The following is a 72,089-nucleotide window of genomic DNA, read 5'->3' as shown; positions in this document are numbered from 1 at the left end:
ATGAGGACTGTATTTTTTTTTGATTGTGTTGTATTGTGGTAAATTGGTGATGAATATTGCTTGAGTCTGCGCCTCCTGCCTCCGGAGCTGTATAAAGGTCAAAAGGGCGTCCCATAATTAGTCCACAAGCATACACGTCAGCCAATAATAGAATACCCCTGTTCGATAGTTATATCTTATTCTGTGTTTTAGGGTAAGGCTGTGTCTCCCATTAATTGAAATACTCCATTGCACCAGTGAAAGAGATAGATTCCCTTCATTCCCACTCCCAAAACTTCATTCCCACTCCCAAAATTTCCATTCCCATTGCAAATTACCTCCCTTCCAATTGCCAACTGCATTTTGGGCGGTTTTCTCTTCAACCGCCATTGACCACGAGGCAGGGTCGGAGAAGAAAGGCGTGTCTCCACCTCGTCATAGAGGGGAGGAGTGAGCCAGCCCCACTCGACCAACCATGAGCCAGGGGTTTGGCTAGAGAGGGCGGAGGAAGAGCGATCGGGGAGGTTCGCAAAGGTTGAGGGGCGGGGCCTATATAACCCACGGCAGGGCGTTTCCCGAAGAGATGAGCTTTTACAGAGTCGAGGAGGGAGGAGATCAGAAGACAGGAAGGCCTTGAGTTGGACTAAGCAAGAGAGGAAGTTGTTGGACTGGGTGGGACTAAGAAAGAGAGAGAAAGAGTCCTGAAGCTTGTGAGGGAAGGAGAGAGAACCCGTCACACCAACCCCCCACCAGCCACGTTGGCTCCACCAAGCGTTCACCTCCACCAAGGCTCCACCAAGCTCCGCGTTGGCTCCACCAAGCGTTCACCTCCACCAAGGCTCCACCAAGCTCTGCATTGGCTCCACCAAGCGTTCACCTCCACCAAGCTCCGCGTTGGCTCCACCAAGCGTTCAGCTCCACCAAAGCTCCACCAAGCTCTGCGTTGGCTCCACCAAGCGTTCACCTCCAGCGATCCACCTCCTGCGATTCCTGTCAGCATTCCCCGCGTGAGTCTGTCTTTTGTTTGTTCTGTCCCTGGGTTAATTAAGACTGTAGGTAAGCTAGCGTTGCACTGTGTATCTAATCTCGTCTGTAAATAAACGTGACTGCTTTCTTCTTGATTATATGTGTAAATAATAAATCCAATTACTCTTCTGTACGTCTTCTCGTCTTATTCCTTTTTCCTCTTTGTATTCGGTCGCTTTAGAGTTTTCCCGATTGTATAGCGGTGGCGCGATCCAGCCAAAGTTTGGGGTAAATCGGGTGTTAGAGTCGGGGAATAACTGTTCGGTCGCGGTAATACTCCACCGCTCGGTCAAAATAACATCTTAACCGCGTCCGCAACAATATATATATATTTATATTTATATATATATATATATATATATATATATATATATATATATATATATATATATATATATATTGTAACGGATTTGAGAAGTGTAACAATTTTGAGAAAGTGTAACGAATGTGTAAAGTATGGTTTTGTTGTGTGTAACTGACCCTCGTAATGTAAAGAATGGTCGCAGCTCGTCCTCTTAGTTAATTCCATAAACCTACACACAGGACACGCTATATCCTTTTAAATAGTTAGTCCCTTATTCTCTGTGTAGGCTAAGGATGTGTTTCCCACTAGTTTGACTCTTCATTGCACCGAATTAAATAAGAGTAGGCCCTCTGACGCCCCATGGCAGCTTCCAAGTGCCAGGTTCGCCACTTTGCTGCAATTGCCTCTTTAGGCACTTTGCTGCATTTCCATCTGCCATCCACTTTGCTGCATTTCCATCTGCCGTCCACTTTGCTGCATTTGACTCCATTACGCACGAGGTAACGCCGAAGAAGAAAGGCGGGTCTCCACCTCGTCATAGAGGGGAGGAGTAAGTCGGCCCCGCTCATCCAACCCAGAACGAGGGGTTTGGCTTGAGAGGGCGGAGAGAGAACGTTTGGGGAAGGTTCGAAAAGGGTGAAGGGCGGGGCCTATATAACCCGTCGCGGGACGCTCCCAAAAGGAGATGAGCTTTTACGGAGATGGGTCCAGGAGATGCGCTGGAGACGAGCAGGTGTGACCGAGCCGCCGTGAAACGTGCCGCGCTGCAGGAAAAGCGGACCGGGGCAACGCAAGGAGCGCACGAGGCAGCAGTACAGAGAGAGGAACTTCGCCCGCGCAGTTTGGGACCAAAGCTCGGCTTCTTGATGGCGGTGCCTTCTGGCCCGACCGTGCCCAGTACCCGCTGAACCTTCCTTGCCTCGAAAAGCCACCCATCTCCAAGCCATTCCTTCCTGCCTGCATTTCCCCGTGTAAGTGTGATCGTCCGTCTGTCTTTCACGTTGTCCTGGGGTTTATTAATTAAGCTTGAATAGGTAAGCTAAAGATTTCACTGTGTGCCTGCTCCTTCCATTTTCTGTATACTAGGGCATGCCCGTACTATATATATATCTAAAATTATATCCCCCCCCTCTATTTACATGAAATGGTTTGGTCCAAAGCGAACGGCTTGCGAGTGGTGACAATCCCCCCCCTCTATTTACATGAAATGGTTCGGTCCAAAGCGAACGGCTTCCGGAGTTTGGTAAAGAAATCGCCATCGCGTGCACAAACGCGCAGGAAAGCGAATGAATCGCAAATTCGTTTTTATTAGTTTTAAAACATAGTTTAACGCCAACATAGTTTGCAAACGTGAAATAAATGAATACGCTCTCAAATGTGCCATCCGAGGCAGAGTGTGTCCGCCACGTTCGGCACACGCGATAGTTCGCTGCTCTCTGATTGGTTGAATCGTTTTTTGGACATAGCTCGGTAAGTAATTGTCCGATTAATATGAAACCTTGAAAAGGCACATCCTCGGGTCCCCAGCAATATACCTGGCAAGTTAAAAGTATATCGGACCCGTGGTTGTCGAGAAACAGCGGTCACAGACAAACGTACAAACGTACAGAGATTACTGGAATTATAGATAGATAACCAACTGCTCTCTTTGCTTTTGCTTGTGAAAATAATTAATAAAACCTGTTATTCCTCCGTACGTCTTCTTCTTCTTCCTCTTTACATTCGGTCGCTTTAGAGGTTTCCATATTGAATAGCTGTGGCGCGATACGGCCAACGTCTGGGTGAATCGGGTGAATTGGGGAAAACTGTTAGGTCGCGGTGCCTCCGCTCGGCAAACAACATCCTTATCCGCGAACCATAACAATTGGTGTCAGGAGTGGGATTCGGACCTGAAGCGTTTAACGCGCTCAAAATTACAAAGTACCGAAATTGCTTTTGTTTTACAAAACCCGAATTTTGAAATCGCGCCATGGCTGGTCAAGGCGAGGGGATGCCGGTGGGAGAGATAGACGGGGTAGAATCGACCCAGGACCTCGGGGAAATGTATATGGAGGAGGTGGTTGAGGAGGTTTCAGGCGCGCAAAATGGCGTCCTCGCGCACGTGGGTGTAGCGGCACCAAATTTGGCGGCGCCCGTGACCGTAGCAGCACCGGTGAATTTGGACCTCTTTATGATACAAATAAGGGCGCTCATGGTCCAGACAAGTGAAGACCTGAGGAATGACTTGGGGAACCGGATGGATGCTCAGGGTGAGCGGATAAGGGACGAAGCAAGGGCTGATAGTGAGCGATTGAGGGACGAGGTGAGGTGTACCAATGCCCAAATTGGGAAGTTAGACAATAATTTTGAGGGATTAGACAAGAAATTTGAGGGGTTAGACAATGGGATAGAAGGGGTGAAACATGGGTTAAGACGGGGTGGAAAATAGAATGGCTGCCCAGGAGAATCAGATAGAGGGGGTGAAAAATGGGTTAATGGGATTAGAAAATAGGATGGAAGCCAAATTGCAGGAAATAGGGGAGCAATCCGCCCGAGAAATTAAACAAATGGGAGAGCAAATAGAGGAGGTGAAAATCGGGGTAGAAACCAAACTGGATGCTCAGAGGGATGAATTGGGACAGATGAGGGTGGCATCTACAAAAGAGAGGGAGGAGATGAAAGAGGAGATACGACGAGGTGTAAGTGAGGAGGTCTCGGGGGTACGCGAGGAGGTAAAGCGAGGTGAAAAGCGTATGGAGAAAGAGGTGAGAAATGGAACGGCTAGGTTACAGGGGGGAATAGAAGACCTGACGGAGGAGGTGGAACAGCTGACGGTGGGACAGACGGAGTTAGTGGAGCAGGTACAAAGGAATACTGCGGTACTAGGAGGGTTAAAGGCAACACAGAGCAACATAAAAAATGACTTGATAGCGACACAGAGGCAATGTCAGATGGTACGTGAGGGACTGACAATGAGGTTGGACGAGGTGACAGAGGTAATGGAGACAAAGGACCGGCAGGTGAGGATGCACATAGAGACGGTCACGGTAGCCTTAGAGGACGAACTTGAGGAGACGCACCGGGAAATAAAAGGGGTGAAGCAAAAATTAGAGGAAGTGGAAGAAGAGGTGAGTGAAATTAAGAAGAGACGGACAGAAACTTAGAGAGAAATAAAGGAGGAGGTGATGGAATATGTACAAGGTTGGTGCTCAAATCGTGATGTTGTGCTCGCTAACCAAATAAAGAGTTTGCAGGTGGCGAAGGAGGTGCACAGACGAGGTGCCAAGGTGAGTGGCGATATATTCGGGAATGCATATGATGTGAGGAAAGCTTCAGTCGGCTTGGGGGTTGATTTGGATCCGGGTGTTCGTGAGAGGCCGTTGGTGAAGTGTGCGACAGGTCTGGTGTGCGAAAGAGGAGGTGTGCGAGAATGTCCGACTCTGGGGTGTGTGAGGAAAAAGTGCGCGCCGAGGAGTGAGTGTGCTGTCGAGAGTGAGTCGGTCATAGCGCGTGTGCGAGGGAGCACATGGAAGCGTGTAGTGAGGAGTGTTACAGAGGATGTAACGAAAGAGGGCACGCCTGTGGTGAGGGTTACGGAGGAAGTAACGGGAGAGGGTGCGCGGGAAAGGTGTGTAACGGACGGGTGCATGGGGAAGGAGTGCGCTGTCGAAAGTAAGGAAGAATGCACACCTGTGGTGAGTGTTACAGAGGATGTAACGGGAGAGTGTGCGAAAGAGGGTGCGTGAGAAAGGGGTGTAACGGACAGGTGCATGAGGAAAGAGTGCGCTGTCGAGAGTAAGGGTGAGTGCGCTGTCAAGAGTGGTGGTGAAAGTAGTGAGAGTGACACGGAGCGTGAGTTGGTTGTGACAGGTGAGAGAGGATGTACACCTGGAATGGAAGGATGCACACCTGGAATGGTAGAGCGTGTATGGGAATGCACGCTGGAATTAGTAGTGAGGCACGTGGTTGGGTGTGCGAGTGAGAGCACACCTGTGATTGTCACAGAGGAGGTGACCGAGAAGGGGGCGCGAAGAGGTGTGTTGGTAAGGTGTGCGAACGACGAGTGTGTGCCAAGGTGTTCGGTGGTCAGGTGTGTGACCAAGTCTGTGAGCGGAATGAGTGTACCTGGGTGTGTAAGAGAAGGTGCAATGACGAGGAGCATGGGAACAGCTGGATGTATGAGCAAGGAACGGGCTGCGGGGTGTAAGCATGCAGGTGAGGCATCGACGGTAACCGGGTTTGCGGTTAGAGCGACTTATAGCCGAATCGGGCCCTCGGTGCGTGCCGGGTTTCGCGTGCCGCGAGTACCAGCGGGGATCCGAACCACGGTGGGTTCGAAAGGACCACCGTACGTGATCCACGCTGGGCGCTTGGAACGCTTGGACTGCGCTTGGAACGGCCGCGTCCGTGCTCCGCAAGGCGGAACGGGCAGCCCAATAGGAAGGGTCGTCATGGCGACCCCCTTTTGTTGAGGCGTTCCGGCAGGTCGAGATCGGGCCATGGGATGGCTCCGTGCCGAGGTGGTGCGTGGGATCTCGGCCCGGGTAAGGGTCCTTCCCTGCACCGAGTGCCGGACGCATCCAGCCGCCGGCACCAAACAACCCGCATTCATTGCTCGGCTTTATGAAGCCGGGCTGTGGAAGTGAATTGGCGCACCGAGAGGCACTAGTGAGTGGACTGTAATGATGAGGATAGTGGTCTGGACCCGAAATTAGAAAAACAAAATTTGATGATTGGCAAAGGATTGGCAGAGTGATGATTGGCAGAGGAGTGGTAGAGTGATTGGCAAATTTTTGATTGGTTGGAATTTGGTGTGCAAAATTGGTTGTGGGACGTCCCCGATGTGGTGGGATGGCAACTCTGTCATCCCTCACAACGGGGGCAAAGGAGCACTAGTTTATGGGGTTTATGGCAGTGTAAGCTCGCTGAGGGAGGGTTTGGATAATGTGTAGGGACCTAGAAGATGACCTTAGGTGACGTTAAGATTAGGTAGTGACAATGACACCTGTAGTGGGGACGCAGAGAGGGTAGTGTGGATGATAATGACGTGGTATGTGCTTAGTTTAAAGGGAAGAGGGGGAGCACTAAGTTAGCAGGGCAACAGGTAGATTAGATGATGCCGTGTGAGTGTTGGAGGTGTATAGAAGCGTATTGTGAAAAGTGTGTAAGGAACAGGTGTGATTGCACAGGTGTGCAACTGAACAGGTGTATGGAGCAGTGTTCGAGTGAGTGATGGTGATGTGAGTTGTGCTGACCAAATGGTCCAGGAAGGAAGGAGGGTGCAGGTGGCACCAGGTATGATTGCACAGGTGTGCAACTACAGGTGAATGGAGAATGGTTGTGTGGAATAAATGGTATGGAGTATATGGAGTATTGGAATGGATGGTCATGGAGTGAGTATGGTGGAAACTATGGAGTGGAGTGGATGGTGCGAAGGTGTGATTGGGGGAAGGATGGACCCCCATCACGAGTACCCGGGGCGGGTAGTGTAAGTGTTAGGTAGAGGGTATAGGTAAATTGTGGTTGAATATTGGCATCTGTGGTGCGGGGGAAAGAATGGTATTTGGATGGGTGCATTAGTGTTGTGGAAATGGCTGGGCGTGTAGCCTCTTAGTGTGTGTAGTTGGTTTGGGCACTCCACCACTGTGAGGATGTCGGCCAGGTGAGGCCGCAGGTGGGCTCTGGGAGCCGGTAGTTGTGGATGGGGCCCGAGGATCCGGAGGACGGACCCGGGTAGCCCAGTGCCAGAGGGCACCGAGTGGGGTGACAGAGCCAGGAGGGGCCTTCCCCAGTTAGTTAGGTTAGGGTGAGGAGCTAGGTAAGCTCGGGTGGCAACTACAGTGGTGGAGGTGTGCAGGTGGGTAGACCTGCTGGGAGAGCTACACGTCTCAGCCCAGAAATTGTGCAAGGGCACCGGGAGATGAATCGGGGGAGTGAGACCCCAAAATTGAGAAGCACCACAGTTTGGTCAATGGGAATTGGTTTTTAGAACCCATAGTGTAAGTTGGCCAATGGATTGGCAGGGAAAGACCCCGGGTAGTGTAAAGTGTGTTAATGTCATTTAGAAAGTAGTTAGGATGAAAATCTCCTTGCACCATCTGCATCCACTCACCTGAGGTGACAGGTACTCCACACCACGCCAGGTGGTTTTTATTATTTTTATTGATGCAAATGTTGGAATGTGAGACGCATCATGACGTGGGTGTGACATTGTGCTTTATGTTCCATCTCTTCCTCCTTATGAGGATTGATGATGAATTGGGTGATGGCAAATTTTGGCTAGAGGGATTGTGGTGACGAATTTGAAATATGGGGAAGACGTGACATTAGCGACGAATTTGTAAAGGTGTAGGTTGTTGTACATATGGGGTAAGGGCAAGGGTAGTGTAGGTGACAGGGGGGGTGACGTACGGTAGGGACGAGCTTTCTCACTTCGCTCTCCGTACGCAATTCGCCTTGCATTGCCTTATTGATGTGTACCCTTGTGACCTTACCCCTCGCTCATCTGTCTCTCCCCCCTTTTGTCTCCCACCTGAGGACTGTGCGCCACTGGGTGTTGAGGGGAGTGTGCGGAGGTCGTCTTGTGTGCCCGGACCCTCTCAACCAGCATGCATTGCATTGATGTACCACTTTATGGACCGCTGTTCTGCGGCCGAGTACCACTTGATGGACCCCAGGTTCTGGGGCAGGGCACCTCTGTTGGAGACCGGCCATAGTGGCCAGGGAATCTTGCTTGCGGACCTCGGTAAGGTGGCACCTATGCCAAACAGGTGGACCACCCTTAGTTGGCCCCTGTGGCCCTAAATAAAAATGGACACGGTTTGTGCTTTTTATATTTCCAAGTAGGCCGCATGAAGCAAGAAGACATCGGGAAGAACATCGGCCCAGTAGAGAAGAAGAAGACCACCACCAGTTGTTTTTTTTTGTGTATTTATTACATACAGTAATGACTGTGCACTGGTTGGTGCTTTTGGGTGCTTTTGGGTGCTTTGGTGTTATTGGTACTGGTGCATTGATGCAATGCGTGCTGTCTCCCTCCCAACAGGAATTTCCTTCTTTTTGTTTCCCTAAAAAGAAAAAAGAAAACACAGGTCCTGGGTTGCATTGTAAATAAGAAATAACATCACTGTAAATAATGCTCCCCACCGTAAATGTATAGCTTGAAATAAAACAATTCCGTAATTCGGTTATCCTGTGGGCGCAAATCTGTTAGGCAGGGTGCAATGCAGCAGGGGGACATATTTATTTGTGTTTTAAAATTGTCACACTCAGGGTCAGGTTAATTGTAGAGGGAATTACACCTACGTGTCACACTAAGTTAAAGTTTTGTCGGCCCGAGAAAACGGGCCTGAAGAAAGGAGGGTGCAGTGTAACGAAGTTGAGAAGTGTAACGGATTTGAGAAAGTGTAACGAATGTGAAAAGTATGGTTTTGTTGTGTGTAACTGACCCTCGTAATGTAAAGAATGGTCGCAGCTCGTCCTCTTAGTTAATTCCATAAACCTACACACAGGACACGATATATCCTTTTAAATAGTTAGTCCCTTATTCTCTGTGTAGGCTAAGGATGTGTTTCCCACTAGTTTGACTCTTCATTGCACCGAATTAAATAAGAGTAGGCCCTCTGACGCCCCATGGCAGCTTCCAAGTGCCAGGTTCGCCACTTTGCTGCAATTGCCTCTTTAGGCACTTTGCTGCATTTCCATCTGCCGTCCACTTTGCTGCATTTGACTCCATTACGCACGAGGTAACGCCGAAGAAGAAAGGCGGGTCTCCACCTCGTCATAGAGGGGAGGAGTAAGTCGGCCCCGCTCATCCAACCCAGAACGAGGGGTTTGGCTTGAGAGGGCGGAGAGAGAACGTTTGGGGAAGGTTCGAAAAGGGTGAAGGGTGGGGCCTATATAACCCGTCGCGGGACGCTCCCAAAAGGAGATGAGCTTTTACGGAGATGGGTCCAGGAGATGCGCTGGAGACGAGCAGGTGTGACCGAGCCGCCGTGAAACGTGCCGCACTGCAGGAAAAGCGGACCAGGGCAACGCAAGGAGCGCACGAGGCAGCAGTACAGAGAGAGGAACTTCGCCCGCGCAGTTTGGGACCAAAGCTCGGCTTCTTGACGGCGGTGCCTTCTGGCCCGACCGTGCCCAGTACCCGCTGAACCTTCCTTGCCTCGAAAAGCCACCCATCTCCAAGCCATTCCTTCCTGCCTGCATTTCCCCGTGTAAGTGTGATCGTCCGTCTGTCTTTCACGTTGTCCTGGGGTTTATTAATTAAGCTTGAATAGGTAAGCTAAAGATTTCACTGTGTGCCTGCTCCTTCCATTTTCTGTATATAACCAACTGCTCTCTTTGCTTTGGCTTGTGAAAATAATTAATAAAACCTGTTATTCCTCCGTACGTCTTCTTCTTCTTCCTCTTTACATTCGGTCGCTTTAGAGGTTTCCATATTGAATAGCTGTGGCGCGATACGGCCAACGTCTGGGTGAATCGGGTGAATCGGGGAAACTGTTAGGTCGCGGAGCCTCCGCTCGGCAAACATACCATCCTTAACCGCGAACCGTAACTATATATATATATATATATATATATATATATATATATATATATATATATATATATATATATATATATATTGTTATGAATTTGGGTAGTGATATGTAGAGCTGAATAGGTAACATGCTTCGAGATGTCACGGTAAGGAACACTACCTGTAATAAGTCCATGTGTAGGCGTTTTGGTCGGTTAAGGTGTATAATTGTGAATCTACCAGGAGATTCGGGTGATAGGTAGTGCAGGGATTAAGAATAATCCCCTGTGTGTCTTTACCTGGTTAGCCAAACCTCTGTCCATTTTGGCACTGCACACCACTTAAACACTTAGTTAGGATCCCTTAATACAACACTAATAACGCCCTCGCCCCTGACAGGACTTAGGAAGAAAACCGGGCCAGGACACCGCCGATAATGGCCGCCGCCATTTACACCTCCGAGAGGCCTATCCATCTCGCATAGCACATGCTACAACACAAGGAATTGGGGACGAGAGTGACGCAGTGGGCGTGCACCGGGGTGAGCTGGCGAGTCGGTGGAGGCTCTGATTGGTTGACCGCGCCAAAGCTGACGTCATCCGCCAGTGGATATTACCGAGCGCCGAACGCCATTTTGAGGCAGTCGAGTTGAGCAGGAGGACTGAGAGCCGAGAAGAGAGGAGAGATCTGATCCCGAGTTGAGAGACGAGGTGCGCACGAGTTGAGTAACGAGGACTGAGTGCCATTTTTGGCAGTTGAGAGACGAGGTGCGCACGAGTTGCAGTTGAGATTGGCGATCCTACGCGGAGTTGAGTGACGAGCGCCATAACCAGAGTTCAGGCAGTTCAGATTGGAGATCTTGAGACGAGTTCAGAGCCCGAGTGGAGCTTGCTGTCCTGCTTTGGGGCCTCGTGTGTGAACGGAGTGGGTGTTGGCTCGGGCCTTCGCTTTGCTGTGGTGGTCGGAGAGGGCTGCGTGGGACGCCGAACGGGGCGGAGTTGGACGGCGGCCAGAGCCAATGACAGACAGATAAGCCGAGCTCCGCCTATACATTTTACATGACGTGTTCTTTTCTTTAATTCAGATCCCCTTGTCTTTTGTTTGAGATCTGGTGTGCGGGATCCCGATTTAGGAATATTGCATCACCGGGGCGTGCTTTTACTGTCCTCGCTTTTCGCAATAAACCCTTATATTATTTTTGTACATATACCTGAACGCTGTTTTCCTGGTTGATTTTAACAGTTAAGGCTGCAGGGGTCTCGCCGCTCCCCTCCATTCCACGCGCTTGGGGGCTTTTGGTTTTGGAATCCGCCATCGAGTTTTCGCCTCGGGAGTTAAAGCCTTCGTGATCGGAGTAGTAGAAGGGAGAAGGGCTTCCGGTCCGGTCTGGAGAGGACGCTGGCGTTACTTGTTCGCCGCTTCTCCGACTGGGCCATTGTACATAGTTTGCTTTTCTGGTGGTCGTGGCGGATTTTTGACCATTGGGTCTGCCCTCTGCTCGTTCCCGGCTCTGCTCCTGGCTTCGCCTGCCCGGCTCCTCCACTGTTTCCTCAGGCCCGCTCCCGTTGTTTGTGGCCGTTGTTTGCGGCGGTGGCTGTTTGCCGCTGTGGTCTTGATTAGCGGCTGCAGTCGTTTGCCGCTGCGTTTGCCACTTTGCCTCCTCGACCTTGGCCTCGTACTCGTCCCTTCGCCCCTGCCTGGCATGGCTCTGCAGTACTCTGCCGCAAGGCTTCTTCTGCTCAATACCCGCTGCACCCCATCATGCATCTCTGCCATCAAATCAAATGGACTCCTCCGACGACCCAGGTACATTCACCGTGGCTCCGGTCCGGTCGTAAGTTTGTTTATTTGCAATCAGGTCACTCCATCCCCGTCCTCTGGTCGGCTCAGCGCACTCTCACTCTTCGTCCCAGCGCACCTGGTCACAGCAACGCACACGATCGCACGTCCTGCCTACGAACCCTGGCTAAATCACCTGAATTCATCCCTGCTGTTCAAAACAACATCAAGCTCACCCTGTTCAACACCCGGTCCCTCAACAACAAATGCCTCATCCTGAACGAATACATCCTGGATAACAAACTGGACTTTCTCTGTCTCACCGAAACCTGGCAACAACCTCTGGACTACTACACGCTCAACCTCACCACACCCAATGGATATTCCTACGTCAATAAACCACGCTTGGAGGGCCGAGGTGGTGGAATTGCCGTTATCCACCGTCAAGACATCAAGACCAACCTCATCTCCATCTCATCTGCTCCATCATTTGAACACCTGGCTTTTAAACTCTCTGGTCGCACGCAGTCAGTCATGGCTGTCGTCTACCGCCCTCCCAAACCACACCCATCATTCCTGTCTGACTTCTCCTACTTTCTGACCCAGCTATGTTCCCTCTCCCCCTCAATCCACCTCCTTGGTAATTTCAATTTCCACATGGACTCCACTGACTCCACAATAACCACTGACTTCACTGATTTACTCACCTGCTTTAACCTCACTCAACATGTCGACTTTCCTACCCATATCCGTGGTCACATTTTGGACCTTGACTGGATTAAATTTGCACCATCTCTCTGGCTCCGACCTCACCCTCTCTGACCACTTAGCCATCACTCTGACCATCAACATCCCCGCCCCAACACCAAGGCATTATCGCACAATCAACTTCCGTAAGCTAAACGCTCTTTCACCTACCTCATTCTCATCCACCCTCTCTGAAAAAATGTCCACTTCTCCCTTCATTGACCTCCACACCCCTTCCGACCTCACTGACTACTACAACCACACTCTCTCCTCCTGCCTTGACCAGCTTGCGCCTGTAAAAACCAAAACAGTTTCTTTCACCCATTCTGCTCCCTGGTTTACCCCTGAACTCCGCCTGATGAAAACTCGTGCTCGCCAACTTGAAAGACTCCGCAATAAAACGGGTCTCACAGTTCACTCCCAAGCCTACAAGGACCACCTACAACACTACAAAGATGCCCTCTCCCGCGCCCGCTCTGCCTACTACTCTCAAATTATCCACTCTGGCTCCGGAAACCCAAAAGCACTCTTCTCGACAATAAACAAACTCCTCCGCCCCCTGAACACCACCACCCAGTCATTCACAGTAGACAACTGCATCTCCTTCCTCTCTTTCTTCCAACGCAAAATTGACAACATCTACAACAGCTTGACCACCGCTGCACCCGCTCCCCCTCCAACCACCTGCCCCCCCTTGTCCTGCCATCCCCTGTCTCGGTTCTCCCCAATCTCCCCTACTGACCTCTCTGAACTCCTCATAGGAATGAAAACTGCCACCTGCACTCTTGACCCCATCCCCTCCAGCTTTGTCAAAGCCTCCCTCCCTGCTCTCTCTCCACTTATCATTGCAACAATAAACTCCTCCCTGTCTACAGGCATCGTCCCACCTTCCCTCAAAATTGCTGCTGTTACCCCCATTCTAAAAAAACCTGGTCTAAACCCTGACACCCTAAACAACTTCAGACCCATCTCCAACCTACCCTTTCTGTCAAAAGTTTTGGAACGCGCTGTAGCCACTCAACTCAAACATCATCTCTCTGCCAATAACCTGTATGAAACATTCCAATCCGGATTCCGCTCCAACCACAGTACTGAAACTGCTCTCCTCAAAATCACCAACGACCTTCTCCTCTCCTCTGACGCTGGCAACCTCAACATTCTCGTCCTCCTCGACCACAGCGCTGCCTTTGACACCATCGATCACACTATCCTCCTCACCTGACTTGAATCCACCTTTAACGTTACCGGCACTGCCCTCTCTTGGATTAAATCATACCTCTCTGACAGATGCCAGTTCATCTCCATCAATAACTGCAAATCCCCCACTGCTCCCCTCCCCCAAGGTGTCCCCCAAGGTTCAGTTCTTGGCCCCCTCCTCTTCATCCTTTACCTGTCCCCCCCTCGGTCACTTAATCCGCCGTCATGGTCTCCAATTCCACTGCTTCGCCGATGACATCCAGCTTTTCATCTCCACCAAGTCCGTCTCCACCGACACCCACTCTATCCTGACAAACTGCATCACTGAAATAAAATCCTGGCTTCAAATCAACTTCCTCAAGCTTAACTGTGATAAATCTGAAATAATCATCATTGGCCCAAAAACGCTCACAAAATCCACCCATAACTTTGCCCTCAACATCGACGGTATCCCAGTATCCACCTCCCCTCACATCCGGAATCTTGGCGTCATCTTTGACCAAACACTTTCCTTCGACAAATACACTAAACAGATCACAAAGTCAGCCTTATTTCACCTGAAAAACATTGCCCGTCTCCGTCCATCCCTCTCCTCCACGGCTGCAGAAACCCTCATCCACGCCTTCATCACCTCCCGTCTGGACTACTGCAATAGCCTCCTCTATGGTTCACCCTCAAAAATCACCAATAAACTCCAATACATTCAGAACTCCGCTGCCCGTCTACTCACCCATTCCCGGACCCGTGACCACATCACCCCCGTCCTTTACAAGCTTCACTGGCTCCCCATCCCCCAGAGAATCCAGTACAAAATCCTCCTCTTGACATACAAAGCCCTCCATAACCTGGCCCCATCCTACCTGGCTGACCTCCTCTCCAGACACACTCCCACCTGCAACCTCCGCTCTGCTGGTACCAACCTCCTGACGCCCTCCATCCGGACCAAATTCAGATCCTGGGGGGACAGGGCCTTCTCCATCGCTGCTCCCACCCTCTGAAACTCACTACCTCACACCATCAGATACTCCTCCTCACTCACCACATTCAAAACATCACTAAAGACCCACCTGTTCAACACTGCATTCAACATTCAACCCACAGCATTTAACCCCTGACTATCTCTTCTCCTTCTCCCTCCTTTTGCTTTAAATATTTCCCTATTGATTCTTGTCTTTTTGCAATTGTTGTTTTCATGTATTGTTATGCATTATGCTTGCCACTCTGTCAAAGCACCTTTGGGCTTCTGGAAAAGCGCTATACAAAATAAATAAATGAATTATTATATATATATATATATATATATATATATATATATATATATATATATATATATATATATATATATATATATATATATATATATATATATGTGTATGTATGTGTATGTATGTGTATGTATGTGTATGTATGTGTATGTATGTGTATGTATGTATGTATATATATACAGACTTGGCATTTAATATGGAATATTTTCTTTTTCTTGACTTAGGTTTACTTTCTTAACTCAGTATATCAATCTGGTGAGTTTCTTTTACACTTTGGTGATTTATTTGTTAAAAGAACCATGTCACTGATTGTCTGTCGCAGCAAGAAGTCAACAACAGGATTATATCACAGGTGGCGTGGCAAAATGTACGGACAGGTGCATTTGACGATTGGCTTCACAGCCGGGTATACAAGGGTTGTTGCGTTCTGTATTAGTGGAAAACAACTGCTGCACGTCTCCAAAAGTTATTGCCGCTTCCTCTGGAGATGGTCCGTCAACTCGACAATGCTGTTTGTCATGGAGTGGTGTCTTTACGAAATTACGGCATGAAAGACCGTGCTATTGCTTGGCAGTATGGCATCACTCAAGGTCAGGTGTCAAAGATCCTGAAACGAAATGCTCAGAGGGGTGTCCCTACTCCAACACCGAGGCCAGGACATCCCCGCAGAACCACAAGGAGGGATGATCGCCAGCTGCACCGGGTAGTCCGCAATGGCCGTACCAAGTCAGCTAATCGGCTTAGGGCTGAGTGGCAGCAACTGACAAATGTGCCTGTATCCAGAAGGCTAGTCAACCAACGACTGGTTCAAGCAGGCTATTGTGCCAAGCGTCCCCTGAGAAAGCCACGCCTGACCAGACAACACCGCCAGCGCCGATTGCAGTGGGCCAAAGATCACCGTCAATGGCAGCCAGGACACTGGAATCACGTGATCTTCAGTGACGAGTCTAGATTTCTGGTCTATCGTCAAGAAGGCCGTGTCCGAGTGCGCAGACAAGTGCATGAAGCCTACAACAAAGATTGTATAGTGCCAAGAGTCCAAGCTGGAGGTGGTGGGGTGACCGTTTGGGCTGCTTTTCATGCAGGGGGCAAAACTGACCTGGTTGTTCTGAATGGAAACCTGAACCAGTTCAAGTACAGAGCCATTCTGGAAGTAACATTGCTTCCATTTGCTCGTGCAGCCTTTCGAGGAAACTTTGTCTTCCAAGATGACAATGCACAGCCTCATCGTGGTCGCATGATCCAACACTTTCTTGCTGACCGTGTTGTAGAGCATATGGAGTGGCCTGCCATGTCCCCGGATATGAATCCGATAGAGAAATTGTGGGCAGAATTAACGCGTCAAATCAACCACTTGGACCAGCAGCCGAACCTCTGTGCATGAATTGCAGCAGGCTATTGTCACTGCAGGGCAAGCAATTCCTGTCCAAACCTTGGCAAATCTCGTGAACAGCATGCCTCAACGTGTACGTGCTCTCCTGAATGCTCTTGGGGGTTATACGAAGTACTGAACTGTAGTTTTACTGTCCGTAATCCCAGTCGTAATTAAACTTTTGTTTTTGTTAAAAAAAATTTTGGCTAATGTGCAAAATGAAGAGATACTTCTGGAAAACGCACAGAAGTTTAACACAGTACTGTCCATGAATTGAGTTCGATATCAGTTTACATCACTTTCAAGGATCAATATATTTGTTTCGAAATGTCAAATGTGGTTTTTGTTTCTTTTAAAGGTCACATTAACAAAATCTAGAATAATTTCAACATAATTCCAATGAACTTTTGGTTCTAAGACATCTTGAAAAGTAAGTTCACCCCCACAAAAAAAATATTCCATATTAAATGCCAAGTCTGTATGTATATATATACTGTATATATATATATATATGTGTGTGTATGTATGTATATATATATATATATATATATATATATATATATATATATATATATATATATATATAGTTGGGCTATTAATGAATCTATTTATTAATATTTATTAATTAATTGGTGGTGGTGTGGGAATTAGTGGTGTGGAGAGCAAACTCCCATCCACGGGGTCGCAGGTGGCGGATAGCGAAACGGCCTCCAGTTATGGAGGTTAGCTGCGAATACACAATAAGCAGTCCCCGACCAAACACGGGTTGCCCTTTGGCAAGGCATAGTACCCGGTTGCCACCCGAACCAGGGTCACGGTGAAGACATTGGGAGGCAGGATGTTGGATGGTGGATGAAGCAAATTCGAACAGTCTTGGTTAATTCCACTTGGTGGCAAGGCGATACGAACAGTTCCTGCTGATTGTTTCGGTGAGGCGCAAATGGCCTGAAATAGGGTACTGCTCACACTCGTATGGAATGGCGACCGCGAGTGTAAATACTAGCTACCGAAAGCAAAACATGACACAAATTTAATGCCGAGCTAGCTCGATGCAGTAGTAGTAGTAGTATTAATTAATTAAACGATTTATTAATTCATATATATTAATATTGTTGCGGATCTCGGAGTACGGCGCTCCCCTTACCGAGGGGGGGTTAATCCCTTCGTCGATTAAGCTGGCCGTCCGAGTCCTGACGTCACTTCCGGTCAGCGCTGAATAGGGTGGTAGGCCAATTGATCCTATTACCTCATTACCAGCGCCTCCCGGTAAGCGAGGAAATGAGCCGCGGCTGTAATGGACACGCCGAGCGAAGCGAGCCACGACCCAGGCCGTTAACAAAGACTAGACCCGATTATAAGCGGTTCCAATATCGTGCCACCAATATTCAATTGGGGACAGGGCAAAAGCGATCGGACGAGAAGAAATCAGATACAGGAAGAACACAGAATTTATTGTACATAATGAAGAGGAAACGAAAGAGGTAATGTACAAAATAAGGAAATAAAAGGACACAGGGCAACCTTAAACACTCTTAATTAACACGCCCAGGACAATACAGACAGACTTACACGGGAGTTGGTAATGGTAGGAAGGAAGGAAGAGAAGGGTCCAAGCAGATGGTAGGCGTCGAGGTCCGGCCCCAGGTTCACGCTCCGCTCCGGTCCACGTTCCGGGTGTTCACTCGTACAAGCGGCCGGCAGCTTCGCGTGGCGTTTAACGTGAGCGGACAATTATATCGTGGGGGGGAAGACTGGGCTGCGGCGTACATAATTAATTGTCCCTTAGCCTTTTGCCAGTTGCACGAATTTCAACCATGCCTTTTGGCTCCATCCACTGCCTTTGGCCATTGCTGTTAGCACTGATGGGCGTATCAGCACAAGGTGGCACTCCACTGCCTGAAAAGGTAAACTTCGGAGATTATCCGGGAGCTCCATCAGTTCTTTCAGCTGAACTTCCTGCTTGTTCCCATAATCTACAAAGAACACCATTGCCTTCTCGTTTGTTATGTGTCCAATGCGTGCACGGTAATATGAACACACGTTGGAAGTCTCAAACGGTGCCAAGCAGAAATTTCCAAAGAACTGTCCCTTAAGTCTCTTCAAAGTCAATTGTGAAATGGACCGCTTGAGAGCACCAAAGTTGGCAGCATGGTTTCCATCGGCCCGTTGGATCCAAAAATGGCCAACGTCAACCACTTCAGTGACGATCACAGAGAAGTACTTGCTTGCTCGGGGAAAAATTTCGTATTCCAGCAACGGAGGGTTCATCTCGTCGTAACGTAACTGCTCATGCTGTACATCGACCCAGACCCTGGTGGCATCTGGACCAAAGCTTCCAGGCTGTACCGTTAGTTTATCAGCACTACTTATGACTGCAAGGTTGAGCTCAATACAAGATGGTTTTTCGTTCAGTTTCAGTGCAAGAGGCACAGCAAGCCGAGGCCCTCCTTGCTGCTCATCATTGTGTGTCGGTATGAATTCCACGCAGGCCTTTGTGCCCTCAAAAAAGATGGTCTTGCACTGCCCACAGTGTCGCAGCAAGAACTGAAGTTGGCGATAATAAAGATGGGCATTGGGAGGAAGACCTTTAATAATCACTGTTGTCTTTGGATCTTTCCCGGACATTTCCTTAGCTGCCAACACTTCGTCCATGGAATTGCAACTGAAGTAGAATGGGTAGAACGCTCCAGCCATCACCACCTGGAGAATGAAGTTGCTGTGTGTCACATCATTCGCATCAAAAGCATTGCAGTATGGATCAATCCTGATGTTGAAGCTGTACAGACGTCTCTGCAGTTCTTCCTTCAGCTCCGCGACCTCTCGAATGCGCGTTATCTGGAGCATATGGATTTTTCCCCATTGCAGCTCAAGCTTATGATTTCTGAACTCCTCTCTGTCTCTGCATTTCTTCCATTTCTTGAAAGTGTTGAGGATGGCCAAGCAGTCACTCAAGATTCCACCAGCCCATTCCAGCTTGCTCCGGAAGCTGATCATGTTCTTCTGGAATGGCGCAAGGAAGAAGGATCGCAGAGATAATGCAGCTATAATGAGACATTCCTCCAAACAGCCAAATATGTAACCCAACACAATCAGCTCTCCAAAACGCAGGTTCAATGGCAACGTGGCAAGCACTTGGCCGATAACCGTGATCTCGCCGTCATGGGGACATGTCTGCCCGTCATCCATGCACATTGTCAGGGCCCCAATCTCCTTTAGAAGCAGAATGGTGTGCTCGATGTCAATAAGATATGGAGGGGAGAGAGCCGTGGCAAGAATGGCCTTCGGATTCCCCAGGTTGAGTTGCTTTACCTTGAGCACAGTAGACTCAAGCGAGTGCCGCTGCATTTGTGGAATGGAGCAGTCCAACATGGAATTTTCCCAGAAAGCCTTAGTGACTAATCGGTAGCAACAGCCATTAGACGTTCACCCCGCACGCCCTTTGCGCTGGTTGCAGTTTGCTTTGGAAGCTCAGGTAAGTTGAAGGCTTTGGGAATTTGTCTCCGCATCACAAACGACTTGTCGCATCAAGCAGAAATCCACAACATATTTGATGTCAGGGACAGTGATGGAGCTCTCAGCAATGTTCGTCGCCAATATGACCTTGCGGCAAGAAGGTTGTGCTTTTTTGAACACCTGGTTCTGCTCTTCAGGAGTCACTGCAGAGTGCAAGGGAATCACCTGCAAGCAATTTCCTTTTGACATCAGCATCTCATGCACCTTGGTTATTTCTCCAATTCCTGGAAGAAAAACAAGAACACCGCCATACTCCTGACTTTCATGCGCATTCTTGTCCTGCTTCTCCAAATGGTCAAAGTAAGAAAGTAACTTGTTCAAAAGCATATAGCCAGCAGGACTGATTCTCGCTTCATCGCTTTCCAGATCCACTTGCTTTCCCCAACAGTCCTGGATGTCATCTAGAAAATACACTTTGACCTCATCGGCCTGACCCTCAATTGTGATCACGGGTGCTGGTTTCATCACAGCCATCATAGGCATCGCAAAATAGGTGGAAAACTCTTGGCTTGCAATGGTGGCTGACATCAAAATGACTTTTACAGATCTGGAGTTCGTATGGAGCAATTTCTTCACAAGCAACATCAAAAAGTCCGTTTCTTCATCGCGCTCATGAACCTCATCAATGAAGATGTGCGTGAATGTTGAGAGAGACTTTTTGCTGACAATCTTGCGCAAGAGGATTCCCGTCGTTATGTAAGTGGGGTGGGTGTCAACCGAAGTATTTTGGTCCAGTCCAACCTGGTATCTGACAAGAGATCCCAGTGGCCATCCCCTCTCATGGCTGACCCACGCAGCAATGCTTCGAGCAGCAAGACACCGAGGCTGGGTGACGACAATATTGCACACCTCACCTCATCCCGCGTACTGGTCCAACACGTACTGTGGGATTTGCGTGGACTTCCCACTTCCAGTCAGGCCTTGCACTATTATTACAACTGGATTTGATCCGATAACATCGAGAATCTGTTGTCGGTAGCATGTGATGGGGAATTCAGGGTTGTACACATAGCTGAAGTTGTACATCCTGTAAATGGCACAGGCATGCCGAAAGACTCCTTGCGATTCCGAGAAGGTTGAGGTAATTTCTACACTCTCCAGTTCATCCAGAGAGCAGTCCATCTCTTGATCCAATGAGGTAGTGCTGGACGAATCCGCACAGAGTGACAATTCTCGCAGATCTCGAGTTTCCTGTTGTTGAAAGGCTTCTGCATATTCAGTACCTGTTCCCTCCTTCATTTTCCGGCGATAGTGAAAAGTGGTCTTGGACTCATCCAGTCGTACAGGTGCGTAGTCAGGCAAAGCAAAAGGAGGCAGCTCTGGGTGTTTGGCTATTTTTTTACCAATGGTTAAAAAGTCATGAATATCTTGCAGCGTCACTTCCCCAGCCAAGGGACGAGGGGCAACATTACTTTTCTTCATGGTTTGACCCTCAGTATTTCACATGTCTGTGCGGTGACTTCACTGTGTGTGCTGCAGCCTCGATGTCTTTGCATCAACAGGTGAATCGGGGACAAATACAACTGGGGAATAAAAGAAATGGGGGAGAACATTGGGCACATGTTGAGCGAGGAAGTCGCATTGGTACGCGATGAGGTAACGCGGTGCGAGGAACGCGTGGAGAGTGGGGTAGAGCAGGGCTCAGCTACATGGACCGAGGGTATAGAAATCGCGACTCGGGGTGTAGAAAAGCCGACGGCCGCCGAATTGGAAAAGCAAATTTTATGCGTGCCGGCGGTCGTTGAGCTAGAAATAAAAGAAGTAGTTGAAATTGGGGCCGAAGAGGTGGCAGAAATAGGAAGTATATCGCGGGAGGAAAAAATGGAATCCGCGCAAAGTCTGTGTTTGCACCGTGATGTCGGGCTTGTGTGGAAGTATAGATAAATATATGTCATATTTGTTAGGGTCGGTGAGTTGTGCGGGTAGTTGGATTGTGCTGCAATGTAAAACGATTCTCAAGTCATGCAGGCGGGGAGTTCGGAGCAAGCGGTCGACCATCTGTGGAATAACCTTGTGACCGAGAAGAGGTAGAGTGTTGACTTGGCTCGGATTGTGGATAAGAGTTAATTGTTTCAGATGTCCGTATGGCGCCGGGGAGGCTGGCGCTAAGTGACTTCGGAATTCCACTGGAGCGAGATGAAAGCAGCTAAGGTCTACTTAAGGAGAGAAATCTCCGAGGCTGTGAGAGCAGGAGGAAGAAGAGAGATGCAACGACACGTCATGTTTTTATTTATTTATAAAGTATAACTATTTTCGTGTAAATATTCTTTACAAGATTTAAATAAATCTATATTTAAATTGAGTGAGTCTCATTGAGTTTTTGGCTGAGAAGTGTCCAAAGAAATGTCACAACAATTTGGAGGCACCGCTGAGATTGCAACGCTGGAGGAGGTTGGCCCATCGTATTCACTTTGAATACGTCCAAGTGATTTTTCAAGGTATGGAGAGTTTTTCTGTGTATTATCTTGCCAACCTCAGAAAGTGTCTGCAAAATTGAACCACTCCTGGTGTGACTGAATTTGGACGCAATGAACACATATCTAGAGTTATTATCCGACTTTTTTTTACAATTTTCTGTAAATACGTCTTCCAATGTGCGGGCGGAATTGGCCGCGACTCCCATCATTCCCAATGATAGCGCTAGGATCGGCTGATCTGGTTGGTTCGATGGGGCGTTCCCCGTTCCCCGCACGGATCCGCGTCCGGCCTCGCCGATGCCCCGCGCTCGGATCGACGGCCGAGAGGCTCACCGCACGCACCACGCTCACGGCTACTGCGCACGGGTTTAACCACGGAGCTGCGAGTACCCACTTAGGCCAAACCCCAGAGACGGCGCACCGTCGAACGCGCGACACAGGTTTTTTTCAATGCAAACCCTGTCCCTCTGTCCCTCTCTCTCCTCTCTCCCTCCCTCCCACTTTTCTCGCTCCCCATCTCTCTATCTTTCCCTCTTTCCTTGTCCTAGCCTGGTGTGTTGTATGGAGATTGGAAACACTCCTTCCCCCCCCGACCTCCACTCCTCCCCCACCACCGCGCCTCCACCCTAACCATATCCTGATCTCCGCACCTCTCCACCCCCACCCTACCCCAACTTTTATCATCGGACACCCTGACCACAACACCACCGTGCCTCCCCCTACTTTCTTACCTCCCCCACCCCTCATCCACCCTAATTTCATCATTATTTCACCCCATCTTGTATACTTCCTGATGCGGCACCCTCTCTAAATGATATTTTATGGAGGTTGATGGTTCGTGTAAGGTATATCGATAGACTGCGATCGATTGCAGTACACGTTTATTGACTTTCCCGATACAGATAAAAGGGCGGTGTATAAGTAAAGAAAAAAGTAGAGAAAAAACCCGGAAGTGAACATTGCATGCTTGCGCGGTGACGTTATAACGTTCCTCGTCATCGAAGTCGATTTTCGTGGATTTTGCCATAAAAACGCATTGCAACATTTAGCATTGTCACAAGCAGATGACCTTGTGATATAGAATCGAATGTCCTCTTTCAAACGTATATAGATTTGAGCGATAATGAAATATGACCCGCTAAAGTGAGGTGGTCTTATGCAGATAAAAGGCGGTGTTTTTGTACTCTTATTAAAACCCATGGCGGCTTAATCTTTAAGCCAAGTTGCCATTGGTTACCTGACAGGAGTAATTTCCCTGTCAGTGGATTAAGGGGTCTTACTCCTATTGAGAGGAGTGGTCCCAACTGTATGACCATGCATTGTGGCCCTTCGGGGGCATGATGCATGTGTTTGAATGACCATGTGCTTCCCCCTCGGGGTTGAGGCGCATGTGTATTGTTATGGGGACAGCCTTGTTGACGTTGTGCCTTGGCCATGGGGTCAAGGTGCACGTCCGAGGCTGTTCGAATGTTTGACTTTTTACCTTTTTCACAAGCAAAAAAGGCAGGCCTTGACTGGGGCCCTAAAACAGTTGCCGTTGGTTACCTGACAGGAGTAAATTCCCTGTCAGTGGATCAAGGGGTCTTACTCCTATTGAGAGGAGTGGTCCCAATTGTATGACCATGCATTGTGGCCCTTCGGGGGCCATGTTTGAATGACCATGTGCTTCAGCCTTGGGGTTGAGGTGCATGTGTATTGTTATTGGGACAGCCTTGTTGACGTTGTGCCTTGGCCATGGGGTCAAGGTGCACGTCCAAGGCTGTTCAAATGTTTGACTTTTTACCTTTTTTCAGTGTAAAAAAGGCAGGCCTTAGCTGTGGCCTCATAACAGTTGCTTGTGGCCCCTCGGGGTCAAGGTGCACGGACAAGACTGTTCAAATGTTTGATTTTGTACCTTGTTTCATCGTAAAAAAGGCAGGCTTTTGCGCTGGCCTCATAAGCGTTGCTTGTAATTTGCTTGCATTAACCAGCAAGATGCATTCTGAATAAAAATGTTTCCAAGATCCAAATAATTTCTAGAACCTGGGTATGTTTTTTTTGTTCGTCGTGTCGTTTCTTCTTCTTCTTCACTAACAAATGGAAGAAGAAGATGTCTGACAGGCCCTGTATTTTTGGGGTTTTGTTGACCTGACTGAGGCAGGTCTTGCATGGAGTGGAAATATGTCCTACAGGTAAACGTTATTGTTTTCCCTGAACCATCGGGCATAGCTTCATTCATTCATTCATTCATCGGGCATGGCATGAGGTGGCATTGCCCCTTGCCATGAGATGTTATGTAGGTAATATTACCATTCTCGATCTCGCGAATAGGAGATCTCACGAGATCACGGCGAGGTCACGTCTTTTCGAAGCTGTTCCATGCGCTCACGCTTTCGAAACTAAGTGATCTTTCTCAATTGTGTTTTTGTCGAGACTGTATCTATCTTTCGGTGTATGTACCTATAGCGTATCTTTTGGAAAATTTTCGGTTCTAATTTTTCGTACATGTATACACAATCGTCGGTTAATGCGCATCGAGTATTCTGAGGCCTAGTACTCGTAGGCTTGGCTACCAATACCGTCTCCGACCTTGTGGTTTTGTTTTTCTCTCAGCGATTCGTCGAACGCGCTGCAATTATTTTCGTTCTCTGTTTCGTCCCAGTCGTTCACCCCATACCTCCTTGTTTAATATCGCTACTCAAAAAAAAAAAAAAACCCAAAATTTTTTTTCCTTCCCAGGTCTTATTCGTTTATTTGTTCTTTTTTGTTCGTTCGTGATCACGCGGTTAGAAATGTATAATCTCTCCCCTGAACAACTATTTTCTCTCATATATTATAACACCCTTTTCTTCTTTTCCTACAAAAGGATGCTTTCGTCTTGCTCACCAAATCTATTCATTCCAAAAAATATATACAATACCATCTCTTACAGTTCCTCCTTTCTACATTCCCTAAACTATCCAGAACTCCACCCCTCCTTCAGTGTCCTCAAACGTATTTTTGACTCGAAGGTCTCAAACTCATTTTGCAAAAAATGTTCGTTTCCCATGAATCGTACACCTTTCAAAATCCAATCTCACCCCTCCCCTCCAAATCCTCCCAATCACCCATCCCTTTCAAATCTCCCCCCTTGCCCCTTCCCTCCCCTCCCTCCTAAACTCCCCCCACACCCCTCCCCTCCGAGACTCTCCCTCGCTCCTCCCCTCCTAGACTCCCCTCTCACCCCTCCTCCTCACAGCATCCTCCCTGCTTCTTCCCCCTTCCAACTTTCACGGCTACTGCGCACGGGTTTAACCACGGAGCTGCGAGTACCCACTTAGGCCAAACCCCAGAGACGGCGCACTTAGGCCAAACCCCAGAGACGGCCCTTCCAACTTTCACCTTCATCTCCCCCAACCTTCTGCCTCGCTCTTCCCCCTCCTCAAATAACACCTCACTGTGCCTCACCCAATCTCCATCAAACCTTTTGTCCACCCCATTCTTCCCTTTCTCCAAGCTATTCTGAAATCTCTGACACACCTTCAACAGCTCTCCCTACCTCTTCCTCCTCTTCCACATCTTACCCTACCCCTCCCCCCCCCCCCCCCTGTTCTGGACCCGATGCTCCCCCTTCCTCTTCATTAACGGTATGGACCTCAAACATCCGGGGCCTTCGCTCAAACTTGACTGATCTCTCCATACAGGTTGCTTCTGACAAACCAGATGTGATCTGCTTAACAGAAACCTTCCTCCTTCATGATGTCTCTGGTGCCTTGGTATCTCTCCCAGGTTACTCCCTCCTCCGGTATGATAGACCTGAGCCTCGTCCTGGAGGTGGGGTTGCTATCTTTATAAAAAAACTATCTTCCTCACTCGCCCTCCACTGCCCTCTCTCCACCTCACCCCCAGGAATACCTTTGGCTACGGCTTCCCCTTCGCTCCCACCTTTTGTTCATATGTGTGTTGTACCGTCCACCAAACAGCGATGACTCAATCTACATCTCGCTGTCTGATAATATGGACCAACTTCTATCTACCCATCCCAACTCTCTCTTCCTCATATGTGGTGATTTCAATTGTCACCATGCCAGTTGGCTGGGTGTGGGTACCTCTCTCACCAGCCATGGCTCTTCAGCAAAGGACTTCTGCGACTCACTGGGACTGACACAATCTGTCAATTTCCCGACCCGGATCTCAGTCAACGGAGCATCTTCTCTTCTGGATTTGGTTATGACAAGCTTCCCTGAAAATGTCTGCTGCTCTTCTTCTGCTCCAATCGGCTCATCTGATCATGTGCTTGTCAAAGTGGACATCTCTCTGACCATTCTCAGAGAGCCTCCTCAGCGTCGCGAGCCTGGCATTTCACTCAGGCCAACTGGCACGGTCTTCAAGCAGCCATCAATCATCTGGACTGGTCTCCCATTTCTACCGCCTCTGACATCAACTCATCCTGGGAATTCTTTCAAAGTAAATTGCTCTCTCTCATGCACAGATTTATCCCATCTCGTCTTCAGTTGTCATACCCTTCCTCCCGTCCATGGTACACGGAATCTTGTGGTGAGGCTGTTGCCCTGAAACAACTTGCTTTCGTCTCCTGGAAAGCAAATCCAACGGAAGGAAATCTCATTTCCTTTCACAAAGCCCGAAACAAGTGTGTGTCCACCCTCAGGAGAGCCAGGAAACAATATCTCAGTTCTCAAGACCGAACTCTCTTATCTGTCTCCCTCTTCCAAATCCTGGTGGCGTCTGGTCAAATCTGTTTCTGGTGTTTGTTCCCCCTCCATCCCCTCCCTCACCTCAAACGGCTTAACGGCGGACTCCGCACGTGAAAAAGCTGAATGCCTCAACTCTGTGTTTGCCTCTAAATCTTGTGTCCCAAACCCATCCCTCTCTGTACCCACCGTACCCAGTCGTACCCAGCTACTCCTGGACTCTGTGTCCTTTCCTCCTGACAAGGTGGAAAAGTTTCTGTCAACCCTCGACTCTGATTCTGCAACTGGTCCTGACGGCATCAGCCCACGGGTCCTAAAATAATGTGCTTCCGCTCTTTCACTCCCTCTTTCTGTTCTCTTCACCCTCTCTTTTGCTCAAGGTCATCTGCCATCTGCTTGGAAATCAGCCAACATCACCGCTTTGCACAAAAAAGGTGCAAAAACAGATCCCAGCAACTACAGACCAATCAGCCTTCTCCCAATTATCAGCAAAGTCATGGAATCAATCATTGCTTCAGATATGAAATCTTTCCTCTTCTCCAATGGCTTGATCTCTGATCATCAATTTGGTTTCAGACCTGGTCACTCTACTCTGGACATGCTGCTTCTGCTTTCTCAACAATGGATGGAGGTCCTCAACACCAAACAGGAAATTAGAGCCGTCTCCCTTGACATTTCACGTGCCTTCGATACGGTCTGGCACCCTGCTCTGCTCACGAAACTCTCCTCCTTTGGTATCCATGGAAATCTCCACGCATGGCTGGCAGACTTCCTCTCTGGTCGTAGTCAACGTGTGGCCCTGAATGGGTTTCTCTCATCTCCTCTTCCTGTTCAGGCTGGAGTTCCCCAAGGTAGCGTTCTTGGCCCTGTGCTTTTTCTGGTCTTCATCAATGATCTCTCTGACTCTCTTGAAAATCCTCTCTCTCTCTTTGCTGACGACTCTACTCTCTGTCGCTCCATTCCTCATCCCTCAGATCGGCAGTCTGCAGCCTCCTCACTCTCTGCAGACCTGGACAAAATCACAGACTGGGCAAACAAATAGAACATGTCTTTCAATCCTGATAAATCTCACACTCTTACGATGTCTCTCCGAAAAGACCGACTGGAAAACCCTCCCATCCACTTTCTGAATAATCCTCTCCAAGAAGTTCTGTCACTCAAGCTTTTGGGTCTCACTATTTGCCATGATCTTTCCTGGGAAAACCACATTTCAAATCTGGCCTCCAAAGCCAGTCGCCGACTGGGCATCCTCCGTCGTGCGAAGTCCTTCCTTGGCACACCTGAGCTCCTCACCACATACAAGGCTTTCATCCGCAGCTCTATGGAATACTGCTCTCCCCTCTGGTCTGGTGCTCCTGCCTCACACCTAGCCCGTCTTCACGCTGTTGAAACCAAAGCGTTCAGAATCATTGGAATCTCCCGCGATGAAGCTAACTCCAAGGGCCTTTCACTCACTCACCGCAGGCAGGTTGGTGGTCTTTCCGTCTTCTACCGACTCCTCTCTGGCCTTGCCCCCCCCAGCCCTCTCTGGGCTCTGTCCCCCAAATATTCCTACAGGTCGCACAAGATCTGCCTGCAACCATCTTATGGTTAAACTGCCAAAATCAAGACTTTCTGCTCACCTTCACTCCTTCATGCCTCTTTTCTCCTGCCTCTGGAACAAACTCCCTCACTCTCTTCAATCCCACTCCACCCTCCAGGTCTTTAAAACAGCTGTTCACCACCATCTCTTATCCTCCCCTATCCAAAACCTTGATCTTTTCTACCCCCGCTAATTTCGGTCCCCTTGTGTTTTATACCTCTCCCCTTCCCCCCCTCCCCCTTCCCACGCCTCCTGCCCCCAAGCCCTCTCCCTCCCACACTTCTCCCTGCTCTCAAATGTTGTGGTTGTGTGCTTCCCCTTCTCTCCCCGTCTTGTCTTCCGCTCCCTCTTTTTGTACATTTTGTTTGTCTGGTTGATTTGTTTGTGAAATAAATGTTAGCTCTTTCACGAGCCTCGATTCAGTATGCAAAAAAAAAAAAAAATTGACACAGCAATCAGGATTGTGGATTTTTGCCAGGATTTTTTCTCAGTGATTTTAAGATTGTTGTGTTAAAACAATTATGATGCCTACACCATGTCATCAATGACATGATTGTGATTTTACACGCTTGCACAGGTGATGTTGCACCTGTGATGGAAGTTTTCTGTCATTCATATCAACGAATGTAGAGAAAATCAAAATTGTTCTGTGCAGACAGACAAGCATATGGGCTTAAATGTAATGTCCTCTTTTTTGATGGAGGTAATAGGATGAGTGGGAAGCATATTTTCAGTCCTTGGAGGACCCCCAAGAAGTGGCATTGTGTTTCCTGCTTGTGAAATGAGGAATCAGGCTGTATTGAGCTAAATGGTGTTCTATTGAATTTTATTAGGATTTTTTTTTGCCTGATTTTTTTGTTGTTGTGGGTTTGGAACAACATATTATTGTTCTTTTAAGAGAGCTTTTGATTTTCCATTCTCTTCCAGGCTCCTTTGTAAGATTTGATAGGGAAATGGATTAGAGTGGACATCAGAAGTTGAAATGGAAAATAACTATGAATTTCAATAATAATCTGAGTATAATTGAATTAAATTGTCAATTTTTCATCGGTTATACCTTTTGGCCGAACTTTTTGAGTTAGTTTTCAAAATTGAAGTTGGACCAAATTGGAAAAGGGATTATGCATGTTGTCTTTTAATTGGTTTAAAAGTGAATTCTTAAAAAGGGAGCATTGACATACTTAGGTCGAAATCAGAAGATTGTGATAACAAACTTGATTTTTTGGGGGGAAAAAAAACCAAAAACTTTTTTTTGATAGAGGAAGATGATTTTGATTTTGATTTCATTTTTGATTTCATTTTTGCTTTGATTTTGATTTCATTTTTGATTTTGATTTTGATTTCATTTTTGATTTTTTGATTTTGATTTGATTTTCATTTTGATTTCATTTTTGTTTTGATTTTGATTTCATTTTTGATTTTTTGATTTCGATTTGATTTTTCATTTTGATTTCATTTTTGAGTTCATTTTTTATTTGACTTTTGGTTTTTGCGTTATGATTTGAATGGAAGATAATTTGGTTTAAAAAATGTGATTTCATAGGGAAAAACAAGATCAAAGGTACCAGTGCTTTACCTGTACCTTAGAAATATTTATTAGCTCAATTATTGTTAATATTTATTAGAAATGTGGTCGGTGGGCGAATCCACAAGGCACACCTGGTGGGCAGCTCCACTCAAGGTGTGCAGAAAGCCCTGGGCAATACAGATGTATACACATTTCAGAAAGGGTGCCATGAAATATTTTTTTGCCACAAAGAACCACTAATAGACTTTTTTGTCTTTAGAAAGGGTGCTGTGCTCTCGTTTTTCATGAAGAACCACTGATATAGTGTACTACTGTATAATTATGTAAATTATGGTCGACCTTACTTGTATATTTGTATATGTTTCACGATTGTACGTTGTTGGAGGTGACATTTTTGATGTCCTGTTTATAACTTTTCGCTCTTGGAACAGATGAAATTGAGGTTCCCATAATAAATAATGGTAGAAATATTTTATCTTGCACCAATAGTAGCGAAGGAATGAACAGAACGAAGAATGCTACATCCATTAACGATTATTAGCGACTATGCGATTTTTTGCGATAACAAGCGATTATTTCGAGTATACGTGACGATTTTTACGAGAATTTTGCGAACATTGAATTAAAGGATCCAGGATTAGAGTTGATTCTGGAAGTCTCATACTTGCCAATTAAAAAATGTGGTATTGGGGAGCATTTTGGCAAAACAATTTTTCAATTTACAAAGTTTGGAACAATTGCGTTGCAAAATTAATTTTTTTGGGGGAACCAAGTGACAAGAGTCACATGATGATCAGGTGGGAATTTCGGACTATTGTTTTGCATGATTGATAGGTCAGTGGTCGACTGACATGTAAATGGGTGTGTTGTCAAATTTGGATAAGTTAATTTGGGAAACAAAAGGGTGATTTCACTGTGGACATTATAGGGGCTTTCTAAGAATAAAAAACAATAAAAAAAATTGTGTCCGTGTATCTGCGTTTCTAAAATTGAGGGACACATTTTATGAAATTGGCACCCATCTTGATCTGCACATAATGGTTCCAATGCAAACAAATATACATCATGCATGAGTTTAATTTTTTTTGTGTGACGATGTTTGTGTTTTTGTTTTTTTTGTGTGTCAATCTCAAAAGATTGTTGAAACCGACAGTGTGCCTGTCTTGACATAGATCGTTTCATGTGGATGGGATCAAATATCCAGAAAATCCGTACAATAAAATAACAACATAATTTGATTATGAAGATTATCTCTTTTGTCATGGCAGATGGAATATAATGATTTGATGTGCTGAGTTATAAGCAGCCATTAATTAATAGTAAAGGAATTGTGAGTAATCTTGGGATGCCATTTTTGATAGAATTTATATGAGAATAAAAGCTACTTATGGATATGACCTTTATAAAAATATTTTTTTTAATGTGGGAGTACAAAATTAGCTAAATTTGTAAGAGATCTTACATGGATTTATCAGAATACTCTGCTCATGGCTTTTTGATATATATATATATATATATATATATATATATATATAAATTTGAATTTTATCCGCATATAAATTGTGCTGTATGTATGGATGTGTATTAGGCGTAGATGATATGGAAAAATAGTAAAGAAAATCTTGCTGAATTGAACTATTGTGGGTTTTTTAAAACGGAATGCATTGTGAATCTTAAACCAAGGGGCAGACATGAACGCGCTGTTACGTAGTTTAAACTTAGAACGCGATGTTACGTGTACCTGCAACATATTTTGATAATCTGCAACACCTATATTGGCATACTGGTGTCATTTGTACTCACCAGTTGCATAGAAATAGATGAGCAACAGTTAAGGGGGCGTAACACTTACTTGGATATTTTCTACAACAAGTAGAGGTTTGAATAAGTGGCGGTTGTACACATGGGATTCATCAAATTAAGCTTTGGAGTTTAAACAAAGTCACTGGTTAACAGAAGGAGAATGGATAGTAAATAATTCTTAGATGCTGGGTAAATTGAGTGAGATATTATAAAGACTTATAAGAGATATTGTTCTTCCTTACAGCGGTTGAAAAATAGATCCAAAACAATGAATCTATAAATGAATGTGATAGGGATAACATCCTCAATTTGAATACGTAATTTAATTGTGGGTAAAGGAATTAATTTATCGTCGTGGATTGTTAACAGCAGCCTGAAATGTCCTGAGAGTGTGCATCCATATAATCAGAAATCCCAGATTTTTAAAGTTTGGTAGAGGTCTTATGTGGAGGAATACTTGCTTGGTAGATGAAAAAAGGTACTGTGTGTTGGCAGCCACTTTTGCAGCCATTTAGGCCAAACAAATTGGGAGAAAATTGTTATTCAATATCTAATTTACAGATGGCTATTTGTAAAGTTGGTAAGGAAAATTATTGGATGAGAATTAGATCTGTTTATAAAATGAATTTGTTGACCCTTTGAAGTTAATTCTTCGAATTGTTGTTTAACGAGCATTTTGAGTTCAAATTGGAAATAGTTTGGTGGAACCTTGGTTAAAACATTTGGTTACAGTGTTTTGGAACAAATTGGTAAACCATAGGAGGTTGATAAGAATAGAAACAAATATGGACCCAAAATAGAATGACCTTTTATGATGACATGAATGTGGAGATAAAAAGATTGAATTAAGTCATGTTGTAAATGAGTACAGTAGAGTTAAGATAATGGCATAACGAAAATGTTATGAATTGTGTCAGTTTTACAAAATCAGTGAACTCATATCACCACAAGTTACACAGTTAGTTAAAAAAAAATTTTTAAAAAGTAGGGAGGACTATGATAATGATACATTATGCATAATTTGTTTGTTAAGTATAATTTGTTGGGAATTAGACATTCCTGTTTGTGATTTTAATCATATACATTCATTTATTAATGCATTTATTTTCTTTGAGTAGTGTTAAAATAACTGCATGAGTTTAATTTTTCAAACTATATTAACCTGAAAGCAATTTTAAATGCTATTCTTAGTTTAGTAGTGAAATACATACCTGATTTGGATATTATTCATGTAAGAAGAAGAATAGAAATGAATATAACCTTTTGAATGTTTTAAGGAAAACAATAAATTGTCAAATGTGAAGCTGTTATAATATACATGATTATGGTGATTTCATGTTAAGATGTACCCTATCTGATTCAGTGTGTGTGAAGAGCAGATTTAGATGTGGCTGAGTAAAGAATAAGACCAGATCACATCTCAAATGGAGGGATAACGGAATTGGGAAGAAGTTCGAGAAAGAAAATTTGTGGCTAAAAATGAAGTTAATCTTGGCATACACCCTCCTCAAAGAATGATGAAGATATTCTCCTTTGTAAAATTGGAGACGGATGCTTACCTTCACCAAGGAATTTTTTGTGACCATTTGCCTGGATCACACTGCAACATATGGAAGAAAGGCGATCACTTACTTTTGTTCAAATGCCTCGAACATTCATCGTCAGCAATTGCGGGATGGCGACATCTTGCCTGCGACTTCTACTGAATGTGGTGACGTGTGTCATTACTCCACCAACATCTGGAGAGCCAGCGTGGAGCTGTAAGTGGACGGCTGTGCTTTTCCTCCACAACAGCTGTGCACGATTCTGCTGGAGGCTCCTGGTATGGACCATGGACAACTTGAACATCATGGTCCTAACATCGTTGTGGATGCATCTGGCATCTCTGTTCCACATCTTGCTGGTCAACCAACATCACATCAACACTTGCTCCATACTCATGATGAGTGAGGAGGCAAGTCGACTACAACTGGACGAAGGCCTTGTTCAAATCTACTATGGCTCACAGCAAGAGTGGCAAGGATGCTACATGCAGAGCAGGGTCAGTTTTTGACTCCGCCCAGCTTTCACAACAGCGGAAAATCCTACGCGAAATAGTGTAGGTGCTATGAAGACACCAGAAGAAAATGTTTCATACTTGAATTTCAAACACGAGTGATCAGCCTCTTCTCTTCTTTTCAAAACACAAAAGTCAATATTTGCTTTGAAGCAAAATGTACTGCCAAATGTTGCAGATGCCTTATTATTTTTAAATGGTGAATTGAAATTATTGTGGTAAAGGTGAAGTGTTGTATGCTTTATGCAAATGAAATGAATTGCATTATCAATATGGAAAAAGTCAATGAACAAAGAAATGTTTTGTGACCAGATTCTTCCAGGATGACGGTGTATGCTTAGTTGCTTATGTATGAAAAAAAAATTGGATTACCAAATTTGTGGTTTGAATATTTAATAGGTTGATGTTTAGATTAATGGTTAATATAAACCAAAAAAAAAAATGAGGGATTGTGGAAGTAGAGATAAATATATGTCATATTTGTTAGGGTCGGTGAGTTGTGTGGGTAGTTGGATTGTACTGCAATGTAAAAGGATTCTCAAGTCATGCAGGAGGGTGGGCGGGGAGCTCGGAGCAAGCGGTCGACCATCTGTGGAATAACCTTGTGACCTCGAAGAATGCGAGAAGAGGTAGAGTGTTGACTTGGCTCGGATTGTGGATAAGAGTTCATTGTTTCAGATGTCCGAATGGTGCCGGGGAGGCTGGCGTTAAGTGACTTCGGAATTCCACTGGAGCGAGATGAAAGCAGCTAAGGTCTACTTAAGGAGAGAAAGCTCCGAGGCTGTGAGAGCAGAAGGGAGACGGCGCGACGACGCGTCATGTTTTTTTATTTATAAAGTATAACTATTTTCGTGTAAATATTCTTTGCAAGATTTTAATAAATCTATATTTAAATTGAGTGAGTCTCATTGAGTTTTTGGCTGAGAAGTGTCCAAAGAAATGTCACAACACTTGCTAACCCCAATAAAGGTTTGCAGGTGCTGTTGCCGGAGAAAAAGATCCCCAAGGTGAGTAGGGGTGTGTATGGCAAGAAAGTGTATGGCGGGAAAAGGTTTTTAGCGAGCTTGGGATCAAGACGGAGCCCGGGCGCTCGTGGAAGGTCCTTTGTGCGGTGTACGTGAGCGAATGGCGCGCGTGTGAGAACGAAGTGTGCACCGGAGCGCGAGTGTATGACGGAATGTGAGTGGGAAGAGTGCGTCGAGGAAGAGTGTGTTACAGAGTGTGCGATGGCCGAGGAGAGTGAGGGAGAATGCACACCAGAGCATGTTGTAGAGAGTGTGCAGGAGTGCACACCAGAGCACGTGATTGGGTGTGTACCAGAAGAGTGCACACACGTGGACGTTACAGAGGGGTGTACGCGAGGGTGTGCGATGGCCGATTGTGTTATGGAGTGTGTTACAGGGAAGTGTGCGGTAAAGGAGTGTGTGGAGGAAAAGTGTGTAATGGAGTGTATGGGAGGCGCTGGGACGCCGAGGTGTGCGAGAGGAGTGGGTCGCGAGGTGTGAGAACGCGGCTCAAGCATCGACGCAGAGCGGGGTAGCGTTTAGCGCGACGTATAGCCAGCGCGAGCCCTCGGTGTGTGGTGTGCTGCGGGGATCGTTGCCGCGGCGGTCTCACAAGGACCGGCGTGCACGGTTCGTGCCGGGCCCCGCCCTGTATGGTCGGTGCCGCGCCTTGGCGGGAAAGGCAATCGGCACGGTTCAAGGGGGGGTAGGAGAGATCGGAGCCGCTCCCCCTGGCGGCTGCGGTGCTCCGACCGTAGGTGGTTGGGCCATCGTGCGTGGGACCGCAGGCTCTGCACAGAGATTGAACCTTGGCCCAACCAAGCCTCCTCCCCTGAATCAAAAATGCCGGACGGACCCAACCTACAGGCGACAAACCACCCGCATGCACAGCTCGGCTTTTCGAAGCCGAGCTGTGAAAATGTATTTCCGCACCGAGAGGCTCGAGTGGAGTGGACGGATAGCAATGGTGTTGGCGAATGGTGCTCGGCGTGGAGGGATGGTAGCTTTACCATTCCTCACTTGGGGCTCATGAGCATTAGTTTAGGGGGATGGCAGTGAACATGCACATGGAGGGACCAGCAATGGTTACCTCCATGGGGCACTGAAGCTCGCCGAGAGCGGGCTAGGATAATTGATAGGGATTTAGAAGGATGACGGTAGAAGACAAGATTTAAGTAGTGACATTTGTACAGGTGGAGGGGACGTAGAGAGATTAGGTGGTTGATAACGACGAAGGGTGTGCTGAGTGTAAGGGAAGACGGGGAAGCACGAGTCTTAGGGGAAGTAGTCAGCTAGATGATGCTGTGTGTGTGTGTGTAGTGGTGTGTGAGGATGGTATTGAGCAAATGAGGAATTGGTTGAGAAAGGTGTGTGAGGATGGTATTGAGCAAATGAGGAATAGGTTGAGAAAGGTGTGTCAGGATGGTATTGAGCAAATGAGGAATTGGTCGATAATCACTGTGTGTGGGAGGATGGTATTGAGCAAATGAGGAATTGGTCGAGAACCACTGTGGGTGTGTGTGGAGTGTTTGAGGGATTGTGTATGGAGAGCCAATGGAGTTGTATTGGAGTGTATGGGAAAAGGTGTAAGAGCACAACAGGTGTGCGAGAGAAGTAGTGTGCGAGCTAAATGATTGGTGTGCGAGTGACGAGGGAGGGGGGCAGTGTTGCGGTTTTGAGTCTGTCAAGTGAGTGTAATAAAGGTTAAAGTCTGTTCCCCATAGTTAGTCACACGAGCAACATGTAGCCTCGCGATAGTATAGTTATGTCTTTGTATTTGTGAGCTTCGTTCCTCTCCTTTGTTAATTCTGCGTTGAGTAGGAGCCAGGAAAATAGGCCCTACTGCCACCGATCATCCTACGTCTGTAGCCTCAACCCCTTTTGCGTTAACGTTGGTTCATATTGGGCGAGTTAACACGAGGGAGGCAGAGGAGGATCAGGGCGGAGGCGGGGCGGCAGGAGCGATGATGGTAAGCATGAGCCGCCAATTAGAGCTCAGAGGTGGTGGCGTCAGAGGGCGTGGTGAGAAGAGTGGTGAGTTCCAGAAGGTTTGGGGGGCGTAGCTATAAAACCCGCTGCAGGCCTCGACAGGACTTGCAGAGGAGGGCTAAGGGGACTTGACTTGCTGCGAGAGAGAGAGATAAAAGGACTCGCGTTGTACTGCCTGATGAACTTGACCATTGCACGAGAACGCGCGCACTAACCAACACCAAGTGTATTGAAGAAGAGGAGTTGGTCGCTACATATACGCGGACGCAGCCAGGCGCGTTTATATCGAAATAGCGCGTTTCAGCCGCGCGAGTGAACGAGGCTGAGTAACCGCCAGCCGCGCTAAAACCCGCCCTCTACCGTTTCGCCCCGATCATCCCTTTGCCCGAGAGATGCGCCTTCACCTGCCACCATCTTTGCGGGACGTGCCGGGGACCGTGGAGGGCTGGACGAGGACCATCCCTGGACGCGTTGGGGAACACCTGCCCATCTGCAATCCCCTGTGTGAGTGTGAGCGAGACGGGCCTGTTGTCGCAGGGCTAAGGTAAGACTGTATAAGGCTACTCTGTGTCTCTTCGTCCTTGAACTGTATATACGTGTGGGAATAATTAAACCCATCTGTTCTTCATTTCTTCTTGATTCGATCGTTTCTGTGATTTCTCCAGTTGACTAAGCGTGGCACGAATAAGATCGCTCCAATCGGGTTCCAACATCTAAGACTGCGCAGACCACGTGTACGCAATCCGCTCGGCGTACTCACATCACACGTGGTTCGTGCGAGGCTTGTTTCCTCGCTCCCAGGGCAGCGCGGGGACTTAGGTACGAGTGAGAAAGCAGTCCCGAAACCCTACTCCGCGTGTGTCCGGGAGGGACGTAATAAGTCTAGGTTCCGCCAAGGCCCAGTAAAGACAAGGGGATTAATCCCCCCCTTGATAAGGGGATGAAGGCCGGCGAGAGAACCGTAACAATATATATATATAGTCACAATAAAAAGTTGCAAAGAGGTACTCTGCACGTGGGGAGAGGGGCGGAGCATCGTTTACCTGTCGCCACTTCATCGTGGTTACAATTACGTGTTGCTTTTGTAACTGCTATTTCCAAATTGAATAAAAGAATGAGGTAACAGAACGAGACATTCAATGAACGTTAACCCATATTTGCACGGGATGTTGGGCAACAAAGACATTGGAAGGTAATGTGTGCTCAGCAAACATATACAAGAGCAGCTTGTATCCGAATCTTGAAACAAGCTTGTGATGAATCCGGATGAAGTCTCGGATAATATTGTTGAAGATCATCATTGCGGCGCGAGTCTGATGACGTCACCATGCTCTGCGAAACGTTTCACAAATGATTGAACAGGACAAGGGGGCGGATTTACACTGTTGCTCGAAGAGAAAAGTTCAATTACCTCTAATATTTGCCGCACCTGCTCGATTGGAACAACTGCCACAGTGAGTGGTGGAGGAGGAGGAGAGGAAAACTGAGGGAGGGTGAGAGGAAACTAAGGGAGGGGGAGAGGAAACAGGGAGGGGGAGAGAAGACTGAGGGAGCAGGAGATGAGACTGGGGGAGAGGAGACTGAGGGAGGAGGAGACTGCTGGAGGAGGATAAGAGACTGGGGGAGGGGGAGAGCACACTGGGGGGAGGGATAGAGGAGTGAGGAGGAGTTGGAAAGGAATGAGGGAGGAGTAAAGCGACCCCCACTCTCCCCTGTGTGTGAGCCACTCTCCTCCTTGTGACCCATTCTCCCCCGTGTGTGACCCTCTCAACCCTGTGTTTGACCCACTCTCCCCCCTGTGTTTGACCCACTCTTCCCCGTGTGTGTGACCCACTCTCCCCCGGGGGTGTGACCCACTCTCCCCAGTGTGTGTGACCCACTCTCCCCAGTGTGTGTGACCCACTCTCCCCAGTGTGCGTGACCCACTCTCCCCAGTTTGCGTGACCCACTCTCCCCAGTGTGCGTGACCCACTCTCCCCAGTGTGCGTGACCCACTCTCCCCAGTGTGCGTGACCCACTCTCCCCAGTGTGCGTGACCCACTCTCCCCCGTGTGCGTGACCCACTCTCCCCCGTGTGCGTGACCCACTCTCCCCCGTGTGCGTGACCCACTCTCCGCCGTGTGCGTGACCCACTCTCCCCCGTGTGCGTGACCCACTCTCCCCCTTGTGCGTGACCCACTCTCCCCCGTGTGTGTGACCCACTCTCCCCAGTGTGCGTGACCCACTCTCCCCAGTGTGCGTGACCCACTCTCCCCCGTGTGCGTGACCCACTCCCCCGTGTGCGTGACCCACTCTACCCCGTGTGCGTGACCCACTCTCCGCCGTGTGCGTGACCCACTCTCCCCCGTGTGCGTGACCCACTCTCCCCCTTGTGCGTGACCCACTCTCCCCCGTGTGTGTGACCCACTCTCCCCCGTGTGTGTGACCCACTCTCCCCCGTGTGTGTGACCCACTCTCCCCCACGCGTGTGACCCACTCTCCCCCGTGTGCGTGACCCACTCTCCCCCGTGTGCGTGACCCACTCCCCCGTGTGCGTGACCCACTCTCCCCCGTGTGCGTGACCCACTCTCCGCCGTGTGCGTGACCCACTCTCCCCCGTGTGCGTGACCCACTCTCCCCCTTGTGCGTGACCCACTCTCCCCCGTGTGTGTGACCCACTCTCCCCCGTGTGTGTGACCCACTCTCCCCCGTGTGTGTGACCCACTCTCCCCCACGCGTGTGACCCACTCTCCCCCGTGCGTGTGACCCACTCTCCCCGGCGCGTGTGACCTACTAAACCCCGTGCATGTGACCCACTAAACCCCGTGCGTGTGACCCACTCTCCCCCGCGCGTGTGACCCACTCTCCCCTGCGCGTATGACCCCCACTCTCCCCCGTGTGTGAGCCACTCTCCTCCTTGTGACCCATTCTCCCCCGTGTGTGACCCTCTCAACCCCCGGCCAACGCAGGCCAGCGGCTTCACACGAGGTCAATCCCCACACGAAGCACGAAAAGACAGGAATGGAGAGAACGCAGGTGTGTCTGCACGTCTCATCCTTCCAACTCGCTTCTCAACTGCTCACTGCCAACTGCGCACTGCAAAACCAACTCTCGACCACGAATCCAACTGCTCTCGACTCAGGAATGTCACTCCCTACTGAACTGCCAGGGGCCAGGAATGAACTCGTCTCAACTCAACACCAACTCGTGACTCGAACTGCTCTCTCGGTCCTCCTGCTCAACTGCCTGTCCACACGAACTCTCCATTGCCCTGGTAATGGCGTCCCGCCCCCGCTAATATCCCTCGGCCGGTGGCGTCAGTATTGGCGCACTGTCCTGCCAATCAGAGCCTCCACCGACACGCCGGCTCGTTCAGGGGCATGCCCACTGCGTCACTCTCGCTCCTGCTCCTTGTGTTGTACTCCCGCTCCTGCTCCTCCTGCTCCGTGCTATGCAAGGTGGATAGGCCTCGTGGAGGTGCAAAATGGTGGCGGCCGTGTGGCGGTGTTCTCGCCCGATTTCTTCCTAAGTCATGTCAGGGGGGAAAGGGCGTCATTACTGTTGTACTAAGGGATCCTAACCAAGTGTCTATGTGGTCTGTAGTGCCATGAGGGACAAAGGTTTGATTACCAGGTGAGACATGCAAGGGCTCTACCCATTAACCCCTACACTACCTATCACTCGAATCTCCTGGTAGATTCACAGTTATACACCTTAACCGACAAAACGCCTACACATGGACTTATTACAGGTAGTGTTCCTTACCGCGACACACGAAGCATGGTACCTACTCAGATCTACTCTGCTCTACATATATCACTACCCAAATTCATAACAATATATATATATATGTATATATATATATACACAAATAATTAAGTTAAGCACCCCCCCCGTTTTTTTACAACCTCGCACATTACAAGTTTGTTGTCGTCAAAACAGTGTAATATACCCATGATATTGCTATATTTTCTGGAGAAGTGATATTATGGTCACATAAAAACATAACAATCATGCCGTTTTCAATATTTTATTCTGAATAATTTAAGGTGAAAATTTTTGGGAATTTTAGGCATATTTTCACCTCAATTTAAGTATGGAGCTATAGGTCCATCACGGACAGTGTGGATGACGTTTATGTTTTCTAACGTACAGTCATTGTTCTGAGAAGACCTCTAGCGATCTTTGCGTCAATAACGTGTGTAGGACCCACGTGATCGGATCACTGACTCAACCCTACGTCTCATAGACCCTGTAAGCCGTCGTATGCGTTGCTGTGGCAGGTTGTTTCATTCCCGATGTAATGCACGTTCCAATTCATCCAGATTGGCTATTGGAGGGACCATCTTCGCAATTTGTCGTCCCAACATGTCCCAAACGTGCTCGAGGGGGTTCAACCTGCCACAGCAACGCATACGACGGCTTACAGGGTCTATGAGACGTAGGGTTGAGTCAGTGATCCGATCACGTGGGTCCTACACACGTTATTGACGCAAAGATCGCTAGAGGTCTTCTCAGAACAATGACTGTACGTTAGAAAACATAAACGTCATCCACACTGTCCGTGATGGACCTATAGCTCCATACTTAAATTGAGGTGAAAATATGCCTAAAATTCCCAAAAAATTTCACCTTAAATTATTCAGAATAAAATATTGAAAACGGCATGATTGTTATGTTTTTATGTGACCATAATATCACTTCTCCAGAAAATATAGCAATATCATGGGTATATTACACTGTTTTGATGACAACAAACTTGTAATGTGCGAGGTTGTAAAAAAACGGGGGGGGTGCTTAACTTAATTCTTTGTGTATATATGTATGTATATATATATATATATATATATATATATATATATATATATATGGGTCAGAATTTTGAACGAGGTACATTTGGGCCTCCCAGTGGTCAAATTTTTTTTGGGGGAATAGCTAAAAATCACCTTGATATCCTTAAAGCCCTAAGCCTGGGCTATCAAACGCAGCCAAACTGACACCGATCGGCCCAGAGGTTCCGTTTTTATTCATGGTCAAAGTTTCCCTTCCTTGTTAGCATAACGTAAGAGACCAAAATAAGGTCTCTTTGTAAACATTCCGTCACAAATGCTTCATTTCTGCATTTAAACATATAAGCAAAGTACCAAACATAGGCAACACATATATCTACTTGTGTTTTAAGTTTCAAGTTCCTACTCAAAATGTATGCTGGTTTATGTATCGACAAATATTGGCTATTTTTCAGTTGTTTTCACCCAAACCTGTGTTTTTTAAATTGCACTCTTGACAAGTTTCTGTCATTTTGCAAATATACTTAATAGAACCTCCAAAAAGCACTCAGGTACTCTACAATACATGTGTTAATTAACTGGAAAATTTGCAGTTTGGTGCGTCCACGTTATCTATGGTTGTGTCTTGAAAATAGCTCAATATCAATTGAGAAATAAATCTCTCTTACGTTATGGTAATACCACAAGCCAACAAATCATTCTAGCTACTAACAAAATGGATTTATTTCCATACAACCATCAAAAATCAGAAGGATATTGTTCCTCCAGCAAACGAAACTTGCAATAAAGTACTAATCATACCTTTTTTATATACAAAATAGCAGTACACTTGTCATGTGTACTTTTTTTCTCCTACTTAGCATTCAAGCTATTTAAATACCCACTCAAACATCTCAAACAGAATGCCAAACTACTGCAATCTGTACTCATATGTGTAGACTCTTAAAACAAATAGAAAAGAGCATGCTAATACTTGGAAAGCTTGGCCCTCAGCCGCCGGTGCGGGGCCATAGTAAATCTCTCTTATGTTACGTATATCTCTCTTACGTTACGGGCCCGAATAGGTTTTCTAAAACGCTACAGATTTCTTCGTAACTCACAGGGCCATGAAATCGTGGAAATCAACAGACAACATCTCTGTCTACCTGACTAAGCTTCAAAAACAGTGCTCTAAATACTTTTGGCACACCTCTTATCCTGAGTAACTTGAATATGACATTTTAAATCACATTCTTCTACTTTGAGCAGGTTTAATGTCTGCTCTATCATCACAAACAGAGTGCCTATCTTTTTCAAAATGTACTCCTGTGTATATATACTTCAGAAAAGAACAAATAAAGAAATCATGAATTATGTTTGACTGTACCTGATGCATGCTGTAGATTTAAGTATCTTACGTTACGCTTAAAAAATCTCTTACGTTATGGTGCGGTTTTCGGGCTCTAAACCAGTTACAAATCATTTCGAATTCACCATGTCGCATAAACTAACATACAAAAGCAGCCTACATGGAGCATGTAAACAAAGTAAAAGTTAATGTTAAACTTAAAATATCACTTAGTTCTGGTGGTCAAACAACTTGTTCACCACCGTGTTGACTTGATTACACTTAGTACGGTACTCCAGTCTATTTAACAAGTTACTGTTGCAGATGGAATGTCAAATAAAGTGCATCAGGTAGTCAGGTCTACTTGAAATGGATTATTTTAAATAATCACTAAACATGTTCTCAATATTTGTAAGAACTTGTAAGGGCAGCTGGTGGTATTTCTGCCGTCTGCCTGTACCACAGGGAGTGGGAGGTGGAACTTCCATGAGGATGTCTTCCTCAGGAATGGGCAGCTTATCCACAACCTTTGGCCAGGAGAACGTTGGTGGAATGGTGGAGGATGTCTTAAAGAAATTGACATCATACAACAAGATGTCATCATCCTGTACATATCCAACCACTTGCCCCAAATACCAGTTCCCTTCATACACAGCTGCCACAAAGCTGTTGGTGGCATGCTTGGGAGCGACATTGGTCGGCGCTGACAGGGCGACGTCAGCGTCCTCGGTGTCGTTCGGCACGGACGGGGAAACGTCGGCGGCCTCCGTGTTGGTCGGCGCGGACAGGGCGTCCTCGGTGGTGGGTGTCGCAGACACTGGGGCACTGTTGTCACTGCTAGACTGGGTGGTTGGTGGAAAAAGTTCAATCTCGTTCCACCCACTGCAACCCATGCAGGGCTGCAAATCAGACCAACAGCACTGCTTGTAACAACTCTCTCTCCTCGTGGCGATCTTCTGTGATTGTACAGTTACAACCACAGCGTGTACCTGCATTGTGCCTGGCACACTTCCCTTCCTGGCACACAGAGACTCCAGCCTTTCACGTGTAGCGTAGGAATCCGAGAGGGGGAGGTGGAAGTAGGTGACACTGCCACTCTTGTTCCCTTCTCTGACGAAATCTGCGGCATTCATAATGTTCACCGTGCGAATCCTGGCCTCGTCTGCCTTGCGCTTCGCTGCTGCTCCGACCCCGTCACAAGGGCCTTTGCCGTGGCCGGCTTCGAAGTACGCCCAGGTACACTCAAGGCCAATGATCTCCTTGTGACGGCACATTACGGAGAACATGGAAATGTTCCGATATTGGTTGCTCGGCGAGTCGCTGCAGTAGTGCACAACCTTAACCTGTGGATACTGTGTCTTGATGTGGTTGCAAACAATAAGCATGATGGCAAGGATAGCCCCTGCATCGTGGGTGCGGTCGTCTGACACGACGCAGAGGGAGTCCGTGGTGACCATGCCATCCTGGCCACGGAAGTGCACAACAGCAGGATGCACTGTGACTGCCTCCTTTGCATAGAAGGCAGACTGTATCTCCTCCGCGTACGACACAATCCAGTTCTGTGCAAAGTTCATTTGCACGGTGCACTCCTCGGCGGTGAGGTTCTGCCGTAGATGCCGCACAGCACGGTGTTGATGGATGGCGCGGTTGACGTGCGCTACAATTGAGGGGTACTCGTCCAGGACTGCAGTGATGAACTCCTCACACTGCATCGTCTCATCCGCTGGCCGCACCTTCTTGACCGTCTTTCCATCCGCAGGGTTGCCTATGGGGACGGGCCGCTTACGCCACTCACTGAAGGTGATGGTCGCTGGTAGGGTGGCGGCACACAGCTTCTGCTCCAGATCCTCCGGCGACATTTTCTTCACCAGCGTGTCCACAACTGTGGGGATGCCCACGCACTCCAGTGGCCATAGCTTAAGGGTGTAGTTTTGATGCTTGAGACACAGGCAAAAGTCCTGTGTCCCATAGTTCAGGTGCCGGATGTACTTGGCCTCCTTGATGGTTTTTCGGAAAAAGTCCGGGCTACAGGTGCAGTCGGGGTGTTCACGCACAAACTGCTCGTGCAGTGGTTGAGTGTACTCAATCAGAACAACCTTCTGCATTTTCACCTTGTTCACCGTAACGGTGTCCTTCTTGCCGGGTAGAGTGATGCTGTGATCTGGCTGCAGGAGGAACTCTAGCACTCGCTGCTTGCGTCGGTGGGAGAACAGAAGGCGCTTGACGGTACCCCGTTGGACACGACCAATGGCACGTCGGTCGACTCTAATGTCCTTGGCCACCTGCTGTGTCACACGCAGTTGCTTCAGCTTCTTGGGCGACGCGATCTGTTGGGTCAGCTTTATAAAGCGTATAAATACGTTTCCCGGTGGTTAGACGGTTGATTTTTTCAGCAAACGTGTCGTAGGCGATGACTTTCCGCCGAATGGTGCTCGCGTCATCGCTAAGGCCAGCGACAACGCCACCATCACTGCTGCCACGACGGACGTCATCACCGGCATCGTCACGACGAGTGTCAGCACCAGCATCACCACAAGTAGGTGAAGCAATGTTGTGCTGTTGGCGAAGACGTTCGAGCTTTGTCTGCATCTGTAGGATTTGAGCCTCGTATGCTGCTGAATTTGCATCCATCTCCTTCCGCTGTTTGTCCAGCTTGTAGTATAGGCGCGACTCGGCCTTCGTCTTCTGCTGTCTGCCAGGGGAAGTTTCTCTTCTGAAAGAAAAGACCATAATAAATAGTTTACAGTGATTTAAATTTTTCCTGTAATGAAAGTTAAATTAGATTTACAATTTTTATTTCACATTTTCCCGAAAGGAATTTCAATTATAATTAGGTATAAATTTGTTAGTACTGGGAGAAAAGAACACTGGTACACTGCATTGAAGATAACAGTAATGATTTAAAACAATATCTGGTTCATGATGTGTTAAAAGCTCAAGAATTTTGTAAAGGTATTAAAATGATATTTTAAAAATTAAATATAGTGTCACACGCACTCTAAGTCTTGTGTCAGTCTTGATGATGAGGGTGCCGGGGTGTCGGAAGCATGGGGGCTCCTACTGCGGAAGCTGTACAGTCTCGAGGTGTAGGTGGGCCTGAGATAGCGGGACCGGGCCTGGCGATCTCTGCAGTCACTGTCTGAGCTGCTGTCGACCAGTGACGGAGGGACTGACGAGGCTGATGACGGGGACGCGGACGGTTGTGGTAGTGACGACTGGGTCGAAGCCGGGGACAGCATCGAAGCCCTCTGACGTGACGGGGTCCGGAAGTCCATCTTCACCTGTAGTGATAATAATATAATTATAATTCTCATCAATCTCATCATCATCATACTTGACTACAACTGAAAAGATATTTTTTAAAATGGCATGTTACTCTTTGAAACCAATACATGTAAATTATGTGTGTACAGACTTTGTGTTTTTGTAATTGAGAATAAGTAATTAATTAATTAATTAATAAAATGAATTTTATTGAATATAATTAATAAAAATGTATTACTGTCAGACTCTGCGTCTCTGGTTCGGGCTGTGGCTTTGGCTGTGGGAGTGGCTCTGCAGGAGCTTCTTCTGCTTGCTGCTGCTTCTCCTTTTGCCTCTGGCGGTAGGCGATGGCGCGTAGGCGAGCCTGCTCCCGCTTGCGCTGCTTCTGCTGCTCGCTGTCTTCCTCCTTTCGGCGCTCCCGATATTCGCGTTGGTAGTCCGCATTGTCTCTTATATTCAGGGCTGCCCAGCCGTTCGCGCCTGCGCTCTCGTGATTCCCTCACTGAATCCTTGTGAGGCTTCTTGGCGGCGTCCGACAGCTTCTTTCGACCCATGACTGGAAAATAAAACAAGCAAAAATTAATTCTATGAGGCCACAGTTATTACTGCACATCGGATTTTTATGTGAAAAAATAATAAATATTTTTTCACATAAAACGGCTTTTTTGCGCGCAAAAAAAATATTTTGCTATTTTCGGAGAAAAAAAGAATTTCGCCCTTTTTCGGGAAAAATAAAATAAAATGCCCTTTTTGGTCGAAAATGTCTGGCAACGCTAAAAAAATTAGGGAATTTTTCGCAATTTTAAACTGCGATCGAAATTTGTAACTGCGATCGAAATTTTTAACTGCGATCAATCTCAAAAACAAAACGTTGCGTCCACTTGCGTGCGTTGCGTCCCCAGCGTGTACAGCAGTGAGGCGGTGTACTACAGTGAGAGAGTGTACACAAAGTGTGAACAAGTCTCCTATCAAGATGAGTGCTGCTCTTCGTGACAAGTGGCTGAAGGAATTCAACGCTGGCGGCGATGGGGCCACCTTCAAGTACGTGTCGAGTGACACGGCTTTCTGTCGAGCTTGTGAAAAGACTTACCGGGCGAAGCAGAAGTCTGAGCTGGCCCAACATGTCCGAGGAGACCGCCACAAGAGCAACTTGGCCTTAAAGAAGAAGAGGACGGTCACGCAAGCCACCATGGAGGACTTTGGTGGTGGAAAGAGGCACAAGTGCGACGTCGTGGCTCAGGAGCTGTGCCAGGCCATGCTGGCCGCTGGCATCCCATGGTCGAAATTGGAAAAACCTGCCCTCCGGTCGTTCCTGGAGAAGCACATCACTCTCCAGATCCCCGATGAAAGCTGGATTCGAAAGCACTACCTCCACAAGTGCTACGACGAGGCCTTGGCGGGGATCCGTGCCGACCTCGGACAGCAGCCCATCTGGCTGTCTGTCGACGAGACGACCGATTCGGCAGGTCGATATGTGGCCAACATCATCGCGGGACGCTTGTCCAAGGAGGGGTACTTTCGTCCCCACCTCGTCCAGTGCATGTTTCTGGAGAAGACCAACTCCGGGGAGATCGTGCGTGCAGTCAATGACACGCTGCGCTATCTTTGGCCTGATTTCAAGCCGGAGTGCCTCAAGGTCCTCGTCAGCGACGCCACGGCCTATATGATCAAGGCCGGCCATGCCCTGAAGGAACTCTTCCCGGACTTGCTGCATATGACTTGCGTTGCCCACGCGCTCCAGCGTGTCTGCAAGACAGTCCGAGAAATGTTCAAGGACGTCAACGACCTGATTGCCACGACGAAGAAGGTGTTCGTCAAAGCCCCGTCGCGTGTTGTCTTTTGGAAGGAGCAGCAGCCCAATCTTTCTCTCCCCCCGGAGCCCATTCTGACTCGGTGGGGGACGTGGATCGACGCCGCGGTGTTTTACGCCGAGCACTTCGAGGCCGTCAAGGACATTGTGGACCAGCTGAACGATGACGACGCGATGGCAATCCGGAGTGCCAAGGACCTGTTCGGAAAGGCGGACATCAAGCTCAGTTTGGTCTTCTTAAATGCCCACTTGTCGTTCATCCCGAAGATCCTTAAGCAGCTGGAGGAGGCCGGCATGGAGCTGGCCAAGGCCTTCCAGCTCCTTGATCAGGCCAAGGAGGAACTCGAAAAGATCCGAGGCTGCCGTAAGGAGATCCTGCTCATCAAGGCGGTGCTGCAGCGCAATCCCGACATTGGTGTGCTGAGGACAGTGGCTTTGATCCTGGATGGAGATCAGCACGGATCTGAGGTTGGTGTGCCGGCTGGAGTCAAGCTTGCTGACATCCCCCTCTTGAGGTACTGCCCCATCGTCAGCGTCGACGTGGAAAGGTCCTTCTCCGTCTACAGAAACGTCCTCACCGACCGCCGACACCGCCTCACCAAGGAGAACATTACCAAGATAATGATTTCAAACACCTACTTTAACCGTTCCTAAAAGGGTCTTGTCAATTTCTTCTAGTCCTCTACTTATCAAACAATGCGGTTGCAATAAAGGTACCTGAACGTCATTTTTTACCTGTTTACGAGCCCAGAGTGCTTAATGTTGTGCAGGAAAAAGCTTACCATTTTTTGTTCTTTTTTTGACTGATTTCTGAAAAACTTGGTAATAATAAAAAATGAATAAAACGGGGGAAAAAAATATTTCGGGATTTTTTCACATAAAAAAAAATCCGCTTTTCAAAACATAAAAGGCCTATTTTCTTAACATAAAAATCCGTAGCGCTTGACGGTACCCCGTTGGACACGACCAATGGCACGTCGGTCGACTCTAATGTCCTTGGCCACCTGCTGTGTCACACGCAGTTGCTTCAGCTTCTTGGGCGACGCGATCTGTTGGGTCAGCTTTATAAAGCGTATAAATACGTTTCCCGGTGGTTAGACGGTTGATTTTTTCAGCAAAGGTGTCGTAGGCGATGACTTTCCGCCGAATGGTGCTCGCGTCATCGCTAAGGCCAGCGACAACGCCACCATCACTGCTGCCACGACGGACATCGTCACGACGAGTGTCAGCACCAGCATCACCACAAGTAGGTGAAGCAATGTTGTGCTGTTGGCGAAGACGTTCGAGCTTTGTCTGCATCTGTAGAATTTGAGCCTCGTACGCTGCTGAATTTGCATCCATCTCCTTCCGCTGTTGTCCAGCTTGTAGTATAGGCGCGACTCGGCCTTCGTCTTCTGCTGTCTGCCAGGGGAAGTTTCGCTTCTGAAAGAAAAGACCATAATAAATAGTTTACAGTGATTTAAATTTTTCCTGTAATGAAAGTTAAATTAGATTTACAATTTTTATTTCACATTTTCCCGAAAGGAATTTCAATTATAATTAGGTATAAATTTGTTAGTACCGGGAGAAAAGAACACTGGTACACTGCATTGAAGATAACAGTAATGATTTAAAACAATATCTGGTTCATGATGTGTTAAAAGCTCAAGAATTTTGTAAAGGTATTAAAATGATATTTTAAAAATTAAATATAGTGTCACACGCACTCTAAGTCTTGTGTCAGTCTTGATGATGAGGGTGCCGTGGTGTCGGAAGCATGGGGGCTCCTACTGCGGAAGCTGTACAGTCTCGAGGTGTAGGTGGGCCTGAGATAGCGGGACCGGGCCTGGCGATCTCTGCAGTCACTGTCTGAGCTGCTGTCGACCAGTGACGGAGGGACTGACGAGGCAGATGACGGGGACGCGGACGGTTGTGGTGGTGACGACTGGGTCGAAGCCGGGGACAGCATCGAAGCCCTCTGACGTGACGGGGTCCGGAAGTCCATCTTCACCTGTAGTGATAATAATATAATTATAATTCTCATCAATCTCATCATCATCATACTTGACTACAACTGAAAAGATATTTTTCAAAATGGCATGTTACTCTTTGAAACCAATACATGTAAATTATGTGTGTACAGACTTTGTGTTTTTGTAATTGAGAATAAGTAATGAATTAATTAATTAATAAAATGAATTTTATTGAATATAATTAATAAAAATGTATTACTGTCAGACTCTGCGTCTCTGGTTCGGGCTGTGGGAGTGGCCCTGCAGGAGCTTCTTCTGCTTGCTGCTGCTTCTCCTTTTGCCTCTTGCGGTAGGCGATGGCGCGTAGGCGAGCCTGCTCCCGCTTGCGCTGCTTCTGCTGTTCGCTGTCTTCCTCCTTTCGGCGCTCCCGATATTCGCGTTGGTAGTCCGCATTGTCTCTTATATTCAGGGCTGCCCAGCCATTCGCGCCTGCGCTCTCGTGATTCCCTCACTGAATCCTTGTGAGGCCTCTTGGGTCCGAATATAGTAAGTATAGTATAAATAATAAGTATAAATAATAAGTCCGACAGCTTCTTTCGACCCATGACTGGAAAATAAAACAAGCAAAAATTAATTACATGAGGCCACAGTTATTACAATAATAAAAAACGGGACCATAACATAAGAGATTTTTATCTAAAAATAAACTTATTACTGATGGAAAGGCAAGTGGTCCATATTAGAGCTAGCGGGGCGGGGCGTCTACAGTTTAAATACGAAGTTCGTACTCGATGGGGAAGTATGGAAAAATCGACAAATATACAAACGTCACGTAAGAGAGATTTATATTATTCTCTGTTTTCAACATTCTATAATCAGAACAAAAAAAAAATAGTGCTAGATAGAGGTCATATATATACCCTCAAGGTTGGAATGCGAAAAGACTCGGATGGCAATACAATTGACACTGTCATAAGAGATTTTATATCGTGGCGTCACGTAAGAGACCGTTATCGGAGAAATACAATATTAGGCCCCTAAATCCAAAAATACATCATGAAACAGCTCATAATACACAAAGCACTCTCAGGCTATGGATCGTTTGTTTCCATATGATATTTGTAAATATGGACATGTATGAAGTACTACAGTCAATGATGAACTGAAAATTGACACCAAATTTAGAGGGACTGACAGCAAGATCTTGATGTGACACCCATCGAAACCAGTTGGCAGTCATCCAACACAGCTCATTACAACCAAATACAACATATATTCTTGTTGAATACAATAATTAAGACATGTACAAAGCTTATGCGGGACTGCGGATCTTTTTTTAATGTTACGATAAACCTCTCGTACGTTACGATTTATGGGTCTCGTACGTGACGCTGTACAAACTCGCACGCCATTGGCGGCCATGAAACGAGAACGACTCACGGCGATTTTGGCAAGTACTTTCACATGTTTCTACGAATTAATCTCCAAATAAACCAGGTCTTGAGGATCTATGGCATCCTGGACAAGTACTTACGAGACCATGGGTTCCAACGCCGATCTCACGTATGTTATTTTTTTGGATTTCTCCGGCCAGACCGACGACTAACTTTCGCCAAACTTCTTGTTTCGCGTGGCGAGTAACTCGCTGAATACCCGAATGTAAACGCCGGGTAACAGGAAGTACCCATATGTCGGCATTTCACGCCACAAGTTTTCGGTCTCTTACGTTATGGAGGAACGCTCTTCTTCCCGAAGATGCTGTTTCGGCTAGTTTTGCGTACTTAACGCACCAGGAGCGTCCCGATCTTTTGAAATGGCATAGAATTCAAGCTAATGTGATGGTCTGATGGTATATTTCACTTCGATATGCACTTACCTGGCTTACAGGGAGCATGACCGGTGCGTAACGTAAGACCGTTATGGTTTCTAAATTCACACTCAAGCTTGTTGTGTCTCAGAGAAACAAAGGAGGTCAATGATTTTTACAGAGTTAATAAATACGTATAAGTGCTGTTTGTTGCGCCCTAAAGAAGAACTATGGAACACCCTGATATGTGTAAAACAGGGCTTATATAAATATCTCTTACGTTACGGTTCATCTGCTTCATCCTATATGAGGAGGAGCTGTGACTCAGGAACTGACATGAGTAACACAAAAACACATTCAGTAGAGTAGTTATATAGAACTACTTTTATTCCAGCTGTGAAAAGTATCTGAAAAAGGCTTTTATAATGAATGCATGGCTTTGAAGGGTAACGAAATACTTTTTAAAATGCCCTTTTTCACCATTTTTTGAGGTTCAGAGGCTTATAACATGTAGATAATTGATAAAAAGTATATAAAACTATACATTTTCTGAAAGCCGTGATTGTGTTCTACAAGATGACATCTAAATGTACTAATTCAGAACATTTGGGACAACGTTATATAGGTTTAAAGCAATCAATGTGTGTTTTTTGGGATTTGTACCTCGTTCAAAATTCTGACATATATATATATATATATATATAATATCCCAAAAGGCCATTCAGGCTTTGACAATATGAAATCCCCATCTCCACTGCCTCTGACATCAATTCTTCCTGGGAATTCTTCCAAAGCAAACTGATCTCTCTCATGCACAGATTTATCCCATCTCGTCTTCAGTTGTCTTACCCTTCCTCCCGTCCATGGTACACCGAATCTTGTGGTGAGGCAGTTGCCCTGAAACAACTTGCCTTTGCCTCTTGGAAGGCTAATCCAACTGAAGGCAATCTCAGTTCCTTCCACCAAGCTTGGAACAAGTGTGTGTCTACCCTCAGGAGTGCCAGGAAGCACTATCTCTCCTCACTCAAGAACGAACTCTCAAACCTGTCTCCTTCCTCCAAATCCTGGTGGCGTCTGGTCAAATCCGTTTCTGGTGTTTGTTCCCCCTCCATCCCCTCCCTTACCTCAAATGGCCACACAGTTGACATCGCACGTGAAAGCTTTGGTTGAAATGCCAAACAGGAAATCAGAGCTGTCTCCCTTGACATATCACGTGCCTTCGATACGGTCTGGCACCCAGCTCTGCTCACCAAACTCTACTCCTATGGTATCCATGGAAATCTCCATGCATGGCTTGCGGACTTCCTCTCTGGTCGTAGTCAACGTGTGGCCCTGAATGGATTTCTCTCATCTCCCCTTCCTGTTCAGGCTGGAGTTCCCCAAGGCAGTGTGATGGGCCCTGTGCTTTTTCTGGTCTTTATCAATGATCTCTCCGACTCTCTGGAAAATCCTCTCTATCTCTTTGCTGATGACTCCACTCTCTGCCGCTCCATTCCTCTTCCCTCAGATCGGCAGTCTGCAGCCTCCTCACTCTCTGAAGACCTGGACAAAATCACAGACTGGTCAAACAAGTGGAACATGTCTTTCAATCCTGACAAATCTCACACTCTTACTATGTCTCTCCGAAAAGATCGACTGGACAACCCTCCCATCTACTTTCTCAACAATCCTCTCCATGAAGTTCTGTCCTTCAAGCTTTTGGGTCTCACTATCTGCCATGATCTTTCTTGGGAAAACCACATTTCCAAGCTGGCCTGCAAAGCCAGTCGCCGACTGGGCATCCTCCGCTGTGCGAAGTCCTTCCTAGGCACACCTGAGCTCCTCACCACATACATGGCTTTCATCTGCAGCTCAATGGAATACTGTTCTCCCCTATGGGCTGGTGCTCCTGCCTCACACCTAGCTCAGCTTCACGCTGTTGAAACCAAAGCTTTCAGAATCATTGGAATCTCCTGCGATGAAGCTATCTCTGAGGGCCTTTCACTCACTCACCGCAGGCAGGTAGGTGGTCTTTCTGTCTTCTACCGACTCCTCTCCGGCCTTGCTCCCCCAGCTCTCTCTGTGCTCTGTCCCCCAAATATTCCTACAGGTCGCACAAGATCTGCCAGCAAGCCTCTGATTGTTAAACTGCCGAAATCTCGGCTTTCTGCTCACCTTCACTCCTTCATTCCTCTTTTCTCCCACCTCTGGAACAAACTCCCACACTCCCTTCAATCCCACTCCTCCCTCCAGGTCTTTAAAACAGCTGTTCACCACCATCTCTTATCTTCCCCCATCCAAAACCTTGATCTTTTCTACCCCCACTAATTCACCCCAGATCCACCTTGTTTGTAATTCCAACTTCTTTCCTGGTAGTCCTGGCAGTGTCCATATGTTTTATGCCTCTCCCACCCCCTTTCCCATCCCTCCCCCCCAAAGCCCTCTCCCTCCCACAGATCTCTCGATGTCTCCATGTCTCTCGGTTCCTGCTCTCAAATGTTGTTTGTGTCCTTCCCCCTCTCTCCCCATATTGTCTACCGCTCCCGCTGTTATTTGTTTTATGTGTCGGTTTGTGGGTTATGTGTCGGTTTGTCGGTTTGTCTTTCTGTGTGATAAATGTTCGCTCTTTCACGAGCCTCGATCTTGTATACAAAAAAAAAAAAAAAAAAAAAAAAATAGCACAAAACGATGAACGAATTAACATGAAATATTTCACTGGATGAAGCACAACACATTGACGAATCCGGTTCGGAAAACTCAGCTTGCCAGTGGAGAGCGGATTTGAAAGAAGGCTTTTTCTTTCCTGTCGGCCTACTTGATTTGTCAGGGAAACTATGGCGGTCGCAGAATTGTCCAGGGTTTGTTGTGAGGAAGAAGTGATTAAGTTACTTTGATGAACATTGTGTTTGTATTCTTCATTCTGCGCTAAACCTTGTATTGTTGTGCCGCTAAAAAGCATGGGCCTTCGGATTATTTATCTAAACCTTGATTCGCTTAAACTTATAACAGGAAGTGCTAAATTGTGATCTACTTTGGCCCAATAAAATTACTTAACCAGAAAGAAGGCATTAATTAAGAGGCGGTAAGCATATGTGTTTGCAGATGATTCTGTTTGTTTTTACATTTTCCAGCGATTAAATTTGTCTGTCTTGTTTCAGGTGGTCGTTCTTCATTCTTCGTTCTTCGGTGTACCGTGACCACACACACCAGTTATCGTTGGCTCGCATTTCTCCAAGGTGCTCTCATTGCGTGCCAATCACTTGCTCATGGCTGACATCTGTGTTCTTGATATGTGCATTTTAAATTCCAGCATTTCGAATGAAATTGTCCCAACACCAAATTTTCTTTGTTTTATTGATGGTTTAGACATGCAATCTACAAAACGACTGACTCGTCCAGTCTCGAGGGGCGTCCATTCTACCAAAATTCCTTGTGCATACGTTAGTCGATGTCCAACCATGACCGTAACCAGTATGAATGGTTTGTGACCCTGGAGTTATGGGTGTTTTCTCCTACCCAAGGCTTCCAAGACAACCCTTACCTGTAGCCATAGCTCAGACCCATTCCACGGGCACAGAGGCAGTACGCATCATGGTTCTCTCGAGGGATGTTATGCCTGTCATTGTCAACTCAATTGCTAATGTTATGTTTGTAACACAAAAAACATTGGTGACTAATGTAATAAACAAAAAACTTAAAAGAGAACGGACACGACCAAAACAACTTTGCAGATTTCGAAACATAAACATATGTTAAACACTTCTATTGAGTTCATTTCACAAATATCTTCGCGGTTTTATTAGAATTTGTCAAAATATCGCCGAACAAGCAAAATCAGTTTTGTCAAAACCGCAAACCGGAAATGACGTTTGCGAAGTAACCCAGTTTTTCGTTCTTAAAGCCTTGTTGGCTTCGTGACGATCAGAACATCGCTTTGTTTTCGTTACGATCAGTTGGAATCATGCCCAGTCGTTGTGTGGCTGCTGCTCGTGCATGCCCGAACGTGCGGGGAGGTAAGTACGTGGACATACGTACGTTGACGTACGTACCAAAAATAAGGCCTCACTGTCCGGAAGTTCGCATATCGCAGTTACGATTAATCGCAAATTAGTTTTAATGGCCAAGTATTCAATTTTCAAACCGCGAGGCAGAAACAACAAACACACGCGGTTCCTTCGCTGTCGCTTGACCGTGCGTGCAAAGAAAAATAAAAACTTGCATCGTTCCTTCAGTCTTCGCTCTCGTCCTTCGCCGTTCCTTCGCTCTCATCCTTCGCCGTTCCTTCGCTCTCGTCCTTCGCTGTTCGCCCAGTCGTTGTGTGGCTGCTGCTAGTGCGTGCCCGTACGTGCGGGGAGGTAAGTACGTGGACATACGTACGTTGACGTACGTACCAAAAATAAGGCCTCACTGTCCGGAAGTTCGCATATCGCAGTTACGATTAATTGCAAATTAGTTTTAATGGCCAAGTATTCAATTTTCAAACCGCGAGGCAGAAACAACAAACACACGCGGTTCCTTCGCTGTCGCTTGACCGTACGTGCAAAGAAAAATTAAAACTTGCATCGTTCCTTCAGTCTTCGCTCTCGTCCTTCGCCGTTCCTTCGCTCTCGTCCTTCGCTGTTCCTTCATTCACGTACAAAACGTATGTGTTTGCTAAATAAATGGCCATAACTTGGTAACCACTTGTCCGATTAATATCAAACCTTGAAAAGGCACATCCTCAGGTCCCCAGCAATATACCTCTCAAGTTTCACTTAGATCGGACCAGTGGTTGTCAAGAAACAGCGGTCACAGACATGCACACAGACAGACACAGACACACAGAGATTGCTTGCATTATAGAGAGTGCTATAATGATAGAATTACAACTGATACACCTGCAGTGCTGCACTAAGTCAATAAAGTCGTATTTCGTTTCTGTGTTTCTATCCATTTCTTGCCTCACGGCACCGAACATTAATTAAATATTAGTTGTGTATTCCATTGCCCAGAAAAATAAACTTTTTCAATTAAAAAAGAGACATAAAAATGAATACCATTCAGTATTTTCGAGGCACCCGAGATCAAAATCGATCGCCATTGTGTCTGTGTCCGACGATTTCTCTTCTTCACTCTCTGGACGGTATGGTTCGAATCTGTATGGGAGAATCGAGTGTGATTCCCCAAGATTATTAACTTTCTCTTCATTTTCCGCATCAGATTGGTCAGAAATATCGCTGATATCCAGACTTACGCAACTATCGGAGTCGGTGTCTGCCATTGTTTACTATTGCGCAGTCACATCAGCTTCCTCCGATGACGTCACGATGATGATGGTAGTCATCACCAGATGCTGGCCGGCGCGAGAGAAATCGTCTGCTATTGGCATTTTAGAACTCGGATATCTCACGATTCACGCATGCTAGAGCAACAATTTTTGCGCCAAACTTAATCTTTTTTGTTGCTACAATTAATTAATCTTAAGCATTTGATGTCTATACTCATGTCCGTTCCCCTTTAAGTTTGATTTCAAACAGATGGCTACAACCAACCAAGCATGTGTATTGTATTGTCATAATCGAAACCTAAGGACTCTTTCAAATGCAACAAACAGCTTTTGGTGAATTACGAGTTTCCGACATTCCCTCGCTCTCCCCCAACTCTCTCTCCCCCAAGCCTGGTGTTGGCTCAGCGGTTAGGGTGCCTGCTTAGGATCCTAGGATCCTGGGTTCGAATCCCAGTCGATCTCTGAATTAACGCCAGGGGGGTTGTCTCAGCCTGTCATCCTTCCGAGGTCGGCAAATTAAGTACCAGTTTACTGGTAATTCCCTGTGTGTCACAAGAGGCGACTAACAGGGTTGGCGGCAGAAAGGGCAGCTGGCCAAAAACATCGCTTCAAAAAGGGGACCACGGTGCCCGAAAAAGGCCAACCCCTGCTCTGCGGGGGGAAATGGCGTCTAAAGGTGGTTCCTCCCTCCCCCCCCCCATTCCTCATATGCTCCTTGCTTTGCAACACCCTCCCAACTCGACCCTCTCACTGCAAAAAGGCAAGTTCAACACTTCAGCAAACACAGTACAGTTGGGAGATGATACAAATACCGCTTGACCCAGCAAAATGAATGACTCAAATTGACGTCACTTGGGAACCGCTGAAGCAAAAATAACAAACCTACCAACCAGCACTTCCAAAACGAGCTAAATATCTGCGGTTATCCTTTACATATTCACATAGAGATTTCCTCGATCGGGGAGGTTTACCCATGGTGATCGCCCACAAATTTCCCTTGGCAGGTGATCCAATGATGGCCACATTTTTTTTGGACCGCCATATGAACTTGACCTTCAACATCTAGGAATAGAGTGTAAATTACGAAAATGTGTCCGCATGTACAATCTATCCATAAAACTTATCATGAAAATCGGAGGAAAATTATTCAAGTTGTGATCAAATAGGTGTTTTTTTGTTAATTAGGTCATAATTCGAAAAAGGTCGGTTAACCACATGGATCAAATATCAGCTGCACACAACATCAGTGCAGCTACACTATCATGATGCAGTAATATCTTGGAAGGCCAACTGGTCTTTGAGATTCTGCATTGGCAAAATTGAGCAATGAAAAAAATGCGGTATTTTTTCAGGCTGCCATTTCACCTTGACTTTTAACCCAGAGGGGTATGACGTAAATTTACTATACATTGACGAGGGGTGTGTGTGTGTGTGCATGCACGTCATGTTTTTGTGGAGTTCTACTGGAGCTTTCTGATGTGCAATGTGATACACCGAAATTATCGATATGATCTCCAGCATCGATTCAGCTAATTAACTATAGAGAATCTGGAAGAATTCCCATGTTTTCAATGCATGCCATGTTAAGGTGTATAGAGCAGCTTAATACATCCTTCCATGACATGGCATTCTAATTACAAAATAAATACCAAAAGCAATGATAACATTGTAACAAAACATATACGAATTCATACTAATAATATTAACAACAATAATAATAGTAGTGGTATCAATTCCCAATAATAACAAACGTATAATCCCCACCCTGGCACAAGCACATCCATGGGATTGATCAAAGGCAAGCTAATGCTCAAGCAGTATCACAGGCAGGTATGCTACAAAGCCGTGAAGAGCAAAGAAGGTTTGTTCCAATGCACCAATGGGCCCAAAGCATTTACTTCTGAAATCTGCAGCCGATTTCATCCAGTAGAAGCCGAGAAACGAATTTTCAGTCCCCATGTTGAAGTTGCAAACAGAGAAAGGATCCCTTATTTAAAGGGAGGGGTGCTTTGTACCTCCCTTGATTCAACAATTATCGTGTGCATGCTGTACTACCCTTGTGTTCTTAGGTGGAACCAAGTAATGCTCTCAACGTCTATATGAAGGGGCCAATTTGATTCATACTGCTGCATGAAGAAGTAAATGTATTTTAACCTATATTTGTATTTGCAGCCCCCTTGGTTGCTGCCTGAGGAAGTGGGTATTTCTCATTTGTTTTTTTAAAATAGATGAAGTTGAAAGTGAAAACAATTAAACAAATAAATGAAAAAAATCGGTGAAATGAAACGAAACAAAGAAGCAAAGTACACAAAGAACAGGAAACAAATGTGTGAGCAATATGAAACATCAAAGATGATAAAACAATTTCAAACCGAGCACAGAGCGCATTGATGGCTTGCCGACAACAAAGTGAGGGTCGGCCACTGGATGCAATGGCTGAAGATAAAGGGGGCTTATTATGGGGATTAGCATAGGCAAGCCGGCAATGGATACGGCAGGGGATAGAAAATGGGAAAATCTGTACGGATTAGTGAAGCTTGCTCTGAAAAAGCTTGCACACACATACACATACACACCGATGTGTCTTTGAAGCGAAAAACGTATTAGCACATCAAATATAAATGTAATGATGAAAGTTCTTTCAATGAGAAAACACCTGCACGGTATCAAATTTTGAAAGTGTTTGATGGAAGCTCAAATCCCCAACTCAGTGGTTATCATGAGGAGCGTGAACAATCCGGTGGGCCACGCATGCATTGTTAAACACAGTCGTTGCCAAAAACATTGGCGCCCTTGTACTTTTTTCAAATAATGCACCATTTCTTCCAGAAAATTGTTGAAATTAAAAAATCTTTAAAAAAAAAAATGTATTCCTTTGCTTTGCAGTGGAACAAAACAAAAAAGCTGAAAAAATTACTAAATCGTAACTTATTTCACACAGAAATCCTAAAATGGCCTGGACAATATTATGGCACCTTTTAGAAGTTGTTTAAAATAATTAGTTTTCAAGCAGGTGATTCTCCTTTACTTTGGAATTGAACTCACCGATGGTGAGTTGCAGGTGCCTGGAATATAACAATCGCTCATTCAACCAGTTTAAATAGAGAGAAGGAGGAATTCTGCTGTTTTGTGTCACTGTGTGTACCGCAATGAGCATGGAGAAAAGAAACAAAACCAGAGAATTGTCTGAGGAGATCAAACACAAGATTGTAGCCAAGCATGGACAATCTCAAGGCTACAAGTCCATCTCCACAAACGTTTATGTTCCTGTGTCCACCGTACGCAATGTTATCAGGACGTTTAAGGCCCATGGCACTGTAGCCAACCTCTCTGGACGTGTCCGCAAGAGAGAACTTGATCGAATATTGCAGCGAAGGATTGTTCCAATGGTGGAGAAAGCACCTCAATCAACTGCCAAACAGATTCAAGCTGACCTTCAGACACAAGTTACGACAGTTTCAACTCGCATCATCGGTCACCAACTCGTTGAAAGGGGGTTCTATGGTAGTATATCCAGGAGGAGCCCACTGCGAAGAAAGCCCGACTCGAATTTGCCAAAACGCACCTGAACAAGCCAAAATCCTTCTGGGAGAATGTCGTGTGGACAGATGAGGCCAAATTAGAGCTTTTTGGTAAAGCACATCATCTCTATGTTTACAGAAAACAAAATGAAGCCTTCAAAGAAAAGAAAACCTTCCCCACAGTCAAACATGGAGGAGATTCAGTGATGTTTTGGGGTTGCTATGCTGCCTCTGGCACTGGGTGCCTTGAATGTGTGCATGGTATCATGAAATCAGGAGATTACCAAGACGTTTTGAAGCGCAATGTTGAACCCAGTGTCAGAAAGCTGGGTCTCTGTAAAAGGTCATGGGTCTTGCAGCAGGACAATTAACTCAAACACACTTCAAAAAGCACCCAGGAATGGTTCAAGACAAACGCTGGACTGTTCTGAAGTGACCAGAAATGAGTCAGGATCTAAATCCCATTGAACACCTGTGTGGAGATCTGAAAACAGCAGATGGGAGAAGGCACCCTTCAAATCTGGGAGAACTGGAGCAGTTTGCACAAGAGGAGTGGGCCAAACTACCAGTAGAGAGTTGGAGGAAGCTCCTTCATGGCTATAGGAAGTTCTTTACTTCAGTTATTTTGTCCAAAGTTTGAGCGACCAAATATTAAGTCTAGGGTGTCAATAATTTTGTCAATGCCATTTCTTTTTTATTTTCTGATTTAAAAAGATATATTAAGTTCTGAATCAAAAACAAAGGTTCTGTAATATTAGCTGTGAAATAAAAAATTGTGGAGACCAAATACTCAATTTCAACTTATTTTGAGAGAATATTGTGAGTTATTTGCAAAAGTGCATGTGCGCCAATATTATTGGCCACGACTGTAGTTCAGCGTACATGTCCGATGTGCCACACACTTGCGCAGTTCGATAGTTCAGCGTACATGTCCGATGGGCCACATGCATGCGTTATTAGGTTTACTCTCCATGAAATGGAGAGTAACCTATTATTTCTGCTAGAGTTTTTCTTATTATTCTTCCGCCCTATTTTGCACCTCCGAAAACTTCATAATTAATGTTCTCAGCAACCGTTGGTCTGATTGACAGGAAACTTTCATCAAATGATCGTCTCGGCTCGTATAATTTTTTTAATGCTAATTATGACGTCAAAGGTCACGTGGTATGGCGCCATCTTGTAAAACACATTCAACTTTGCCCCTCTGTATCTCCGAAACGGCTCAATGGAAAAATTTGAGGAAGGCCACTTTCTAAAGAACTCTGCAATGGGAACAAAAGACATGTGTATCGAGTATATTAAAAATGCTAACGTTAAGAGGTTAGAATTCGTCAAACAAAACATTTTCTCCCCCGAAAATGGGATTTTTTTCCAGATGATTAGTTTAAAAAAACTCAGAATGAAAAATTTTTCGAAGTCATACGTCACATGGTTCGGCCGCCATCTTGTTTTCCGTGAAAAACCACAAAAACCCATTTTTCTCCGCAACGGCTGAACGGATGGAGCCCAAACTTGGCATGCATATTCGCATACCCATGACGAACAAAAAAGCCTTTGAGCCCAATGTCATCCGACACATGGTTTCAGAGTTATAACGTTTTTAAGCTCAAACTTGAAATGGTATCACCTCCATAATTTGTGAAGATATCGAGTAGAAACTTTACACAAATGTTCCTCATGGGGGGATGTTTCAATGTTACTTGAGACGTTTTGATAAGTCACATGGTTTGACCGCAATAAATATTGGAATTTTAATTTTAAAAAGCTTGTAACTCTTGAATCACTGCATTGATCGACTTGAATTTTAATGCAATGTAGCTCTCATCAAGCGGAAGACGTGTGCAAAATTTCAAGATGATTGGATGTACGGTCTCGAAGCTATAAGTCTTTATTGTTGAAAGAAGAAGAAACGCACTATTTTGTCATTCCAGGATGTGATCACGATAACGCGATCTCCCGCGGTCATTTGAACCTCAAATAAAATTCCAATTGCAGATTTGTCAATAGAAGAGGTATATTAACAAAGGAATGAAACAGATTTGGTCAAATTCTGACTTTTTTTTTAATCTCGATCGCATTCGACACAAAGTTGTGAGCAACTAAAGAAGAAGAAACCTCGTTTGGCTTCTCAAATAAAATTAGAAAAATCCTGTCTCTGCAATTTCAGGTTAGTTTTCTTATAAAAATCGCTTTCTCTGCAATCAGTGCATGGATTGACATGTGTGGATGTGTGGATGTGTGTGTGGGTGTGGGGTGGGGGGGATGTGTGTGTGTTGGGGGGGGGGAGGGATGTGTGTGTGTGTGTGTGTGTGTGTGTGTTAGGGATGGGGGGTGTGTGTGTGTGGGGGGGGGGGGGGTTGGTGTCTGTGTGTGTGTGTGTGTGTGTGTTAGGGATGGGGGGTGTGTGTGTGTGTGTGTGTGTTGTTAGGGGTGGGGGGGGGATGTGTGGGTGTGTGTGTGTGTGGTAGGGGGGGGCGGGGGTCTGGGGATGTGTGTGTATGCATGTGAGGATGTGTGTGTGTGTGTGTGTGTGTATGTGTGGATGTGTGTGTGGGGGGTGGGGGAGTGGATATGTGTGTATGTGGGGGGGGGGGGGGGGTTGGGGTGTGCGTGTGGAGGAGGGGGGTTGGACGTGTGTGTGTGTGTGTGTGTGTGTGTGTGTGTGTGTGTGTGTGTGTGTGTGTGTGGAGGGGTGTGTGTGTGTATGTGTGGAGGGTGTATGTGTGTGTGTGTATGTGTGGAGGGTTGTGCGTGTGGGGGGAGGAGGAATGTTTGTGTGTGTGTGTGTGGGGGAATGTGTGTGTGGGGATGTGTCTTGGTGGGTGGGGGGGAAGGGGATGTGCATTTTTGTGGATATGTGTGTGCGTGTGGGGGTGTTTGTGTGTGGGTGTGTGTGTGTGTGTGTGGAGGGGTGTGTGTGTATGGGGGGGAGGGGTGTGGGGGTGTTTGTGTGTGTGTGTTATGGGTGGGGGTGTGTGTGTTGGGGGTGGGGGGGGGATGTGTGCGTGTGTTTGTGTGTGTGTGTGTATGTGGGTGGTGGGTAGGGGGAATATGTGTGTGTCTGGGGGGATGTGTGTGTGTGGGGGTGTGTGTGTGGGGGGATGTGTCTTGGGGGGCGGGGGGAGGGGGATGTGCGTTTGTCTGGGTATGTATGTGTGTGCGTGTGGGTGGGGGTAGGGGAGTGTGTGTGTGTGTGTGTGTGTGTGTGTGTGTGTGTGTGTGTGTGTGTGTGTGTGTGTGTGTGTGTGTGTGTGTGTGTGTGTGTGTGTGTGTGTGTGTGGAGGTAGGGGTTGTATCGAAGGGGGTTGTGTCAAAGCATGTCCAATGAAATTGGGGTTGTATCAAAAGTGGTGTTGTATCAATAGTGGGGTTGTATCAAAAGTGGGGTTGTATCAAAAGTGGGTGCGAGTAAACCGGTCATCACTGCCAGCAGTTTTAAAGTGGCAGTTCTAGTTATCTATATAATAATACCATAAGGACTCGACTTTGTTATCCCTTTTATGCCGCACCCAGTGACCCGATGCCCACGGCACTAATGCATTTTCCATCTACGAACCACGCTCTTTGTTTATCACGTACAGCCATACTCGAAAAATCTGAATTCGCCGACTTTGGGACCCAAAAGCATCCGATTATCGGCCGATACGACGCCATCTTACGACACCATCGTATTGGCGTCTGCTGGGCGAAGGCGATGCAAGCCGTCCGCTGATTGGACAGTCGAGTGGTGTGATGGGTGGTGTGAACCAAATGGTCTTTTTATTCCCTTGAACATTTTAAATTAGGATATATAAGGAAACGTCTTTATCGTCATTTTAATAAAGTTAAATGGAGTGACGTTGTGATACTCGGGGTGCTTTGCATAAATCCTCGTAACTCAGAGAGGTGTAGCACGTGGCGAGACGTAAGGAAGCTTAAAGATAACGAGCTGAAAACAGACGAACGATATCCCTTCCGTGGATGTTCCATGGGTTTCACGTCTTTATCGTCATTTTAGTAAAGTTAAATGGAGTAACGTTGCGATCAGTGAGTTGTATACGAAGAGATAAAAGGATGGCATTGACTTAGAGACGGTACGTGATAGTTGGCTGCGGCTGGCTGATGCCACGTTTTTTTAAATCTAATGCCATGGATGCTGATGGACATAATAAAGGTATCGGCTGATCTCTCATCATAATATTACCCGATGGAAATGAACTGTTTCTTTGTTTGTCATTTCCTGTGCAATAATGTCAAATTGATGTCAGACATCCTTTTCTATTGACAGCTGCTCTCCTTTTCGATGGCATCGTCTATTGATATGCATGTTCTTCTTTCATATAATTTTACACATTCACAATCAGTATTTCAATTCTTGCAGACATTGGAAAGGAAGTTGACTCACAGGCCAACTCTCTGGCTCAATCACAGGCCGACGCACAGGCGATGTAATTGTGAGTAGCATTTTTGCACAAGTGAAAATTGATCTTTCTTCCTAACTCTTACTCGGACAAGCAAATCCCCTATGCCATCCATAATGGTACACTCTATCCATACACCACATCCTCCCTTCCGTGGATGTTCCACGGGTTTCGGCTAGTCTATATAATAATAGCGTAAGGACTCGACTTTGTTATCCCTTTTGCGCCGCACCCAGTGACCCGATGCCCACGGCACTAATGGATTTACGATCTACGAACCGCGCTCTTTGTTCATCACATACAGCCATACTCGAAAAATCTGAATTAGCCGACGTTGGGGCCCAAAAGCATCCGATTAACTGCCGATACGACGCCATCTTATTGGCGTCTGCTAGGTGAAGGCGAAGCAAGCCGTCCACTGATTGGACAGTCGAAGGCGACAGCAAGCCATCCACTGAGTGGACAATCCTGAGCATGCATTTGTGCCGATGTCGTCGATCGCGGTGTACGCTTCCTACTGCTCTGCCTTGACATTGACGCTTACCAATGCGCCAGTATGGGGCGAATTCCAGTCGATTTACTAATCCGTTCATTTTTTTAAAGTCTATGGTTCTACTGCTGTTCCTTTCCATTGACATATACCACTGCGCCTGTGTGGCCAGAGTGGTGCTATGCCGATTCCTCTTACGAATCCATTCATTTTTCAAAAGTATATCGCAGCATTGTCATGTAAGTAGATTGCAATAAATACGTTGTTCATATATGCACTCTTCATTCTCATCTTTCTTCCTAACTCTTACTCGGACAAGCAAATCCCCTATGCCATCCATAATGGTACACTCTATCCATACACCACATCCTCCCTTCCGTGGATGTTCCACGGGTTTCGGCTAGTCTATATAATAATAGCGTAAGGACTCGACTTTGTTATCCCTTTTGCGCCGCACCCAGTGACCCGATGCCCACGGCACTAATGGATTTACGATCTACGAACCGCGCTCTTTGTTTATTACCTACAGCCATACTCGAAAAATCTGAATTAGCCGACGTTGTTGCCAAAAAGCATCCGATTAACTGCCGATACGACGCCATCTTACGACGCCATCGTATTGGCGTCTGCTGGGCGAAGGCGAAGCGAGCCGTCCGCTGATTGGACAGTCGAGTGGTGTGAACATGGGTGGTGTGAACCAAATGGTCTTTTTTATTCCCTTGAACATTTTAAATTAGGTTATATAAGAAAACGTCTTTATCGTCATTTTAATAAAGTTAAATGGAGTGACGTTGTGATACTCGGGGTGCGTTGCATAAATCCTCGTAACTCAGAGAGGTGTAGCAGGTGGCGAGACGTAAGGAAGCTTAAAGATAACGAGCTGAAACAGACGAACGATATGTCAATCCCTTTCTACACCGAACGGCAATAAAAGTATGAGAGCGGGAAGGCATGGCCTGAGCACTTCGAACAGAGAGGACTGATTGGACTTAACTTAAAGAGAAAAAATTGGAGCTTAACGGAAGAAGAACATCCCATGAGCGCTCCCCTATGCCATCCATAATGGTACACTCAATCCATACACCACATCCTCCCTTCCGTGGATGTTCCACGGGTTTCGGCTAGTCTATATAATAATAGCGTAAGGACTCGACTTTGTTATCCCTTTTACGCCGCACCCAGTGACCCGATGCCCACGGCACTAATGGATTTACGATCTACGAACCGCACTCTTTGTTCATCACATACAGCCATACTCGAAAAATCTGAATTAGCCGACGTTGGGGCCCAAAAGCATCCGATTAACTGCCGATACGACGCCATCTTATTGGCGTCTGCTAGGTGAAGGCGAAGCAAGCCGTCCACTGATTGGACAGTCGAAGGCGACAGCAAGCCGTCCACTGAGTGGACAATCCTGAGCATGCATTTGTGCCGATGTCGTCGATCGCGGTGTACGCTTTCTACTGCTCTGCCTTGACATTGACGCTTACCAATGCGCCAGTATGGGGCGAATTCCAGTCGATTTACTAATCCGTTCATTTTTTTAAAGTCTATGGTTCTACTGCTGTTCCTTTCCATTGACATATACCACTGCGCCTGTGTGGCCAGAGTGGTGCTATGCCGATTCCTCTTACGAATCCATTCATTTTTCAAAAGTATATCGCAGCATTGTCATGTAAGTAGATTGCAATAAATACGTTGTTCATATATGCACTCTTCATTCTCATCTTTCTTCCTAACTCTTACTCAGACAAGCAAATCCCCTATGCCATCCATAATGGTACACTCTATCCATACACCACATCCTCCCTTCCGTGGATTTCCACAGGTTTCGGCTAGTTATTATTATTATTATTATTATTATAATATATATATATATATTGTATGCAGAATCGAGGCTTGTGTAAGAGCTAACACATTGAACATGAAAAACATACACAGACACATACAGTCACGTGAAAAAGTAAGTACACCCCATGTAAAGTTTTGACTTTTTCAACATATTTCAACATACACCTATTTGATCTTCATTTCAACAATATTGATAGATAAAGGTGATATAATATAACAAATATCATGAAACATTTACATTTTGTAGTCCATTGTATAATTTAAATAAACACAAATGCTAATTTCGCATTTGGAAAAGTAAGTACACCCTTGGCTCTAATAGGTGGTATTGCCCCCTTTGGCAGAAACAACCTCAAGTAGGCATTTGTTATAACTGTCTACCAGTCTCTGTCATCGACTGGGAGAAATTTTTGCCCACTCCTCCATGCAGAATTCTTTCAGCTGTGCGATGTTTGAGGGGTTTCCTGCATGCACAGCTCGTTTCAAATCCCCACAACATCTCGATGGGATTTAGATCTGAGCTTTGACTTGGCCATTCCAGAACTCTCCATTTCTTTATTTTCAGCCATTCCTTGGTGGATTTACTGGTATGTTTAGGGTCATTGTCATGTTGCAAGGTCCACCTTCGGTTGAGCTTCAACTTGCCGACAGAAGGCCTCACATTATCCTCAAGCACCCTCTGGTACACTGACGAATTCATCGTGGATTCTATGATGGTGAGCTGCCCAGGCCCTGATGCAGCAAAGCTGCCCCAAACCATAATATTTCCACCACCATGCTTTACAGTTGGTATCAGGTTCTTGTGGTCAAATGCTGTCTTCGGTTTTCGCCAAACATGTCTTCTGGTACTGTGGCCAAATAGCTCTACCTTTGACTCATCTGTCCAGAGCACATTGTTCCAGAAGTGCTGGTCTTTGCCTTGGTGTCCATTGGCAAACTTTAGTCTTGCCCTGATGTTCTTTCTGGACAGCAAAGGTTTCCTCCTAGCACACCTCCCATGTAGATCAAATTTGTGCAGCCTCTTTCTAATGGTAGACTCGTGCACTTTGACATCAACAGTGGCAAAAGCTACCTGTAGGTCCTGTGAAAACATTCTGGGGTTCTTAGAGACTTCTTTCAGCATCTTGCGGTCTGCTCTCGGGCTGAACTTGCTGGGGTGGCCTGGCCTGAACAAGTTGGCAGTTGTTTGGAATCTTCTCCACTTGTAGATGATCTTCAGGACAGTCGAATGATTGATTTCAAATTGTTTGGAGATCTTTTTAAATCCCTTCCCAGACTCGTGGGCATCTATAACCTTCTTTCTGTGAAGGCCTCAGAGAGCTCTTTTGATCGAGGCATGGTGACGCCACACACTTCAACAACAAAGAGCAAACAAAACTAAATGTCTGAGGTTTAAATAAGACAGGTTCCTACAAGATCCTCTCTGACGATGTTCTAATCATTTGCACCTGAGCTGGTGCACCTGATTCGAATTTTATGTATTTGAAGTAGTGATAAATGTCGGGGTGTACTTACTTTTTCCACATGTGAAATTTGCCTTTACGTTTATTTAAATTATACAATGGACTACAAAATGTAAATGTTTCATGATATTTGTTATATTATATCACCTTTATCTATCAATATTGTTGAAATGAAGATCAAATAGCTGTATGATGAAATATGTTGAAAAAGTCAAAACTTTACATGGGGTGTACTTTCTTTTTCACATGACTGTAAAATATGCAATGAAGGGAGTGGGAGACAAGAGGGGGAGAGAGAGGGAAACACGCAAGCACAACAACAGCAGAGAACAGGGACGTCGGTGGATCTGTGGAAGGAGGAGTGATGGGGGAAGAGGGGGAAGGGGTACACGGTATAAAGCAAATGAATACTTCTAGGAACCCAGGAAAGAAGTTGGGGATTGAAAGTTGGATTTGGGGCATTTTAACGGGGGTAGAAAAGATCAAGGTTTTGGATGGTGTAAGATAAGAGATTTTTTTTTTTTTTTGTATACTGAATCGAGGCTCGTGAAAGAGCTAACATTTATTTCACAAACAAATCAACCAGACAAACAAAACATACAAAAAGAGGGAGCGGAAGACAAGATGGGGAGAGAAGGGGAAGCACACAACCACAACATTTGAGAGCAGGGAGAAGTGTGGGAGGGAGAGGGCTTGGGGGCAGGAGGCGTGGGAGGGGGAGGGCGGGGGGGGGGAGAGGTATAAAACACGAGGGGACCGAAATTAGCGGGGGTAGAAAAGATCAAGGTTTTGGATGGGGGAGGATAAGAGATGGTGGTGAACAGCTGTTTTAAAGACCTGGAGGGTGCAGTGGGATTGAAGAGAGTGAGGGAGTTTGTTCCAGAGGCGGGAGAAAAGAGGAATGAAGGAGTGAAGGTGAGCAGAAAGTCTTGATTTTGGCAGTTTAACCATAAGAGGGTTGCAGGCAGATCTTGTGCGACCTGTAGGAATATTTGGGGGACAGAGCCCAGAGAGGGCTGGGGGGGCAAGGCCAGAGAGGAGTCGGTAGAAGACAGAAAGACCACCAACCTGCCTGCGGTGAGTGAGTGAAAGGCCCTTGGAGTTAGCTTCATCGCGTGACATTCCAATGATTCTGAACGCTTTGGTTTCAACAGCGTGAAGACGGGCTAGGTGTGAGGCAGGAGCACCAGACCAGAGGGGAGAGCAGTAATCCATAGAGCTGCGGATGAAAGCCTTGTATGTGGTGAGGAGCTCAGGTGTGCCAAGGAAGGACTTCGCACGACGGAGGATGCCCAGTCGGCGACTGGCTTTGGAGGCCAGATTTGAAATGTGGTTTTCCCAGGAAAGATCATGGCAAATAGTGAGACCCAAAAGCTTGAGTGACAGAACTTCTTGGAGAGGATTATTCAGAAAGTGGATGGGAGGGTTTTCCAGTCGGTCTTTTCGGAGAGACATCGTAAGAGTGTGAGATTTATCAGGATTGAAAGACATGTTCCATTTGTTTGCCCAGTCTGTGATTTTGTCCAGGTCTGCAGAGAGTGAGGAGGCTGCAGACTGCCGATCTGAGGGATGAGGAATGGAGCGACAGAGAGTAGAGTCGTCAGCAAAGAGATAGAGAGGATTTTCAAGAGAGTCAGAGAGATCATTGATGAAGACCAGAAAAAGCACAGGGCCCAGAACACTACCTTGGGGAACTCCAGCCTGAACAGGAAGAGGAGATGAGAGAAACCCATTCAGGGCCACACGTTGACTACGACCAGAGAGGAAGTCTGCCAGCCATGCGTGGAGATTTCCATGGATACCAAAGGAGGAGAGTTTGGTGAGCAGAGCAGGGTGCCAGACCGTATCAAAGGCACGTGAAATGTCAAGGGAGACAGCTCTAATTTCCTGTTTGGCGTTGTGGAAGTGTAACTCAGTGTAACATATTGATTGGCCCTGGTAACTTATTAATTAACCTGGTAACAAAGCAGATACATTTTATGTGTATGAACAATGTAATCTCTTGAAACACCTGGTCAAGGCCCCAGGCTAGAGCACCCCCCCCCCCTGCTGTGATTTCCATTTACACAGCAGGAGGGGAGCGAGCTGATGCCAGGACTCGGTGCGATGCATGACCCCGGGACATTAGCGGAGAGGAGATTAAGTCCAGTTTGGCGATATAACGAGAGCAAACGTTGAGTAAAGTACACTGGTCCTCAGAAGCCCTGCCCGACGGAACGATGGAATGAACGAGTACTTGCTACGTGAAGCGCTGACCGAACGGGAGTGTCGGATGGAGAGAAGGACCAGCGAAAAGAGTTAAACCTGATCCATTATATTATGCGGTATCATTTTGGTAATTGGATGAAGTGAATACAGTTTAATAAACGAGACCTTTTGTAACCTGTGTCCGGTCTTTGGAGTCCTGTGAGTCCCCCAGTAAATTCCCTGACAATCTTGGAGGCACCGCTGCGATCAATTGTACAAGCAAGTCTTCTTTAAAAGGTGAGTGTGTCTTGTCTTGCCCAATATGATTACGAACTTGGAAGTTATGGGTACATACATGGGGGAGCAGGTGATCTGGGGCTTCTTTGCGCTGGTTATTAAAGGGCCTTACTGTGACCTGGAAGCGGGCGGAGCAAGTGTGCACCTTGCGACCGCTTGTTTCAAGGACGTGTAAGGCCGGTACACTCGTTTACCCACTCGCACACGGATAAAGTACTACTTTTTTTTGCACTTGTTCGAAGCACTTGACTTGATCGGCGCTCGGCGAGCGACAGGGAACCGGGAAACGGAATTATATTTATATATATATATATTTCCAATATGGTACACCGGCCACAACGATTTTAGCGATTATCCGAGTTTTTTTTTAACGATTTCTGTAAATACGTATTTTTCCTGCGCTGTGTAATTCTTCTGACACGCGCCACGAAGAAACGCACCACTGATGTGCATGAAGCGACTTGTTTGCCGGTTCGGTAAGGTCCGTCCGTACACGTGTACAATCGTGTACACCCGTTTTAAATAGAGAATTTTGGGAGCAGTGCTGTTGTATTTTTTTTGACGAAATTTGCCAGATAAATAGCATGGGTGACACGGAACCAGTGCTGTTGTATTTTTTTGACGAAATTTGCTAGATAAATAGCATGGGTGACACGGAACCAGTGCTGTTGTATTTTTTTGACGAAATTTGCTAGATAAATAGCATGGGTGACACGGATTAAATGATTTTATGATTATGAATTAATGAGAAAATGATTTTATATTTAAATATAAAAATTGATCTGCTTGGTGTTAATTTAAGGGCTGTTCCAAATTTATCTTGATTATGAGACAAAAACAGCAGAATGGGAATCAACAGACAATGGAACAGCTCGCGACGAGTGTTTGTGGGTAGCAACCACTCTCTGGTCGAGGCTCATAGAAAAAAAAATTGATACTTATTGATTTGGCACGCTTACAATAGATATTAATGGC

At 46.4% G+C, this 72,089-nt stretch overlaps 2 protein-coding genes and 1 pseudogene across 2 annotated transcripts; all 3 read right to left on the bottom strand.

The window, feature by feature from the left end:
- Positions 1–17,951: 17,951 nt before the first annotated feature.
- LOC137439276 (ATP-dependent RNA helicase TDRD9 pseudogene) lies at positions 17,952–21,104 on the bottom strand (annotated as a pseudogene).
- A 23,616-nt stretch (positions 21,105–44,720) lies between these two features.
- On the bottom strand, positions 44,721–46,846 carry LOC137439868 (uncharacterized). Its single transcript, XM_068136067.2, has 3 exons — positions 46,330–46,846; positions 45,825–46,108; positions 44,721–45,540 (listed from the first exon to the last, which is right to left on the bottom strand). The coding sequence occupies exons 2-3, from the start codon at positions 46,100–46,102 to the stop codon at positions 45,093–45,095; spliced, it is 726 nt and encodes a 241-aa protein (XP_067992168.2). The 5' UTR covers positions 46,103–46,108; positions 46,330–46,846; the 3' UTR covers positions 44,721–45,092.
- LOC137439275 (uncharacterized) lies at positions 46,312–51,747 on the bottom strand. Its single transcript, XM_078768002.1, has 6 exons — positions 51,730–51,747; positions 50,113–50,349; positions 49,608–49,891; positions 49,095–49,323; positions 48,854–48,950; positions 46,312–46,571 (listed from the first exon to the last, which is right to left on the bottom strand). The coding sequence occupies exons 1-6, from the start codon at positions 51,745–51,747 to the stop codon at positions 46,312–46,314; spliced, it is 1,125 nt and encodes a 374-aa protein (XP_078624128.1).
- Positions 51,748–72,089: the final 20,342 nt, after the last annotated feature.

This window comes from Myxine glutinosa, chromosome 14 (assembly GCF_964187855.1).
Source record: "Myxine glutinosa chromosome 14, kmMyxGlut1.1, whole genome shotgun sequence".
NCBI classification, from domain to species: domain Eukaryota; kingdom Metazoa; phylum Chordata; class Myxini; order Myxiniformes; family Myxinidae; genus Myxine; species Myxine glutinosa.
Note: the sequence above shows the minus strand (reverse complement) of the source record. Positions and strands in the feature narration are given on the sequence as shown.

Excerpts from the sequence above, each read along its gene's own strand:
- LOC137439868 (XM_068136067.2), bottom strand. The coding sequence starts at position 46,102 with ATGGACTTCCGGACCCCGTCACGTCAGAGGGCTTCGATGCTGTCCCCG. Across the intron at positions 45,541-45,824 it reads AGACTGACACAAGACTTAGA|AAGAGAAACTTCCCCTGGCA; the intron begins GTGCGTGTGACA and ends CTTTTCTTTCAG.
- LOC137439275 (XM_078768002.1), bottom strand. Across the intron at positions 48,951-49,094 it reads CGATGTCCGTCGTGGCAGCA|ATCGCGTCGCCCAAGAAGCT; the intron begins GTGATGGTGGCG and ends CTGACCCAACAG. Across the intron at positions 46,572-48,853 it reads CATTGGTCGTGTCCAACGGG|GCGCGAACGGCTGGGCAGCC; the intron begins GTACCGTCAAGC and ends ACGAGAGCGCAG.